The sequence below is a fragment of the Lacerta agilis genome, chromosome 6 (assembly GCF_009819535.1).
Source record: "Lacerta agilis isolate rLacAgi1 chromosome 6, rLacAgi1.pri, whole genome shotgun sequence".
Classification (NCBI taxonomy): Eukaryota; Metazoa; Chordata; class Lepidosauria; order Squamata; family Lacertidae; genus Lacerta; species Lacerta agilis.
The window spans coordinates 80447371-80508318 of NC_046317.1; the positions used below are offsets into that span (position 1 = coordinate 80447371).

Genomic DNA, 60948 nt, shown 5'->3' on the forward strand with positions numbered 1-60948 from the left:
CCACCGCGTCATTCCCAGGAAAGACCCGTGGCTCGGGTGCGCTGCAGGCCAGGCTCTGCGACAAGTGCCACCCCCTGTGGTGTGCCATTTTGTCAACCCCCTCAAGGATGACACCCAGGGTGGATCACACTCCCGCAACCCCTTTCCTACGCCCCTGTTTGAGTGGCCATTTTGTAATGTGTAAAGCAGCTCTTGCTGGCCTCTTCTGGCCACTCAGAAGTCAGCGCTAATCATTCCTGGCATCTGATCATTCCGAAGCAGAGGGCATCCAGTGGAAGAACCCCCCCCCCCCCAATAACATATTGGGCTAAGCTGCAAGCCACTGACCACCAAAGTGCTCACCATCGCAAATCAAAGGAGAGACACGGTTGTCAGAGCGCCAATGAGCCCTGCTCTTTTCTTCCGGCGTGGCTTTAAGTTGGATGCTCCAAAGTCACTGGATCTCCTACGTGAATACTTGGAGGAGAAAAATAAGCAAGCATGATCCGAGCTTTCTACAAATGTACATTAATTGGCTAAATAGAATTCCTAATCAGGCTCAGCCGCCTACACTCTCTCTGTAGCAAGGGGTTGTTTACTGCTGCTTCTACAAAGATCTCACTACAGAGACTGGAAGAGGCCTGAGCATAAGAGAGTGTTTGTTTTGCAGTAATCGGCCCCCAGATGTCTTACTGCAGTGCCAGCAAGTGGAGAGTTTGCTTCTGAGCGCCAGGCTCCAGCTGCAGAGCAAAGCGACAATGGAAGGCAAGATGAGTCCCTTTCATTCCAGATTGAATTAATATGGGCCAAATAGAAGCCAATCATCACGGGGCTTGGAGCAAGCCTGCAAAACCTGTGGCCCGTGAAGCAGAAAACAGCGTGCCAACTATGGAGTGTGGCCTGCCTGCTCCATTTTTACAGTTATAGTCAGGCACAGGGCCGTCTCAAAGGGATCGTGCGCCCTGGCGCGACGATCCCTCAGCGCCCCCGGTGGGCCGCCTCTCCGCCCACCTCCCTCCCGCGCTGGCCGCCCCTCGGGAGGGGGGGTGGGCGAGCGGGGGATGGGGGCGTGGCGCTGCAAGCCGGCCACCCTCCGGCGCCCCAGCTGGAGCGCTGGGAAGGGCGCGCAAAGCCCCACGCTGCTCCAGCGCCACGTCCATCATCCCCCGAGGGGCGGCCAGCGCGGGAGTGAGGTGGGCGAGCGGGGGATGAGGGGTGTGGCGCTGGAGCGGCGCGGAGCTTTGCGCGCCCTTCCCAGCACTCCAGCTGGGGCTCCGGAGGGTGGCCGACTTGCAGCGCCACGCCCCTCATCCCCCACTCGCCCACCTCCCTCCCGCGCTGGCCGCCCCTCGGGGGATGATGGACGTGGCGCTGGAGCAGCGCGGGGCTTTGCGCGCCCTTCCCAGCGCTCCAGCTGGGGCTCCGGAGGGTGGCCGGCTTGCAGTGCCAGGCCCCTCATCCCCCGCCCCATAGGGGCGGGGGCAGGTTGGGGAGGGGGCGCCCGGTATGCCGGCGGGCTCGCGGGGGCGCCCCTGGGGGGCCTGGCGCCCTGGTGCACCGCGCCACCTGCCCCTATGAATGAGACGGCTCTGGTCAGGCAGCAAAGAGAGGAGGTCTATGAGGCCCCTGGCAGGCTGCCCTAGATTGCTGGTTGGTTGCATTCACCTACCGTACCTAGGCAGTATTCACAAGCTGTATTTGGAAGGAGTATTAAGGGGCAAGCTTAATAGACCAGCTGAGCAACTGATCCGTGGAGTGCCACATCAGCATACCCTTTCAACATTTCCCAGACGAAAATAGGGATGTCTTATTCCATAATAATAATAATAATAATAATAATAATAATAATAATAATATATTTATAGTATTTATATATGTTGTGAGGTTCTCCAGATTTGGAGGCAGTGAAGGAGACGTGAAGGGAGAGGAGAGGAAGAAAACGCTATTTGCACAGTTGGAAGCTGTTTTGACTTAACTCGAGTCAGTTCTCTGTTACTGGGAGGGCAAGCACTGTTAAACTTCCTTTTTTAGTTACAGGTAGGTAGCCGTGTTGGTCTGCCATAGTCGAAACACGAAAGCTCATACCAATAACAAACTTAGTTAGTCTCTAAGGTGCTACTGGAAGGAATTTTTTATATTTTGTTTCTTCATTTTTTAGTTGTGTATATTTCTTGTTCCAACAGGCTTGGGGGAACGGATTGTTTTTAAGGAAAGGGCTGCTGTTGTTGTGTTTTTATTGTAATGATCTCTATGTTTTAATTATAGATCACACGCACAAATATAGGAATTGTAGAGTTTGAAGCGACCACATGGGTCTTTAACCTTCTGCAATGCAAGAATCTTTTACCCGATGTAGAACTCAAACCCACAACCCTGAGATATATATTCTGTTAATGTTTACCTTTTTTAAGTATTGCTTTTTCTCTGTTTTTAGCTGTTTCTGATTTAGCTCTTCAAATCACCTTGAGTCTCTGTCGGGGGGGGGGGGGCAGCATATAAATCAGGCTTCCTCAACTCAGCCCTCTAGATGTTTTGAAACTACAATTCCCATCATCCCTGACCACTGGTCCTGCTAGCTAGGGATCATGGGAGTTGTAGGCCAAAAAGATCTTTGCGGGGATTCTTTGCTGGAGCCTCCCGCGTGCAGGGCAAGGCCCACTGCACACGGGATTCCAGTTGCCGGGGATCTGTGGCCAGCACCTCACATGCGTTCCTGCACGGGCGCCGGCCAAGCCTGCGAACGGGACGGCCGATGGTTCCAGAGCTTAAACTCACACCGGCCGTTGTCCGCCAGGTTAAATCTGAAGGTGCGTGAGTAGTCCGACGAAAAGTGCCTCGTAAAAAATACCTGTAAGCACTTGCGACCTCCTAAGTTATCCCCTTTAATAATGTACCCAAACAAAAGATGGCCAAGACTACGGCCAGGTAAAAGCGCCAATAGACTATGAAAAATAAAATCGAGACGAAATAAAGACAGACAATCACTGTTTCTTTTAGATGGCTTTGGCTGACCCGCATAGGCTATTACCTTTCTCTATGCCTAAACTAAGGGACCCAGGTGGCGCTGTGGGTTAAACCACAGAGTCTAGGGCTTGCTGATCAGAAGGTTGGCGGTTCGAATCCCTGCCACGGGGTGAGCTCCCGTTGCTCGGTCCCAGCTCCTGCCCACCTAGCAGTTCGAAAGCACATTAAAGTGCAAGTAGATAAATAGGGACCGCTCCAGCGGGAAGGTAAACGGCGTTTCCGTGCGCTGCTGTGGTTCGTCAGAAGCGGCTTTGTCATGCTGGCCACATGACCCGGAAGCTGTCTGCGGACAAACGCCGGCTCCCTTGGCCTATAGAGCGAGATGAGCGCCGCAACCCCAGAGTCGGACACGACTGGACCTGATGGTCAGGGGTCCCTTTACCTTTACCCTTATGCCTAAACTATTCTAACATTCCCTAGGCTAACTGACCCTGAACCGCCAATTCTTCCGCAAGTTCTAGGCTACCTAAGACTAAAGCTATCTAAGCCTAAACCGCCAAGTCTTCCGCAAGCTAACCTCTCTACCTCCTGCACGCACTTCCAACCCAACCAACCCGATCCCCAAAACCCCAACTATCTACATCTAAATCATCTGAACCCTAACTCTGACTGTCCGCCTAATACGGGGAGCCGCAGCCTTTTATTGACAACCAAGTGCAACGTCATGATCGATAAATTTACCAATAGGAACGCTGTTGCTGCCCCCCAAAAAGGTGGGAAGCAGATTAACTGATCATTCACATATTCAAACCTCTGGAACCAAAAAGTCTAGGCGGAGGGATCTCAGTGGCGAGACGCCTACTGAGCCCTGCTTTCGCTTTCGCTTCTAAACGGAAGAATACATAAAATAGTGCATAACATTAACATTAACTTAAAGCAAATAATCGCGGGTTCAAGGAAACCCACGAAGTGTATTCCCACACATCTTGAGGGCCGAGTTTGAGGAAGCCTGATATAAATACAGTAAATATAATAATGATAATATGGTGTGAGTCTCCAGGAGATGTTTTGTATTTGGCAACAGATGATTTGAATTAAAATAATGTATTTACTCCCAGCGGCTGGTAGCAAGAGAGCAAATAATCTAAGATCACAAATAATGGATGGATGGACAGAATAAATAAAATAAAAATTCTAAGATCCTTCCATCCTGCATTAGTGGAACCTCATGCAACCTCTTGTCACTAGGTGGCACTCACCTATTAAATGTGCCTAAAAGAGTTAAGGGTCCATGGGGTCACGAAGAGTCGGACACGACTGAACGACTGAACAACAACAACAAAAGAGTTAAGACTCATCTGCACTATATATTTAAAGCAGAATCATACCACTTTAAACAGTCATGGCTTCCCCAAAAGAATCCCAAGAACTGTGGGGTGCAGAGAATTGTCGGGGGACTCCTGTTTCATTCACAGAACTACAATTCCCAGAGTTGTTAGGGAAGAAGTGTGGGTGGTTAAAACACATTGTAGCTCTGCAAACATGGAAGGCGGGTTGGTGACCTCACCATTACAGCATTTCAGTACTGTGCATTGATGGCTACTGCTGAAATGAAAGAGACCTACCGGTATTTCCTCCAAGCTCAATAGAGAAGGTGATACATCTTGAGGAAGAATAACACTATGGTGCATTTCCTTGGAGCTGGGTTTTTTTTTAGGGTGGGGAGCCTACCATTGAAATGATTTGTGCCTGTCAGCATGGGTTTCTGAAAAATAAGTCATGTCAGACCAATCTGATCTCATTTTTTGACAGAATTACAAGCCTGGTAGATGAAAGGAACGCTGTGGATGTATCCTATCTTGATTTCAGCAAGGCCCTTGACAAGGTGCCCCATGATATTCTTGTAAAGAAGCTGGTAAAATGTGGGCTAGACAATGCTACCATTCAGTGGATTTGTAACTGGCTGACTGACCGAACCCAAAGGGTGCTCATCAATGGCTCCTCTTCATCCTGGAGAGAAGTGACTAGTGGGGTGCCACATGGTTCTGTCTTGGGCCCAGTCTTATTCAACGTCTTTATCAATGACTTGGATGATGGGCTTGAGGGCATCCTGATCAAGTTTGCAGATGACACCAAATTGGGAGGGGTGGCTAATACCCCAGAGGACAGGATCACACTTCAAAATGACCTTAACAGATTAGAGAACTGGGCCAAAGCAAACAAGATGAATTTTAACAGGGAGAAATGTAAAGTACTACACTTGGGCAAAAAAAATGAAAGGCACAAATACAGGATGGGTGACACCTGGCTTGAGAGCAGTACATGTAAAAGGATCTAGGAGTCTTGGTAGACCACAAACTTGACATGAGTCAACAGTGTGATGCAGCAGCTTAAAAAGCCAATGCAATTCTGGGCTGCATCAATAGGAGTATAGCATCTAGATCAAAGGAAGTAATAGTACCACTGTATTCCGCTCTGGTCAGACCTCACCTGGAATACTGTGTCCAGTTCTGGGCACCACGGTTCAAGAAGGATACTGACAAGCTGGAACGTGTCCAGAGGAGGGCAACCAAAATGGTCAAAGGCCTGGAAACGATGCCTTATGAGGAACGGCTTAGGGAGCTGGGTATGTTTAGCCTGGAGAAGAAAAGGTTAAGGGGTGATATGATAGCCATGTTCAAATATATATATAAAAGGATGTCATATAGAGGAGGGTGAAAGGTTGTTTTCTGCTGCTCCAGAGAAGTGGACACGGAGCAATGGATTCAAACTACAAAAAAGAAGATTCCACCTAAACATTAGGAAGAACTTCCTGACAGTAAGAGCAGTTTGACAGTGGAATTTGCTGCCAAGGAGTGTGGTGGAGTCTCCTTCTTTGGAGGTCTTTAAGCAGAGGCTTGACAGCGATCTGTCAGGAATGCTTTGATGGTGTTTCCTGCTTGGCAGGGGGTTGGACTGGATGGCCCTTGTGGTCTCTTCCAACTCTATGATTCTATGTTCACTAGGGCTGCCATATTTCAAAAAGTGAAAATCTGGACACAAATGTTGCAAAATCTTAAAAAAAGAAGTTTTTGAGCTCTTTTTAAGGAAATTCGCCAAAATCTATACTTCCAACATTGGTTGCCACCAGGAAATCCATTTGCGCTTTCCGACTGGGACACTGTTTCCAACTGCTGTGTTCCGGCTATGTCTGGGAAATTCACACTTTAGCACTGTTCCTTTTCTGAAAATGCAACAGAGAAAAAGAGGCCGCGTCTGCTGTCTGGTGCAGTTGCCAGTTTCAGTAAGTTATTCTGCACTAATCAAACTTCTCCACACCACACAAATAAATAACCTAATGATGAAGAACATCAGCCCTTAAGCTGCAAACATCTGAGCCTGGTCAGCAGCACCTCCTGGTTTATCACCCATCTATTTAAGGGTGGGCACTGTATTCAAGGAGCCCAGTACCTACCTTGCAGCTATACAGAGGGTCCTGAAAATATGCCCTCAGTTTCCAAACCTTTCGGAAGAGCTGGAGTAACGTGTTTTCACTGAAGATAATCGCCCTGGGAACCAGAGGATCATGTTTGCCTTCATGAATATTCAGCAGCTAGTACATTCACCTTCAGGTCTGTAATTTGAATCCCATGTTTCCCTCTGGGACCTGTAGCACTAAGCCTGGTAAATACTTTACACATCTGTGGAGAGACTCTGAACGCAAAGGAGCAGCATAAAAGCTAAACAGAGATTAAATATGAATGGGCTGAGCTGCAGCATTTAGTAGTTAAAAGCCGCACGCTGTGCGTCGGAGCGGTATGGCTTTCTCGCTGGTGTCCTGGGACAATAATTTCAAGTTAAGGCATCTATAGGTGTTACCCAAGAACCAGTACAGCTTGCTGTTTCACTTTTCCAAGCATGCAGAAGACTTCGGGCCAAAATTAAGCCAGATACCTTTAAGAAGGTTTGTAAAGACCTCACAATACTGGCTTTTTTGCAGCAAAAACCTTTCAGATGGGTAGAGTTTTACAAACACCATTAGGCTTTTTTCTTTTTTGCATTTCCAACGTATGTAGTTTAGGTATAATAATACCTACAGGCAGGGCCGGCGCGTCCATTTAGGCAAACTAGGCAGTTGCCTAGGGCGCCCAAATGGAGGGGGCGCTGGCCAGCCTGCCCCCTGCCACAGCCCAGTGCCGCTGCTTAAAAGTTGCTGCTGCCGCACGGAAGGGGTGCCAGGTGGTGGCTTGGGAGTGGGGGGGTGGCGCCAAGTGTCACCCTCCCCCCCAGGCTGGCACATGGGGTGCTCCGCCCCCATCGCCCCCCCCCTCGGAACGCCACTGCCTGGGAGGTAAGTTCAGCTGAGAGACAGTGACTGGTCCAAGGTCACCCAGTGAGTTTCATGTTTGAGTGGGCATTTGAACCCAGCTCTCCCAAGTCTTAGTCCAACAATCTAACCACTACACCACAGTGGCTCCCATCCTTCTGCCCAAAGGAGCAATCCTTCGTTCTGCTCAACTATATCTGCAATACAGCCTCATCCAACACCAGCCGACTCCATCCTCAAGATTGGACTCTGTTCATAGTCCCCACGAGAATCTGTGGTGAGGGGACTCATAAAATGGCCTTCTCTGTGTTGGGGCCTTGACTCTGAAACGATCTGTCCCCAGAGTTGCATGTCTCCTTTGTGGTTGGGGTTTAGATGCCAGCTAAAACGGTTTCTATTTGCATAACCCTTACAGTCTGAGATGTTAATAGTTTCCCTGAACAGCAATGTGTGGGTTGTGTTTTTTAATTACGGTTGCATAATGAATGCTTTCGTTTTGTATTTGTTTTGTTCCTTAATCCTTTGTCGCACACAGCCCTTTGGCTCTGTTCAAGGAAGGGTCATTCATAAATACAATAAAATGAGCATGTAGCGTGATGCAGGGTTTTTTCTGCTTCCATTTGTTGGTTTCAAAGCAGGCTTAGCAGAGTCTTGCCCTCCTCTCGCCAACCACAAAAGGGAACTGTATGGAATACTTGCTCGTCATCATCTGAGCAACAGGCTCACCGGCTCCAATGTGGTGGGTTTAGATAGCACTTCTTAGGCAAACCCAACAGATGTTGCCATCAGCAGAAATTATCCCTGCAAACAGAAGATGTCACCACAGCATTTTTTTCCCCTCTGTGAAATAATGCCTGGGAACAGTGTTACATCAGAATATGTAACACACAATGGAGAGCTGCTGTGGCAAAGTGCTTAGAGCAGGGGTAGGCAACCTAAGGCCCGTGGGCCGGATGCGGCCCAACCGCCTTCTAAATCTGGCCCACGGACGGTCTGGGAATCAGCGTGTTTTTATATGAGTAGAATGTGTCCTTTTATTTAAAATGCATCTCTGGGTTATTTCTAGGGCATAGGGATTCGTTCATTATTATTTTTTTCAAAATATAGTCTGGCCCACCACATGGTCTGAAGAAGAAGAAGAGTTTGGATTTGATATCCCACTTTTCACTACCCGAAGGAGTCTCAAAGCGGCTCACATTCTCCTTTCCCTTCCTCCCCCACAACAAACACTCTGTGAGGTGAGTGGTGCTGAGAGACTTCAGAGAAGTGTGACTAGCCCAAGGTCACCCAGCAGCTGCATGTGGAGGAGCGGAGACGCGAACCCGGTTCCCCAGATTACAAGTCTACCGCTCTTAACCACTACACCACACTGGCTCTGAGGGACGGTGGACCGGCCCATGGCTGAAAAAGGTTGCTGACCCCTGGCTTACTGTGTCGGACCAGGACCTAGGAGACCAGCTGACCTTGAGCCAGTTACTGCCCCTTATCCTAACCTACTTCACAGGGTAGTTATAAAATGAAAATTGGGAGAGCCATGTTTGCCAGTTTTTGCTCCTTGGAGGAAAGGTGGGGTATAAATGCAAGAAAATGAAGTGTACAGCCAGCCATACCTTGTGTTGCGTTAGGTTCATGTTGCGTCTTTTCGGCTTGCAAATGCGGCAAACCCGGAAGTGTATACTTCCGGGTTTTGCAGCCTGCATGTAGGCAGAAGCGTTGTGCGTGCTTCGCACATGCACAGAAGTGTTCTGTCGCGCGCCACACTTGCACAGAAGCGCCGCTCTAGCTGCGGACTTTTTGGGGTGTGAACGGCACCCTGGAAGGGATCATGTCCGCAACTAGAGGTACCACTGTACGTGAATGTTACAGGTGATATGAGTGAGGAGTTCAGATGAATCAAATCTCCTGGAATAGCTCAGTCTGTAGAACATGAGATTCTTAATCTCGGGTTTGTGGGTTCGAGCCCCACATTGGGCAAAACATTCCTGCATTGCAAGGGGTTGGACTAGATGACCCCCAGGGTCCCTTCCAACACTGCAGTTCTATGGTTCTGGGATTCCTGCTTGTGGAGACAGTGGAGCTTGATCCATTTGGGCAATTGGGGCACTGCAAACTTTGTACAAAACTGCAAACGGAGTTATTTTGTACTTATTTCATTTATGAAAATAGATACATTTAAGAACCAAATATATCATATGACTGTTACCATGGAAATAATAGGGATCCTAATATAAAGTCAACTCATTTATTGCAAACTGAAGACATCCTACCCTGTCCTCTTTCATTGTCACACTCCCATTGTAACATTCCCATGTCCTTCACCTCTGGTACCCGATGATCAGGATAAAATATGAAACTCTGGGACAAAACTAGACATGTTGGCAGAGAGATATGATTGGATCTCTGGGATTTGGTGTGGCTTTGCTGTTATGGGACTAGAGTTCAGTTCGACTCCTAGCCAGGTGAGGCTTGTGAATGCAGCAGCAGCAGTGCCGTCATGGGGCCTAAGATGTGGGGTGTCCCTGGAGAACAAGCAAAGGTATCAGCCCCATGGGACTAGGTTGGCATTTGGGCCTCAGCAAATGCCCAGGTATGCTGGGGATTGAAATGATGGTGAGTGCTGTTGAGGGAGCAAGGCTCCAGCATGCCTTAGAAATGTCAAAACAAAATAGGAAACAAAATAGGAAATTCTTTCCAGTAGCACCTTAGAGACCAACTGAGTTTGTTCTTGGTATGAGCTTTCGTGTGCATGCACACTTCTTCAGATACACTGAAACAGAAGTCACCAGATCCTTAAATATAGTGAGGGAGTGGGGAGGGGTATTACTCAGAAGGGTGGTGGGAATGGGTGATCAGCTGATAGGTCGAAGGGGCGGCCGAAAGGGAGGGAAGCGCCCATTTGCTCCCCCCTTTCCCTTTTGCCGCCGCTCGCTCCGTCGCCCCAGGAGCAGCAGCACCGCACACACTGTGCGCTGCTGCTCCCACAGCGACGGAGCGAGCGGTGGTGCGTGGGGGTGACAAGCGGCGGCCCCTCCCACCACTCCCCATGCACCACCGGTCACCCCAGGAGGAGCAGCGCTGCACGGACGGGGTGCTCGCTCGGCCGAGCGAGCACCCCGTCCGTGCAGCGCTGCTCCTCCCGGGGTGACGGAGGGAGCGGCGGCACGTGGGAGTGGCGGGAGGGGCCGCTGCTTGTCACCCCCACCCGCCGCTGCTCACCCTGTCACTGGGGGCGTACCGCCCCTACCGCCCCTCCCCAGCGACGCCCCTGCTTAGTCATGCTGGCCACATGACCCGGAAGCTGTACGCCGGCTCCCTCGGCCAGTAAAGCGAGATGAGCGCTGCAACCCCAGAGCCGGACACGACTGGACCTAATGGTCAGGGGTCCCTTTACCTTTACTGCACTCCCTCTGAAACACCAGACAAGCAGCCTTGGTGACTATGAGTGCTTCTTAACAGCTTTGGATACTTTTTTGGATACTTTTGATACTATTGTACAGTTGTTTTATTGTAATTATTTGTATGTTTTAAACAGATTTTATATGATGAGTCCCATCAAGGAAAAAGGCAGGGCATTAATTAAGTCATTCCCTGCCAGTGATAGCCTGACTAGAGCAGCTACTCTGCGTATTTGTGGTTGAAGACTGGAGATGGTGCACATATTGCATTAAATAGTGATTTTTAATTACATTTTTAATCGCTTCTTTCAGTTCACCGCGCATTGTATTATAAGAACCGAAAGAAGCGCAACATGGGTGAAATCGTGCAGCGAATTAGGGCATCGCATCGCAATTGCTACCAAAAGGTGGTGGTGGGGAGAGATTCATTGGTTCCCCGCGTCCCCCGACAGAGACCCCCGGCGATTTGCAAGCGCTCCCTGCGGAGAGGCGAAAGTTTGGGAGGAAGGCACAAGCCTGAACAGCACAGCGGCTCTAAGCAGGCTCCCTTGCCCTGCCCTGCCCAGGACAGGCGGGGCTCTGTCCCTTTAAGAAGGAGGGTGCCTGGCAAGGCGGTGGGTGGCTGTTTTGCGCTCTCTCTCCGGGCCTGATCAGCCGCCTCCCTTCGCCGGGATCCGTCGGCCGCTTGGGCTGCCAGCCGTGGGAAGCCGGCGGCGCAGCCTCTCCGCGGCCATGCTCCGGCTAGGCCGGCCGTGCGCTCTGCACGCGCTCTGCCCCGGCGGGCTGCTGCACGTCTCCAGCAGGAGCGCCGCCTCCGGGGAAGCGGTTACCGGCAGCCTCCCGGCGGGCGCGGGACTCCCGATCGGCCAGGTGCAGCCCAGCCCGGGAGTCGAGAAACGGGCGCCGCGCAGGACGCGCTGGAGGGGCAGCCGGAGGCTCCTGCGGGAAGCGCTGCTGTTGCTGCTGCAGCAGCCGCCAAGCCCCGGGCGCTTCTGGTTCCCGGCCGCCGGGGCTGATCCGCGCCACGGAAGAGAGGGCGACCCGTTGGTGCTGCTGCTGCTGACATGTCCTCTGCCACAGGCAGAAGGGGAGGCGGGCTGCCCCCGCCAGCTGCTCTCCGAGATCACCCTGCATACGGTCGGGAGAGGTAGCGGCGGCCTCGGGTCCAGGAAGGTGGGTGAGTCAGCAGCCACCTCGCGCGCTGTGGGTGGTTAAAACTCGGGAGATCCGCCGCAAACGTGGGCAAGAGTTCCACTGAGCACGAGCAGAGTGTCCTTTCCTAGGATCCAAGACCAGCAGAGGCCTGGTTTAAGGCCTAGGCAACTCTCTCTCTGAGGGGCCTTTTCTGCGGTGGCTCCCCATTTGTGGAATGCTCTCCCCAGTGAGGTTCACCTGGAGCCTTCACTACATATATTTAGGTGCCTCTATAACCAGGCCCTTCTGTCTTTTAAATGCGCTTGTGAGAGCCGGTTATTGGTTTTATTTGACATCAAGTATTCTGCCTTTTCATTTTGTATTTTTATGCTGTAAAACTGCCTTGTGATCTTTGGATGAAGGGCAATATATGCATTTAATTAATAATGATGGTGATGCTGATATTTGCAGTACTGTTACCGGATTTGGTGGCTGGGAAATGACACTGGGCATGTAGGCCTGCCCTCTGATTCATAAAGGCACTAAGAATCTACATAGAAGAGTACTGCATATACAGTATTGTTAACCCGGTACAGTGGGGTGGGCAGTCTCTTGACATTCAGACTGCTACTCCCATGGTCCCTGGCCATTGCCCCTTCTGGCTGGGGCTGATGGGAGTTGGAGTCCAACAACATCAAGGCGGCCAGGAGTTGCTCAGGCCTCTTGCACAACATTCTTTAGGGCGAAACAAAAAATAAAAATAAAAATCCTTCCAGTAGCACCTTAGAGACCAACTAAGCTTTCGTGTGCATGCACACTTCTTCAGATAAGAAATATATTCACGAAAGCTCATACCAATAACAAACTTAGTTGCTCTATGCTGCACTAGCTCTGTTATTTCTTCATATCCATCAGAACCAGCACTTCTCTCTCTTATTTTTATTATCTGTATTACTTGCATATTAATGTTATTACTTGTATAACTCCTGCCTTCCCATTGCAGAGCAAAGCCTGAGGTGGCTTTCAACTAACATGATAAAAACAGCAAATAATACACTTTTAAAAAGGGGGGGGGGCAAGCTAGGTGGCAGCATCAAAATACAAATTTGATGGTGGTGATATCTGAAAACAAGATCCAGCTGAAGAGCTTGTGAAACTAAATTGCTTTTGCATGGTGACAAAATGCCATTGATGAGGCAAAGTAGATATTCTGGGGTGGGGAGTCCCAAAGCCTGAGTGCCACTACTAATAATTGAACTTCTGAAGGTCATGGGAGCAGAAAAGAGACTTCTCCAGTTTTATGAGAGGAAGGAAAGATATCTCAGTCCTAAATGGCTAGGCCAGGGGTCAGCAAACTTTTCCAGCAGGGTGCCGGTCTACTGTCCCTCAGACCTTTTGAAGAAGAAAAAATGAACAAATTCCTATGCCCCACAAATAACCCAGAGGTGCATTTTAAATAAAATGACACATTCTACTTACCGGTATGTAAAAACACACTGATTCCTAGATCCTCTGCGGGCCAGATTTAGAAGGCAATTGGGCCAGATCCGGCCCCCGGGCCTTAGTTTGCCTACCCATGGGTTTGGACTTCTGTGCTCCTTGCCTCTCTGTTGCCTATATGCCTTTTCCTGTTGTATCAGTCTGTTCTTATCGTTCAGCTGCTTTCTTTCACTCTGTTGCTCTGCTTCTGTACAGCATCTGGAAACCATTGGTGCTAAATGTTAAATAACAATGGCCAGGTGCCATGTAAGATTATGTCATTGAGCACTGGCTTCATTAATCCAGAATCATTACATGGACGTCTGCAGGATTAATTTTTTTAAGAGAGGGCCGGAGTGAAGTGCTGAAAGGCGGGGGGGGGGCAGCTAATTTCCCACAAATAATTAGAGGAATAGTGTCTGTATATTTTGTCGCATATTTTAGGTTTTGCGATGTTAGACACTTACTTTTAAAAAGTGGGGGGAAAGGAATTTGGGGGTTGTGGTTCATCTAGGGAGGAGGGGCAGTTGCCTGGCTGGTCACCACTCACCTTTCACTCTATTTCACCCAACAGAATATTAAAAACACAATAAAACATCAAACATTAAATATTTCCCTAAATAGGGCTGCGTTCAGATGTCTTCTAAAAGTCAGATAGTTGTTTATTTCCTTGACATCTGATGGGAGGGCATTCCACAGGGCGGGCGCCACTACCGAGAAGGCCCTCTGCCTGGTTCCCTGTAACCTCACATCTCGCAGTGAGGGAACTGCCAGAAGGCCCTCAGTGTCCAGGCTGAACAATGAGGATGGAGACGCTCCTTCAGGTATACTGGGCCAAGGCCGTTGAGGGCTTTAAAGGTCAGCACCAACACTTTGAATTGTGCTCGGAAACGTACTGGCAGCCAATGAAGATCTTTCAGGACCGGTATTATATGGTCTCGACTGTGTTGTAGCTGCCACTGATTTTGATGTGACTTGGGGTTTTTCTAGATTTGCAATGTTAATCATATCACACCTTCCAATCTGTCACACTTTCCAAAATGTTTAGTGTGGCATAGTGAGAGCTGAACGGCCTGGGAGGCCAGGGTTCAAATCCACACTCAGCTATAAGTTCACTGAGTGATCTTGGGTCAGTCACCAACTCTCAGCCTTGTTTAGCAAAAAGTATTCAGCACTGAATTAAACCTGGGGACAGAGACTTCTGCTGTAAGTTATCGCTCGTGTTGACATTAGGTCAGTTGTGCAAAAGAGAGTCATCTTATTTTTACTTCATATGAAATTCATTTCTCAGATTAGTTGTGTGTGAAGCGCATGTGCGTGTGTGACAGTATGTGAACATTTTCTCTCCCTGGTGCCACTGTATGCGCATGAAGCCGACTAGGCAGAATCTGGGTAGCACGTTTTGCAATTGAGTGGCAGGGAGAATAATAATAATAATAATAATAATAATAATAATAATAATAATATATTTGTACCCCGCCCATTTGGCTGGGTTTCCCCAGCCACTCTGGGCGGCTGCCAGCTGATGATTTCTGGACGGCGATGGACTTATTTTTCCTAGCACAGCATCCTTTTCTCACAGGGGCTGACCAGATACCTGTGGGAAGCCTGAAAGCTGGACATGGATGCAACAGCACTCTGCCCACCTGTGATTCTCAGCAACTGGTATTCAGAACTATAACTGCCTCCAACAGTAGAGGCAGAACACCGCTATCAGGACTAGTAGCTTTTCCTCCATGAAGTTGTTCAGCCCTCTGTTAAAAACATCCAAGTCAGTGGCCATCACTGCCACCTCTGGGAGCAAGTTCCGTAGTTTTACTATGAGCTGCATGAATTAAGTGTTTTCTTTTATGTGGCACGAATCTTCCAAAATTCAGCTTCAGTGGATGTCCGTTCAGTTCTAGCGTTTTGGGAAAAGGGGAAAAAATATCCATTTCCTCCATGCCATATATAATTTTATAAACTTCTGTCATGTCACCTTTTCTCTAAACCAGGGTTTCCCAAACTTGGGTCTCCAGCTGTTTCTGGACTACAGTTCCCATCATTCCTGACAGCTAGGGATGATGGGAGTTGTAGTCCAAAAACAGCGAGAGACGCAAGTTTGGGAAACCCCGCTCTAAACTAACCCTTTTCTTCATAGGGGAGTCGTTCCATCCCCTTTTTTTCATTTTGGTTGCCCTTCTCTGAACCTTTTCCAACCCTGCAGTAGTGCAGTATCCTTTTCGAAGGTATTTCTTAATTCATTTTCTGATGCATTTGTTTTGTGCTAGAACGGCTCAGTTTAAATGTTGCAATCAAACTTCCTTTTCTAGAGCTGCTCTTAACGATCCTTGGAAACTTGCCTGGCATGATATATGTATTTTTCTAGAGCTGCTGACCCTAGCCATGAACCGCCCCTTGTGTTCATTATTGACAGAAATCAAAAGGAGCTCTTGTAAGGCTCATTCTCCCTCTCAAAATGCTGGCCTGCTTTTTTTCAGCTGGAGGCACTTGATGCCGTTTTGAGCAGAAGTGTTGGAAGAAGAGTAGCATAGTGATGGGGAGCTGAATGGCTGCCAGTTCCCATCACTTCAGGTCCTTGACAAAAGTTCCTTTCTCTCCCTATTTTTTTTTAGACCACCTACAGACTTCCAGGCTTTTATCCATATGCCCTTTTCTTGGTTGGGTTGAAACACTTCATTTGCCTCTCAACATTTTCTAATATTACCATGAAAGTGTTTTTAGAGGGCAACATGAGATTAGCAAAGTTTCAAATGGCATATTTGGGGCGGGGGGAGCAGGGGGGATTTTCTGCAGAAGAAGAAATATTCTCCCGTTCAAATTTGCATTTAATTTTTTTGGGTATCATGATAAGCCTTTAGCTCAACATCACATTTTTAAGCCAGCCCCTTGCCCTAAAACAAAACATAACACTTAGAGGTGCCAATGAAGAAAGATCAGTCTAGGTTGTTACCCCATACCAAGTAAGCCCATTAAACCGAATGGGACTTATCTGTGAGAGGATGTATATGGGATTCTGCTGTTGGTTGATTAATTTTCTTTCTTTTAAAGGAATATACATATTACAATTTTTTTCGATATAATACGCAAAAGTTGCCAAGCTTTGTTTGGGTGAACTTGATATTTCCGTTCTTTTCATCACGTGTTACGGCAACACACCAAAATACCCTCCTATTAAATCAACCTGTTTTTCATCCTTATCTCCGCCATGTAAAACTGGCTTCTACTAATTAAATCAAAAGCTTCAGTTGATCAACCTACTAAGGGCCGCAGCCCTGTAAGCAAGATTAACGTGCAGGGTAGGCAGCAGAGATCACGGCACTTTTAGGAGGGCGTATCTTCTAGGTATCGTCTAGCAAGTTCGATGTGCCAAAACGATATACGAAAAATAGATGAGGGCACGGCAGGTTTGCATTTTGGGTTAGGTGGACACGGCAGGGGTGAACAGAATGGCATAGGGCTAACAGAGGACTGAAGGTGGTGAAAGGGAGAGCAACAGCTCATTTTGAAAAAGAGGCTCTGAGATCCCGTTTGCCAGAAATCCACACACGGGACCATATGAAGAATCCTTCTGGATCAGACCTAAGGTCCATCTAGTCCAGGATCCTAGGACACAGTTGTAGCTCACTGGAAGCATCTGTTTTTCATGCAGAAGCTCTCACAATTATTATTAATAATAATAATTGTTGTTGTTGTTGTTGTTATTATTATTAATTTTATTTATTTACTTATACCCTGCCCATCTGGCTGGGTTGCCCAAGCCACTCTGGGCGGCTTCCGGCACATATAAAAACATAATAAAACATCAAACATTAATCATAAATGTAATAAAACATCAAACATTAATAATAACAGTGTGATCCAATACAAAAAAAAGTTCAAACTCAAAGGTTCTGGAGACTTGCTGCCGGTCACTGAAGACAGTACTAAGTTAATGAACCAATGGTCTGTCTTGGTGCAAGGCAACTTCCTCTGTTCTTGTTCGCACAGTGGCCAGGACAACCACAGATGCCTATGGGATGCCTGAGGGTCACGGGACTTTCCCCACTTAACAGTTCCCAGCAACTGGTAGTCAAAGGCATATTCAAAGATGGAGCAAGCTTGTTTCCTCCTGCTGTGGAGGGCAGGACTCGAACCCATGGCTTCAAGTTGCAAGAAGGGAGATTCCGACTAAACTTCACGAAGCACTTTCCGACAGTAATAGCTGCTTGGCAGTGGAATGGACTCCCTCGGAAGGTTGTGGACTCTCCTTCCTTGGAGGTTTTTAAGCAGAGGTTGGATGGCCATCTGTCATGGATGCTTTAGTTGAGATTCCTGCATGGCAGGGGGTTGGACTAGTTGACCCTTGGGTCCCATTCCAACTCTATAATTCTATGATTCTACTGCCTCCAACAATGGAGATGGAGCATAGCTATCATAACGAGTAGCCATTGAGCTAGTGTTGCCTCTGTTATCCTTCATTTAAAGGTGACCTTAACCGCAAGAGAAATGTAATCTGTACACGCCCGGGGAGTTGCAAAATGCCTACCAAAAAGACGAGGCATGGTTTGGGGAGATAATGCGAGGAGAGGGAGAAGTTAGAGCTCTTTCTTCTGGCTTTCTCCTCTCTCTGGCCTGCCTGCCGGTCATCCAAACAGCAGCCAACGAGCACACACAGAACAAAGGTCCCAAAACAAAATGCACAACATTGTATTGATTTTCTTCAAGCTTAGCTCCCTGTTGAGCAAAAGCCAAATTGTGTCCCAGTCGGGCGCAGCCACAGCCAGTCTCATTGTCAAATGGAAAAGCATTTTCTCTCGCTTCATGCCTCTCCTCGTGACCGTTTTAAGCGTCTGCAAACTATCCCAGTCTCCTTTGTCTGTGTGTGCTGTTTCCTTTTGTGGTTTTTTTTTAATTACTATTCCAAATCAAAACAAGCTAGCCTTTCTCCAGTTCTCTTGGCTTGGGTTTTGCTGCTAACCAAATGCATAAAAAGCTTGGGTGCTCAGAAGTGAAAGGGAGGAGGGAGCACGGCCTGCCCACACAACGCTGTTGTCGCCTTGCAAGTTATCCACCAAGCTGAACGTAGCCCAGGAGCTCACCAAAGAGGTTCACCGAGTGTCTCAGAAGATAGGAAGCTGCCTTAAATTGAGCTAGAGCATGGTGCCATAACGCCAAGGTTGCAGGTTTGATCCCCGTAAGGGACAGCTGCATATTCCTGCATTGCAAGGGGTTGGACCAGATGATCCTCAGGGACCCTTCCAGCTCCATGAATGTATGAGTCAGGCCATTTGGTCAATTTAGTAGAGGGATAGGGAACCTCAGGGCTGGGCTCAAATGCAACCCTCTATCTGGCCCTTGGCTCCCCAGGCCTCACCCCCTCCTCAACCAGATACCCCATCAGCCCTATTTCATACCCTTCCAGGTCCCCCCCCCCCGGCTGGAAAGTGCCCTTGAATTCTGGTAATCCTTCTTGATTGCCTGGATGGAAGACAGAGGTGTGTGTGTGTGTGTGTGTGTGTGTGTGTGTAGAAGCTAGTTACTGTACAACCTTTGTCCACTTTTGCCTTTGGTGTCACCCACCACTGGCATTTGGACCAGTTAGGAAAGTGGCCTCTGTCGGGGGGGGGGAATTCCCACCCCTGATCTATCCCAAAATATGCTTCAAAGAGCGCCCAAATACTTCAGAGTGCCTCTCCAGTATGTTCCAGCCTGACCATTGAGATCATCAGATGGGAACCTTCTTAGGGTGCTATCATATAGTGAGGACGGAGAGCCTTCTCAGTTGTGGCACCCTCCCTGTGGAACTCCCTGCCACTGGAGGTCCATCAGCTCTCTTCAGTTTCATCAGGTGCCAAAGCTATGCCTCTGCACTCTGGCCTACAGGCCTTCCTGACAGATGTCACCAGCTAGTTTCAGGAAAATTTGGTTTGTATGGGATCGTTTATGTCTTGCTGTTTTAAGGCAGAAGTGTTTTCGGTTTTATATTTGCTCTTCATGTATCTGACAGCCTGGGACATGAGGAGCAGACCACCGTGATCCAGGACCTTCTGTTTAGTGTGCAGTGGACCTGAAGGGTGAGCTGTCAGAAGCACCTAGAATACTGTACATAACCCAGAGGTGGTGTGGTCCCTGGAGTCCCAGCTGGGTCGCAAAAACAATCCCCTTGTCAATCCCCTACCTTTTCAAAGGAGCCCTCTCCTATCTACTCAACCTAATCTCTTTCCCTGCACCATTTGAGAGGGTGTAGGAGCGATCCACTCTGGGTGCTCAAGGTCTACTACATTTCCTGTTTTCCTGGCTCCCAGTGAATTGTTTCTTCCCATATTTCCACCACCTGCTCTCCCATTAAATAAAGGGCAGGATTTGTTCTCTCTGCTCCACTTCTCCTCCCCGCAAATTGCTTATGCAATGGAGAGGCAGGGCCGCCTTGGGAATTTGCTCATGTCCTCCCCCTGGGATCTGGGAGTTCGAAACCTGTTCTTCCAGCAAAACAAACACACACACCGAACCTGCAGCGCCATTTTAAGGCTCACATATTTGTAACTGATTTACGGTAAATGTTAAGCCTCTAAGGTGCCACAGCCTTTGTTGTTTTCGCTGCAGTACTAACAGAGCTTCCCCCTCTGGAATTTGTTCTCCCAGATCTGCTTTTATTAGTTGCTGTCATTTCACATATTGTCAGCAAGCAATTGCCAGCAATTCCCCAGTGGTCCCTTTCCTGAGTTTTCAGTATTTTGTTGCAAACGTGCATATTGCACAACATCACGGGAGCTGAAAATGCTGGTCTTTATACCGGGGTGAATTATTTCAAGTCTCTAAATAGCTTTCTGCTTGCCCGCAGCAGTACAGTACTCCTAGGATTTGCACACGTCAGCAGAGCCAGCTGAAGCTTGAGCTGAAAGTTACTATGCCATAATCGGCATAGATTCAGATTCTATACCTTAGAATCATCGAATTGCAGCATTGGAAGGGACCCCAATGGTCATCAAGTCCAACCCCTGCAAATGCAGAAATCCTGCCCACAGCTGTCCCTGGGGCAGGGCGGGCCTCAAACCACCAACCTTCTGATTAACAGCCAGATGCACTGACTGACCCATTGTGCCACTGGAGTCTCTCTGACATCTGACCCGTGTGCTTCTCACTTGTAAAACAAGGGTTGAAGACTTAGAAATACTGTGGTTTTCAGTTTGTGATTGAGTTGCCTTACACAGACTCAGGTACACAGAACAAGGGTCTTTAAACTCTCTGTTTGTGCACAGAGGCCTTCCAAAGTTTGGACAGAGGTCTTTCCCAGTGTTGCTGCTTAAGATCCTTTTAATTGAAGATTGGACCTTCTTTTTGCAAAGCACACATTCTTGCACCTGAACTATGGCCTTGGAGCATAAGCAAAAATGCCTCATACTGAGTCAGGCCATTGGTTCATCTTGCTGGGTTGAATAGTTCAGAAATGTATGTGAAGAATGTGCTCTTTTCTTCCAAATGATGGTCTTCCACCATATTCTTGTGGGTGTTTTACAGTACCCCTGTAAAAAGGTCATGCATTTTATAGACCAGTTATTAGAACTGAAAGGGTGAATTGCTGAAGAACACAGTGAGTCTGAGCCAATTCTCTATGTACTTTATCCATAATCATTTTTTTCTCTCATTAGAAGCGTGTCACCATCTCTCAGCTTCATGTTCCCAGTTGCAGTATGGGAATGACCATCAGTTTTGCAGCATTAAGACTGTACAGCTACACATTCACAGTGTGTCCTCCTTGGACAATTGACCATCTTTCACAGCCTTTTACTCATTGCATGTTCACATCAAAATACAGTGTAGTTACCTAGTCATGACTATTTTTCAAAGAGCATTATGGTATCTTTTGAGCATCAACAAATGTGTGTAGTACTCTGCAGTAGATACTCTTCACTGGGATAAGAGGGTGGTTGTTCTGAAGCAGCAAGCTATCAGTAACTTATAGCATCTTATTATACATATTGTTTGAAATCAGATGTAGTATTAACATTGCTTGAAAAGTTTCATTGAAAAAAGAAACTAGTTCAACTTTATCCCATCCAAAAAGGAACTAGTTCCAGTTTGTCCTTTTACAAAATAATTTAGTTCAAGTTCATAAAAAGTTTATCCTTGGCAAAACAAAGAGTGTTCAGAATGTTACAAGCTGAAATATAGGCTCCAAATGGAAGCTGGGGGCACACATAAGTAGTAAAGTGTCTGACAGACAGAATGTCAACAGGTGATGTTTTCCTCATAAATGTATTTCCATACTAGGTTTACCTTGTTTAATTTGTGCCAGCCACACAGCTGTTAAAGGCACAAGGCAACATGTTCTTTGTTGTTGTAGTTCTTCCTACAAGATACCCCTTTTGGAAGAGAGCAAATATTTTCAGCGGGGAAGATACAGGAAATGCCTCACTTTCCTTCCTTCAAATTGATTGCTTAGCAATATTGATTCAAATTGCTTAGCAATATTGATTGAAGCAACAACACCTCCATATCTGCCTGATAAGCCTTAGAACATTGTCTCCACACTTTGCTTTCTAACTTTGTCCAAGTGTCTTACTTTTAAATTGAGAAAAAGAAAGGGAAAGAAAGCTAAGAGTCTGGGCCTCCTTCTGAGGGGTGGGGGAATTGGCTGTTAAGATGAACTAGAAATCATTCCATGTTCTACCTCCCAAATTAATTCACCTGGTAATTATGAGAACTACTTTCAGGTGTATTTTAAATTTGTATACCGCCCTTCATCTGCAGATCTCAGGGCGGTTCACAACATAAAAATACAATATAATACATATGAACGATGCAGGTAAGAAATAGGAAAACTATGGTGCACACAGACTATATTGTAGCATTTGAACAGAGCACTCTATGAACTTACTTTGAGCATTTCACTAAAAATAAAAGTGCAATCACTCTAGAAACAAAACTACATATTTTAATGAGCATCCATTTCCCCCACTATGCATAGGAGACTAGTGAAACTGCAGGAAACGACCGTGCAGATCCTAGCCAGGAGAATGGAAAGAAACCTAACAAATCCCAGCAGCTGAAGAAAGTTTTTAAGGAATACGGAGCTGTAGGAGTTGGATTCCATGTTGGGATTTCTTTGATGTCTCTAGGAATGTTCTATCTAGCCGTGTCAAGGTATGTTTTCCACACTATTTGTAACTGGGTTTGGTGTGGCAAGGACTTGATACAATGTCAAATATAACATGGGAGAAATCTTTATGGCTGTTGGATATATAAATTGATTTGCTGGATCAAAGAGAGATCCATCCAGTCCAGCATTTGGTTTCCAACAACAGCTAGCAAGATTCCTGTAGAAGTTTGTAAGCATGGAATTAAGATGGCCATTTCTTATAGTTTGTCCCCAGCATTTGGCATTCAAGAGACACTAGGCTGTGTCCAGCTAACTTTTACCCAGAGTGGAACCACTTAACTAAGTTAGTCATGCTCATTATTTTCAGTAGATCTACTCGTAAGTAAGACCTGCATTGGCTATAACCCACTGCTTTTTTGATATTATGCACACCCATCGATTCCCCTCACCCATGCAGAGAATCTCCATAGTTGTCATTTTTAAAGCCATCTAAGCCTCCTTAAGAGGTAGATTTGTTGATGAGCCCCTTTACATGTTCCTCACCTGTAAAGTATTACTTTGATCAGGTTATGTAATAGTTGTACTGGCCAACTTGTATGTGAACAGAAGCAACTCAGTTATAAAATTGAACTTTGAATACAATTGGGTCCAGCTCCTAAGCCACCACTTTGTAGTGACTCCGATTAATGGACCTTGGAGTTGATATGACACATCTGAAGTCTGCCCATCCCCGATCTAAACTGGTGCCCGTCATGAAATCTTGTAGTAGTGAAGAATATATCTTTGGAAAATCCATGCTTGTTTTTGTAATGTTACTAAGCTAATTTGTGGTTTGTTTTCACCCCCTTTTAGTGGAGTGGACATGACTGCCATCCTCTTCAAGTTGGGATTTGATGACACTCTTGTGCAATCCAAGTTGGCCGCTGGGACGAGTACTTTTGTTTTGGCCTACGCTATCCACAAACTGTTTGCTCCAGTCCGCATCAGCATCACCTTAGTCTCTGTGCCATTACTTGTGCGATATTTTCGGAAGATAGGTTTCTTCAAACCTCCAGCTCCAAATCCATGATTAAATCACTGGAAGAAAACTAGGCTGCCACCTCAGTTAATATAAAATGTTTTTAAATTGCTGCACCCTGGTGGTGCCTGTGCAGATTCCTGTAATACCACCTTTGCTTTGTATAGTCATGGTGGAGGGATGGGAAGTGTTTTTTCCTGATAAACTGCTTCACAAATACTGATTACCTATGTTTCTTCCTCAAGTCCTGTGCCAGCCCAGCGGGGCAGATGTTCTAATAACAATTATATGGGTACTTCTAGGAAGATAGGTGTGGTGATATTGCAGGTGGTACAGCTGAGGTCCACTAGACTCTAATAGAGTCAGAACGCAATTCAACAGGTAGAGCTGCCACCACCCCTTTATCTTGCGTAATCCCCAAGCAGAGGTCCAAGGAGGCGGACCCCCTGCTGGTTACCGGACTCACACAGACCTGACGCCCTTTACCGGAACGCAGGCAGAAGTTCAATTAGAAAACAGGCAGAAATTCTATAGGTAGATGACAAGTGGTTAGACACCAGTTTAGCTTTCTTAGGCAAAGGCACAGAATCCAAACAACAAAATTCCTTTTTAGATTTATTTAAAAAGTAAAACCAAGGGTTGCACTTTTCTTTAGCGGTTACAAACAGAAAATAAAAAGTAATTTTATCTCGCTGACTAAAACAGAAGCCTACTCACAAAGCAACGCATTTCCAAAGAGAGAGCAAGTAGTCAGAAGTCCATTGACTGACGATACCCTTAGGCAAGGCCAGGGCAGGTTGACTGCTACAATTTGCATCTGAATTCCTTCAACTATTATAACTTAGCACAGTTGTAATTAACCTTGCCAACAAAGGTCCGTATACCGTAGTTAAAGCTATGGTTTTCCCAGTAGTAATGTATGAAAGTGAGAGCTGGACCATAAAGAAGACTGATCGCTGAAGAATTGATGCTTTTGAATTATGGTGCTGGAGGAGACTCTTGAGAGTCCCATGGACTGCAAAAAGATCAAACCTATCCATTCTTAAAGAAATCAGCCCTGAGTGCTCACTGGAAGGGCAGATCCTGAAGTTGAGGCTCCAGTACTTTGGCCACCTCATGAGAAGAGAAGACTCCCTGGAAAAGACCCTGATGTTGGGAAAGATGGAGGGCACAAGGAGAAGGGGACAACAGAGGATGAGATGGTTGGACAGTGTTCTCGAAGCTACTAACATGAGTTTGGCCAAACTGCGGGAGGCAGTGAAGGATAGGCGTGCCTGGCGTGCTCTGGTCCATGGGGTCACAAAGAGTCGGACACAACTGAATGACTGAACAACAATTAACCAATGGCAAGACATGGGGGTAATATTTAATTGTTAGGGACTCCGGATTTACACAGCTGGCTCTAGCTTTAATCTTAGAATCCTTGAGAATCAAACGAACTCCTTCCGCCTTTCAAACCTCCCCATTCTAAAGCTGTAAATTAACCAATAACCTTTTTCAGCTGGGTTGGAATCCATAATTGTAAATCAAAGATCCTTCCTCCTGGCTGGAGCCAGGGCGTGACTCCTTTTTCACCTCTAGAGACATGACAAAGAACAGACATCCACTTTCCCAGGGGTTTGTTCTCCCCACAAGGCCACAATTTTAAGTTTTGTTTTCCCACAATGCCAGTGTTCGACTGAACCAAAGTTTAATACATGAAATGAAAAAGGTTTCCTAATTTCACTACAATAGGAAACTGCCTTATTATAGTAGCTTAGACCATTGCCCAGTATTGTCTGTTTGGACCAGCAGTGCCTCTAAGACATTTACCTCACTTTCTAGGTGCTTTTAACTGGAGTTGCCAGGGGTTGATCTTGAAACCTTCTGCGAGAAAAGCATATACTGATACAACTGAACTTTGGTTTCTCTCCATATAGATACCTGTATAAGCTTTCTGGTATAAGCTTTGTGGACTAAAACCTCATCTCATTAAATGCATGACATCTCCATTGGTGGGTGCATGTATAGGCTACATATAAATTCAAATGGGAGATGGCATACATTTAACAAAGTGGGTTTAATCCACAAATGTGTGTATATATGCACATATGTGTGTGCAGACACATGCAAAGATGGAAAATTTAAGATAGGGGTCACCAACCTACCATCCAGGGGCTGGATGAGGCCTGAGGGACTCATTTATCCGGCCCGTGGCAACCGCCCTTAGCAGCATGGCACAGGGACCCACTTCCGGGTCGAAGGAGCACTGGAAATAGCTTGTGTGCATGCGCACGGGCCTCCGACGACCTGGATGTGCACCGGAAATAGCGTTTGCATACACGTACGGGCGCTTGCTCCCCCACCCTCCATGCAATCATCACTGGAGACACCGGCCTGAGGCAAGGAAAGCTTGGAGCCCCTGATTTAAGATGTCTGAGGACTATAATTCTAATAGCAAACTCTAGCGTTTAGTGCCAACATGAATGTAGGCTAGAATGGGCAGCTAGATAATGAATTATTGTCACACCTGGAGGAATTCCAGTGTTTTCAGAAATACAAAAACACCTTTTAAAACTCTGAAGTGGGAGGTCAATAAAACTGGGCCTAGGCAGTAGCCACATAATGTTGCCTGTCAACTGAAAAAGACTAGGGTAAGGGGCAGTGGATCACCCTATTTAAAGGGAAGGAATGCTGAACTGGTATGCTCTTCAGGTGAGGCGACTGTTACCAATAATTTTATTGCCTTTGTTGAGATGGGTTTGTTTGTATTTGCATCGGGTACTTACCTAACTTCTCTTTCCCAGGTGTTCTCCCACTTGACTAAGTCTGAGATTCTATATTACCATCACTAGTAATAGTCAATGGTAATTTTATCCTCCATCAATTTGTCACCCTTTTAACAGCCATCACATTTTATGGTAGCAAAATCCATGTGATTGATTCTGTGCTGCATGAGGAACTGCTTTTGTCTGTCCTGGATATACTGCTAATCTACAGCAGTTGAGGCATTTGAGAAGTCAGATTTGTTGGCAGGCCATTCTAGTGGACCCAAACACTACAGAAACTGACCAAGAATTGCCATAATCATTTGGTTTTTTCCAGGCCCATATGAAACAAACCAAACACAGGGCCCACAAATGTTTCAATTCATACCTTTATAATAGCCTTACATGCTTGCACACGGCATTGTAGGAATGCCTCAGTGAGACCTTTGGTTAAGAACTTAATTCGTTCCAGAGGTCCATTCTTAACCTGAAACAGTTCTTAACCTGAGGTGTGCTTTCACTAATGGGGCCTCCTCCTGCTGCTGGCGCACGATTTCCGTTCTTATTCTGGGGCAAAGTTCTTAACCTGGAGCAACCACTTCCTGGTTAGCGGAGTTTGTAACCTGAAGTGTCTGTAACCTGAGGTACCACTGTAAATTTAAGTTATGAAACCATACTCAAATAATCCAACAATAACAGTTACAGGTAGGTTGCCGTGTTGGTCTGCCATAGTCAAAATAAAATAAAATAAATTCCTTCCAGTAGCACCTTAGAGACCAACTAAGTTTGTTCTTGGTATGAGCTTTCGTGTGCATGCATCTGAAGTTAGGTAAGTAACTGTGCAGTGTATCTGAAGAAGTGCTACTGGAAGGAATTTTTTATTTTATTTTGTTTTAATCCAACAATAAGTTTAAGTTTTATTATTTGCACCACTAAGTAAAGATGCTTAACCCTGTAACTTTACAGAAGTCTCTCTCTTCCCCCTTTAATATGGTTTTAATAATCAAGAACACTAGTTCTGTCTTGATTTCCAAGACTAGTTCAACTAGCGTATTTATTCCACTTGGACATTTAAGCAATACATTCTTCAAGTTACTGTTAAGTCAGGAATGGGGAAAATCCACCTTGCAGGCCCAACACTATTCCCAATTTGGCAAGAGGCCAGTTTCCCCAAATGCCCACCTCCCCCACACCTCATGTGATGTCAGATGTGGGATAGGTAGAGATACAACTGGATTGACTTACAAGCGAGGTCCTAGTGCAGAATGCCAGGTGACTGACAGGTGGATCAGCCCATGGGGCTGGGAACCAATAAGGATCTGGCCTGTTAGGCCAGAAAGGTTCCCCGCCCTGGCATAGGCAGATGTGAAAAAATACAGAAAAGATTTAAGTATCAAAGGCAACTTCAAGCAAGGTATACAGAATCAGTGTCAGATTGCATTTTGTAATGGATCTTTGCTAGCCAGTAAGCATAATTGTATTATTGGCAAATTTGGTACACCAATCAGAATGTGTGGGTGCTTAGAATGACCACTAAACCGACCATTTTGGTAGCATAAAGAAGTTGTCTTGTTATAAAAAAAACTTTATTTTAAACTTAAAAATGCCTCACCTAAGGAAAAGAACAACTGAAGAATACAGTTACACTCAAAGGCAGATTCCATTCGTTACACATGTGTTTCGAATGTTATCTTGTGAAGACATGCTGCTTCATAAACTGCTTCATATTGCACAATAATCCATGGCTCAGTTTCATGATGCTATCAAAAAGGGGCCAAAAGGGAAATGCCAGCCATGAACATAAGACGAACCAGCTATGCCTCAGAGTGGCATGTGCAAAGAGGACTTCAAGCAAGTTAGATATTGAGAAACTGCTTTATGACCTGATTTGTAAGGTTCATGATCAGAGCTTACGGTGCGATAAGCTCTGCCTTTTGAGTCCAACTGGATTACCTTTTGAGTCCAATTGGCTGGATTACCACAGATCTCATTGGAACTACTTTGTTCCTGGGAACTACATGCTATGACTGGATATTCTTAGTAGTGGTAGTTTCAGCAATTTTATGCTTGGGAGTTTTTGTAGAGCTTGCAATAATCCATTGATGTTTGAGCACCTCCTCCAGTGGCAGCCTGTGGAATGGATTATGCTTCAGCAGCTTCGAAATCAGATTCTGAGCACCTTCTGTTACAAATGGAGGAAATTTGTACTCTACCTTTAAACCAAAGAAATAGTCATCATTAGACATGTTGCTATGAAAGCATGCATGCAAGGTGCATGAACTATTAAGTATAACCATTACACTCCCCCTTCACTATACATTAGTAATCATGGTTTTTCTCTAGTGTTTTTGCTTAGCAGTCCCTTCCTGCGCCACTGTAGGTTCTACTTAACTAGTGTTCTCCCATACTTCTATTTTTGAACTAGCTCAGAGAAATTGTTCATGCCTGTCTGTCCTAGGCTGCTTTTACATGGTGGACTGCAAGTGGGAAACTTGCAAATTGAGCAAGTAAGTGTGCCAGAGGATTGCACCTCAAATCTTGCAACCGAACCTGTTGGGGAGGACAACCTGGATTTACCAGAATTCAAAAAAATACTAAGACAACACATTTAAAAAGCAGAAATTCTAGTTCTTTAATTGAAAATTCCTGAACTAAAGTCAATGATATTAGGCCCCAAACCTGGAAAGTACAAGTTCCACAACAGCTAGTTGAGAGTTAATTCCTATACCATGAAATGCTCAGATTCTAAACCACGCAGCATTATAATTCAACTTACCTTTGAAATGGCTCTGTATGTTTCCTGGTATGTGTCTGCCTCAAAAGGAGGCTTTCCTACTAGGAATTCATAACACAAGACACCAAGACTCCATAGATCAACTTTTTCATCATGTGTTCTCCCTTCAATCATTTCAGGTGGTAAGTAGTCAAGGGTACCACACAGAGTCGACCTCCTAGAAAACAAAAATGATGCACAACTGAAGGTTGTCACATACAACTATTAAGATATTTCCCCATGCACTCATCTAGATCTGCATTCATGATTTAACACTTTCTAAAGCACTTTGTCCATGAATAGAAGCTTAGTATTAACACAGATTGGATTTCATCCAATAGCTAATTGCTCAAAATCACAGTCTCTTACCTCTGTGACTTTTAATTCCTAAATAGCAGACTCCGGTGGAGAGTGCTGATAGAATCACAGCTAAGATGAGGCCACTAAGAAACAGGAATGTATTGGAATGCTTTAGGAACACTGAAGTTTGCAGAAACATTAAAAAAAAAAACATTGAAACACACCAAGAGGGCAAAATACATGAATCATAGAGTTGGAAGAGACCACAAGGGCCATCCAGTCCAACCCCCTGGCAAGATGAGACTTGAGCATGCTCCGTAACCATGCAATATTGAATGTCAATTGCAATAAAAAAGAAATCTGAGGTAAACTGGGTGGTATGGGATTGAAATGTCCTGTTTCAGCTCCTTGCAGCAGTATACAGTATACTGGAGGAAGGCATGCCTGATGTTCAACCTGAACAAGAGCATCCCTTCTAGGGATATACTACAACACTTGCTTGATACCCTTGTAATCTAAGTAATATTCTCAATTAACAGTAGTTTCCCTAAACTCGATTCTTATAATCAGAGACTAATGCTAAGCTATTTTCACAAAGTTACAGGTGGGTAGCCGTGTTGGTCTGCCATAGTCGAAACAAAATAGGAAATTCTTTCCAGTAGCACCTTAGAGACCAACTGAGTTTGTTCTTGGTAGGAGCTTTCGTGTGCATGCACACGAAAGCTCATACCAAGAACAAACTCAGTTGGTCTCTAAGGTGCTACTGGAAAGAATTTCCTATTTTATTTTCACAAAGCTTACTGCCTACAGAAACAAAACAATTTCCTCTTAGCCAGGTTCTGATTCTGTTGTTCTGTCTCCACAGTACCGAACTTCTTCAGCTCTCAGAAACTCAGGTCAGTGAAGCATGAGACTCAGATTAATTTCAGGATTGTGGATTTGAGCCCCACATTGGGCAAATGATTCCTGCATTGTAGTGGGTAGGTCTAGATTATGCTCTGGTCCGTTCCAACTCTACAATTCTATGATTCCCTTACCTGGAGGATGGAGCATGCACAGACCATCCAAAGTCAGCAATCTTTAGCTCTCCATTTGATCCCAGCAGCAGGTTTTCAGGCTTTATGTCTCTATGAATTACTCTTTTCGAGTGGCAATATAATAACGCATCTGCCAGTTCAGTGATATACTGTAGAACAAATGAAGATTACAAATATAAGGAGTTCAATCTAAGCATTGTTCAAGCTATGTAAATGCCTAAAATACATGGGTAAAATGGTAGAAAATGTTTCTTGGTGTAGGTGTATCAATAACATGCTGCATCACTGATGCAAGCAAGTCCTTAATATGGGACAAAAACCTTTAGACACACCTAATTCAAGACTCTTTCCCACAGCCAAGTACGAAGAACTAAAAACATTAGACGCCAAGCTGGATTAGTATAGCCCTCAACATAGCTTCTTCCTCATAAACTACTTTTAATACCATATTGGCGCAAATATAAGCCGCACCTATAAAATTAGAGGGGGGGGGGAGAGAAAAAAATACCCGAATATAAGTCACTCTATTCCTCACCGCTCCCGGCTGCATATGGGGGGGGGGGGAGGTGGAGGAGCCAGACTGCGTTGCCAGTGGCCTTTCCCCTTACTCGCTCTGTCCCTTCCCAGCCTTGGGGGAGAGGACGGGGGACTGCATAGCTGTCAACTTTTCCCTTTTCTTGTGAGGAATCCTATTCGGAATAAGGGAATTTCCCTTTAAAAAAGGGAAAAGTTGACATCTATGGGGACAACGCACAGGGCGGGCGCTGCTTTGCAGTGCTCCTGGTACTGTTTGCCCTGTACTCCTGGTTGCATACCATAAAGTTGCTAATATAAGCCGCACTAACTTTTCACAGTCGGAATTTGGGGAAAAAGTGACGCTTATATTCAGGCCAATACAATAATGGACATTTCTGCCCCAACCAATCTTGCTCCAACAACTCCATAGGCTTCATCTGCATGCACACCAAGCACGGTCCTGTAACATGCAACCTGCCATGTAGCCTTGCCAAAGACTGACACATATAAATGTCCTATTTATTCCAGTGAAATTCCTCCCATCCTATTTTGGGATATTCTTTACTGGAAAAGCCAACCTAGCAGTTCGAAAGCATGCCCAAAAGTGCAAGTAGATAAATAGGTACCGCTCCGGTGGGAAGGTAAACAGCGTTTCCATGCGCTGCTCTGGTTTCGGTGTTCCGTTGGGCTAGAAGCGGCTTAGTCATGCTGGCCACATGACCCAGAAAAACTGTCTGCAGACAAACACCAGCTCCCTCAGCCTGTAAAGCAAGATGAGCGCCGCAACCCCAGAGTTGTCCGCGACTGGACTTAACTGTCAGGGGTCCTTTACCTTTTTTACTGGAAAAGCTATGAACTTCTCAACTCCACAAAACTGAGGAAACATACTTTACTATTTATACTGATATTGTTTCCTACTTTTAGACCAGCGAAACAAAGCTGTTTAGTATAACCCTGGCTCAAGTCAGTGAAAGAAGAATCTACTCTATCATGTCCTTCTCCAAGAAAGTTTGGTGCTAAAAATGCAGTTTTAGCTTCAAATGTGGTCACATACACAGTTCTGAAAAAATATCCTCACAAGGTCAACATACATTAGCAGTCCGTTCCTCGTCAAATTTAGTAAGCCTTTGGAGTTCTTTGTACACTTCTCCACGTGGTGCATATTCCAGGATTAGGTAGACTCTTGTTGCATCATGGAAGTAGCCATAAAGTCGGAGAATATTTGGATGCCTACAAGTAAGTATATGTATCTTTAATAATGAGTGAGTTTTGGATTTGATATCCCGCTTTATCTCTACCCTAAGGTGTCTCAAAGCGGCTAACAAGCTCCTTTCCCTTCCTCCCCCACAACAAACACTCTGAGGTGAGTGAGGCTGAGAGACTTCAGAGAAGTGTGACTAGCCCAAGGTCACCCAGCAGTTGCATGTGGAGGAGCGGGGACGCGAACCTGGTTCACCAGATTACAAGTCTACCGCTCTTAACCACTACATTTTTAAATGAAGTGCACATAATTCTCCATGCCTCCCTCAATCTGCCTACAATTTGCTAAATAAATAAAAGTATCATGTGAGAAATTCTGTAACCACCACCAAGTTAGTTAGAGCAGCTGTGGCTAGGAGTGCGCTTTACCAGCTTTGTCTGGTTTGCCAGCTATGGCCATTCTTGGATGAGGATAGTATGACCAGTGTTGCCCAAGTGTCAGTAACTTTGATGCTGAATTACTGCAATGTACTCTGTGTGGGGCTGCCACATAGAATGTGGCAGCCAGATTGCTAATGGGGGCACGTTGCAAATAAAATGTGACACCATTTTATATAACATCTACACTGGGTGCCTATCTGATGAGCCAGGCTCAATGTCCCTTTATTTACACAAACCCGAAGAACTTATATTCAGGATACCTTAGGGGCTGCCTAAATCTGAGCTTGATCACTGGGAGCAACGACAGGAGTGTCATTGGTCATTTGACATCAGCATGAAATAGACCCTTTAGTGTCATCAGCCTAGTCCTATGGAAAATTCTGCCAAAGGAGATTCAGCAGGCACCTGTTTCAACCTTTTAACACCTGCTTAAAGCTTTTCTGTGCTGCCAGGCATATGCATGCAATTAAGAAAACATCTTTCCATAATAGTTTATTGCCTCTAAATTTCTACTTGCTTTTATTATATATTCTTGTAAACTGGATTGATTTTTTATGATATAGCATTGTGCGTGTGTGTGTATATGTGTGTGTGTGTGTGTGTGTGTGTGTGTGTGTGTGTACACACACAAACACAAATAAATGTGGAATGCTTCTAAAAATAAAATTCTGCTTAAGATAGCAAACATAGAAACCCATTCAAAACGGACATTTAAAATCAATCTTACCGAAGATGAGACTGTATTTCTACTTCTCGCCGCAGTTGATGTTCAACACCTGCTTTTTCCAGCTGTGTTTTAAATAAGACCTTCAGCGCCAAGATGAATTTGCTCTCCTTTTCACGAGCCAGATATACATTTCCAAATTTTCCTTTTCCCAGAGGACGACCAATTTCAAAGTCATCAAGAGACCATTGTTTTCTACAAAACAAAGCTATTATTTAGGTTACTGCCAGGCAATACAGCTGCCTCTCTGAAGTGAGAAGTTAATTTCATGCATATGGTCCTGTCCCAAAAACTTGCTGGCAATTATAAGGCATTCAGTAGCATAACATGCAAAAGTTTGTTGTTTCCAGTATTTTTGCTTACCTCTGCACAGTATTGTGTAAACACTTTGTTTGAGGAAGTATATTGACAAAGCCCACCTTCCTCATATTCAGATTATACCACAATCTAAGAGCTTTACTAAATCAGACCAAGGGCTCATCTAGTCCAACATTCCTTTCCAACACAGGTTGATTAGATTTTATTTACTTGAGTATTTCTAAACTACCAATTCTGGAAATGAATTCCACAAGTAACTTCATACAGTGTACTTCACACAATACACTATTGAAGACGACTCAGAAACAGTCAGATGACTGGTTGCAGTTCCATTTGGCTCTTATAACCCGTTTTAAAACAACAGCATTCATTTTGCCTGTTGGTTCCAGGCTCAATTCAAGGTATTCACAATAGTACTTAAAACTCTAAACAAGTTAGGCCCCAAATATCTGAAAGACCACTTCTCTCCTTACAGATTCTCACAGATCTTAAGAGTGGCAGAAAGAGCCCTCTTGGTACCTCTATCATCCTCAAAAGTACATGGGTAGCTGCCTGGGAAAAGGCATTCTGTCACAGCCCTTAAGCTGTAGAACTCCCTCCCCACAGAGGTGCATCTGGCAGCTTTCTTATGCAGCTCTTTTTGGATGCCAACAACAAACCTCTTTACCCCAGCCTTTGAGATCTAAGATACAGTGGTACCTCTGGTTACAAACGCTTCAGGTTACAAAGTCCACTAACCCGAAGTAGTTACTGCAGGTTGCGAACCCTGCATCTGGATGAGAATGGAAATTGTGTGCTGGTGGCGCGGCGGCAGCAGGAGGCCCCATTAGCGAAAGCGTGCCTAAGGTTAAGAACGATTTCGGGTTAAGAACGGACCCCCAGAAGGAATTAAGTTTGTAACCCGAGGTACCACTGTAAATATTTTTTTGGACCTACCCCATTCTTCTAATTTGTTTTAAACTGATTTTAATATTGTATTTTTAAACTGTTGTAACCTGCCCTAGGTACCGGACAGGTAAGAAATCATAAATTATGAATTAGGTATTACTACTATGAATTACACTTAAAGCCCCATCCTAGCTCTAGGGTTTATCTACCCACTTTTTACTGCATCCAAAGTTGTATGAGTCTTTGTCCATGTATCCCCAACTCAAGTCACTTAAAAAAAAAAAAAAACAACCAACAACTTCATTCACATCAGTGTGGCTTTATCTGTGCCACTATACCCAGCTGACATTGGTTCCATGACCAAGTTCCTCAAATCTTACCAGGTTCTGAGTGTGGTGCTGACGGCAAGATTTCAGGTTAGATGCCCATATGGGACAGCTGCGTATTTTTGCATTGCAGGGTTATTAGACTAGACTAGATGATCCTCAGGATCCCTTCCAACCCCACAATTCTATGATTATTCAGAGTAGGTAGGTTTATTTTCTGTCCTTCAGGGCATAATGTGCAGTACTTAATGCTTCCTTATTGCAGTGGTACCTCTGGTTACGTACTTAATTCGTTCCGGAGGTCTGTTCTTAACCTGAAACTGTTCTTAACCTGAAGCACCACTTTAGCTAATGGGGCCTCCCGCTGCCACTGCGCCGCCAGAGCACGATTTCTGTTCTTATCCTAAAGCAAAGTTCTTAAACTGAAGCGTTATTTCTGGGTTAGTGGAGTATGTAACCTGAAGCGTATGTACCCCAGGTACCACTGCATATGTAATTTAGCCATTTTACTGTACATTTCTCCAGTGCAGTAAGCAAAATGGGACAAGAGCATCTAGGCCATTATTGTGCCAAACACCATTTCAAACACTCAGTTCCAAGATTTAAAATATGCAATATAAATCACTCTTGCATCTCTGCCTGTGCATGAAAGAAAATTTAAGTGCACTGGTTAAGATTTAAAGTCAAATGGTGGAAATGCAATTCATAAATCACATTTCCGTCTTTCTGCAGTTTTCATCTTTGAAATCACCATCTGTGTTTTGCAAGAATGCAGGGTTAGTCAGCATGCATTTCCCCTTCTTTACTTAGTCTGGAATTCCTGCTAGTTCGAATGAGCATATTGGTTAATGTTGTTTCAGAATTCCAAGGTTTCTGACACAGGACTTTTCTCAACAACTGAAGTGTGGATTAATCACGCCTCTGTCTTCGATGATTAATCTGCACTCTGCCTATACTTTCTTACCAGTTTAACCAACAGAGGTTAGTCTAATAGCCCTATAAATCCCTGTATTCCTGCATTCAACTCCATAGAGCTGTATCCAAAGCCATAGAAAAGATGCTTGCACAAGGGAAATACTCTGCACCCTGAAAAGAATGTGGGGATTAGGGGATCTTCAAGAAAGCCCCGGGGTGTCAGATAGGGCAGCTTGTGTGTGAAGCTCCTCCCATGCCCAATTCCTCACTCCTCATGTTCCTGACCTTTCACAAGCATCCCCCAACCCCCAGAAGAGGCTTTAGGGCAGGGGGGCAGAAGGCCACAGCAGAAAGGAGGGATTCTACTTGCCAATGAAATCTTGTGCTCATGCCGGCACTGGATGCAACCCAGACTTGAGTACAACTGTGCATTTCAGAATGCACTTCAAACACAACATAAACTTCAATGAAGACCAATAAGCTGAAGCAATTAGAGGTTATCTGAAAATATATCCAGCTTTTAATTCTTCTTTAAGGATATTTTACTAAAATGTTGTACATTTTCTCAAAGCATCCCATTTTAATTATCTGAGAGACCATCAGTAACAAAAAAAACCCCCATCTTCCTACAAAAAAATATGGAAGTAAATGAAGTATACAACTTACTTTTTGGTCTCACTGTTTGGATTTGACACCCCTTTTGCCTCTTTCTTCTGATTTGATACACCTGGTTCAGGGTTTTTTCCTGCATGTAGAAAAGTTCAATACTCTTCATAAGCTCAGACTTTATGAAGCGACACTGCTCTCTAGCAATCTGTTTTAAAATGTCCCTCTCAGAAGGTGAACTTCATGCTTTATATCCAGCACACAAAATAAAAAACTATCTTCAACTGAAAACCATGCAGACCAATCAATATTCTGAATATAAGCAGCTTGAGTAGTAGTCCTGCACTTACTTGCCACATATGTACCCGCCCCCCTCGGAAGCTGGTGAAGCTCACACAAAAGCTCCTAGCTCAAGACCGGTAAGTGGCATTTGGGAAGCTCACAATCTGTTTCCAAGTCCTCCCACCTGCAATACAAAGGATTGCAGATGCTTTCTGCAGAGTGTATCTAGGTCATTTACACCATTGACTAAGTAACACTCCATGCCACCATCTCAATGAACTGGAGCCTAAGCTTCTACTGGGAAGTACCCCCAGGCAGGGCTGTTTTTACCTAGGGGTGCAAGGCACCTGGGTGCCAAATTCTAGGGTGCACGAGGTGCCTGCTGCTGAAGACGCCTAATATTATGTTACCTATTGTATTGAGCTGCTATGCGGCAGCAAGGTCAGTGGCACCTTTGACATGAATGATCTTGTGCCAGTGGCAGGCAGGCGGCGTGAGATCAGTCGTGTCAAAGGTGCCGCTGACCACGAGGAATCTCAGCTCAAGCCATCCAAGTTTGCCCTGCTTAAAAACTTCCAAGGGAAGGAGTCAAGAGTGCCCACCACCTCCCGTTTCCTGCGGGAAACTCTGCTCACTTGATCTGCGTCTCCCCCCCCCAAGCCATGATCCGCCTGGACGAGGAAGAGCCCAAGTTCGATTTCAATTTCCTCTTTGAGTTTAATTAGAGCAATGAGGGTGCTGGCAGCAAAGGTGGGTGGCAAGGCAACGCCCTCCGACCTCCCGGGATTTAAGGTGGGGGGGGTGGAGTGGGAGAGATAGGAGGTTAATTTATTTGCAGAACGTTATATATAGAGGTTCTGGGACAGAGGAAGAAGAGTCTTCACCAGAGGCGGAGCTGAGGCATGGAAGGAGGGAGCCATCTGGAGGCGCCTCCTGTGGCTGCGATGCAAGCATCTCTCTCCCTTCTTTCCCCTAAGGGACGGGTCAGTTTGGGGGCTAAACTAAATTTGGGGGCACTGGGTATATCTTTGAACCCTGGCGGCGCATATGCTAAAGATGGCTCTGCCCCAAGAGCAGGTTCCTATTCGTATTACATTCCAGCTAATGACCACAAGGAGACATTCAACAATTTCTTGCTTCTCTCTGGAGCCATTGGGTACCTTGAAAATCTGCTCTGGAATGTTAAGGATCATGCCATGAATTGGCCTTCCCTGGATCAATTATACAAGTGAAAGGGTTGTTTTGTCTAAGACATCCACATATTAGCTGCCAGCTGGGCATTCTAGGAACTGAGAATAGGGCCCCAGTGCAAAATGTAATACAGGCAACCCTGTTTTGGACAGCGGTTATGTTCCAGGTCATAATGCATGTCGGCAGAGGGCACATAAGCCTACCCCATCCCCATCACCCCCTCTTCCAGATTGAAAACAGCCTGCACGTACACAAAACAGGAGTTGCCTGTACATATTACAATTGAAATATTGTTTCCTATCAAAGAGACCTAATTTTCTGAGCCTAATTCAAGGTACTTGCCTTGATATTAATGCTTTACATGATTTGGGTCCCAAATGCCTTCAAGAGCATCTATGTGCCAATTAGGACATGACAATCTGCAAAAGAAGCTCATCTTGTATGGTGCAATTGCCGTTGGAAGTGCAGAGAACTGATGGTATATAGAGGTGCATCAGGCAGTATCTCTTTATGGCTTTAGGTGCACACTAAAGGCATATCCCTTTTTGACCTTTGACAGTTGAAGTACCATCTGGTTTGTTATGTTGTATGGCATATCATTTTGGGGTGGGACTGTTTTATTGCATTATATTATCTTTAAATGTAACCCACCTTGATACCTTGTTAGCATCCAAGCCCAAGTTGCTACTCAAGTAGGTCATTATGCAATGTGGTGTTTTTTCCTTACAGTAATTTTGTTTTCTCTGGGGTTTTTTGCAGTAATTTGGTTTCTCTTATGAATTTCTAAGGTCCTAAGTCACCTAGCAACTTCGTGACTTTATAACCATTTTAGTATGAACTTTACACAGAATAGCAACCAACACATTTGTTACAGAGGTGGACACATTTGAAAAGCACTATTTACCAGACACAGAGGGCTGCCGAGACGTTTCAGTGGCTTTACTTGGACCTAGACTCCTAGATGTTGGTTGAACAAGAAGTTTTGGTTGATGCTGAGTTAACTGTTTGGGACGTTTTGCACTGACAATAGTAGTTTTCTGTGCCTGAGGCCGAATAGGCACCCGCTGAGCAACATTTAAAGCAGTCAGAACACGCTGCTGTTGGACTTCAATTCCAGGTGTCGGGTTCTGGGTCACAGGAACCCGTCTTGCACCATCCACAATAGCTGCCTGATTTTTTAAAAAAACAGCAACAGTAAATATCATGCATAGCAGGCTAAGAGATCTCACATCCTAGTTTGTCTGAACTGACCAACTTGGTCTTAAATAGATGGGGAACATTACTCCACATGTTAATTATTCACTCCAGCACTAATATATATATCACATCAGTATTGGTCACATACAAAAATAACCAAGTAAGAACTGTAGCTCTGATTAACAAAGCCAAGATTTACAATGCTCAATATCTGAAGATCACTTTACCTTGCCATTATGAGCTGAATGAGCATTCAGATTCTCTTTAGAAGCTGTGTCCATTATTGCCTGGAGAAAATGAAATTCAGTTATTCAACATGCGTAAAACACGAAATTAAAGTTATTTAAAGCTCTTACTTCTATAATCTAGGCACCAATGATTCTAAAACCAGTGAGTCTGACATATTGGATAAAATATACAATTCTATGCCTGTCAAAGCAGTGAGGCCCCCAAAACATTAATCCCACTTCTTGATAATATTTAGGCAGCTTAAGAGAAGCAAATAAGGACACACTAGAATTCCCTGATGCAGCTCATACCACCCAATATTTGGAAATGCCTGAAGATTTTATCACTGCCCAGAAGGTTTTTCCATTTTAAGATCTGAAGGAGCAAACAAGCTATATTGATAAACTTGATATGGAAGAAATTCTTAATGCTTGCCACAGAGGTGGATTATTGGCAATTACAATATGCGGGTTGTCCCAGAGGGTGAAGCCCAAGTAGGTAAATGGGCCAAAGTGTAGCTCGTTTGTTTTTGCTTATACAGCAGAAATGATGGGGTTGTGTTTTATGGATGTGAGAAAGGAAGAAAATAACTTTTTTATTGAAATAATGCAAACACTAATAAACTATAAATAAATAAAACTGGGTTATCCCCACAATTGGAAGGATCTCTGCTACTAGGACTATATATGCATGTATCTTAAGAGTGAAGTGCAGCTTTGGTTTTTCCTAGGAGTAGGGAGAGTTGAAAATGTGCTCAAACATTTGGAAAACCTACAGCTTCACAGCAGTCCTTGGGCCTCTTTACATAGTGTTTATCCCCATACGTTTTATAAGCCCCTTTATTCTCTAACTCTTCAAAACTACTTCACAGCCTATGCCACACAACCTTGTTTCTTTGTTCTGATGAAACTCAAGCTTGTAACATGTAACTAATAAAAATTGAAGATTACAGTTGATCCTTGGGGTACCTCCAAACCAGTGATTTTTTTCAGGTAGTACTCATGGGTATTCTAGGGGGGAAAGCACTGCTTCAAACTACGGTTTTTAAGTACATTGCACCCCACCCCCCAAAAAAAACCTGGGAGCTGCAGTTTACATCTCCCAGAGCTACAATTCCCAGCGCCCTTAACAAACCAGTTCCCAGGAATCTTGGGAAAGGGGAAAAGATGTGGTTTCAGTGTATACGGTGCATGCAACCAAGCACTGAGGTCTCCTCAATTGGGATCAGACAGCCTAACCACACTATGCGACACTCCCTCTCTCATTCTACGCAGAAGAAACAGGGCTTTCTAGAAGTTTCCTTCGTGCTGGGCACCTATCCCACCCCAGAGCCATTCAAGCCATTTATGAGCTCACAATTTTTACCAGAAGCGCTACGGCTCTCTGGGATGCGCCTTCCCCCTTTACTCACGAGTCGTAACCACTTTCCTTAACGACACCCCGAAACCAGACCCCGACGCAGGCAGGCAGGCCGATTACCTCCCGATTCCTGCGCACTCCAGAGTCCTCGGCCGCCTACCCTGCGCGTTCCTCCAACAGTCTCCGGAGGTATTTGAATTCAAACCTTAGCCCGCCTCCTCCGCAACGCTCTTTAAACCGCCGCCGCGCTCCTATTGGCGGAGTTCACCCTGTTGTCGACGTGGCTACCGCTCGCTGATTCGTTGGTCTCCGCAACCACCGCTCCGCCCATTCGCGGGTTTCTAACTGTCACCTTTGAGGGAGAGCGCTGTCCTCGCGATCATTTGCCCATGCAGAGAGAGAGAGAGAGAGAGAGAGAGGCTAAGCAGGATACGCTCTCAGAGTAGCGCGCGAGCTCTTTTTTAGAAGGCGCGCAATACGCTGGTTGCGTAAACCTGTCGTACAGGGCCCATTGCTTTCCCCCCTTACTTTAGTGGCGCATCGCCTCACCGCGCAGCCCCGACGGTGGCGACGGCAAAAATCTCGTATCCTCCGCCTCATTACAGTGTGACGGACAACTAAGACTGAGAGTTGGGTCTATTCCTACCCCCAGTCTCTACACTTTGGGGCCGAAGCCCCCACTTTGAAAGACTTGAGTGAGGCGGCTCCTGTGAGGGCAGCTGCCAGCCCAACACTGAAGGGCTGGTTTTTTTGTGACAATGAAACTCGCTTGAATGTCCAGAGGGAAACTGAACGTGGTCAGATGCCACGACATATTTTCAGGGGGAAACGTGACAGGCCAGCAGAAGTGCAGCTCTGCACCTTGGCAGGGAAGGGGAAAAACAGACAATGGGGCCTGCCATTTTGCATGAGGGGTGACTCTCCCTAAAACCAAGAGTTCACCACGCCGAATTTGAAAGAACATGTGAATGGCCATTATGAAATGAGCTAGCTTGCTGCAAACTGTCAGGAGCAGGGAGGCTGCCCAGCCAAAAGCGGGCCACAGCCCTCTGGTCCTATGGTGACCTCCAGTAAGTGGCAATTTACCCACAAATAATGCATAGGTCAGATTCACAGCAATATTTTGTTTTGTTTTTGAAGAGATGCTGAGCGGTTGTTTTCTTCCAGGTAGAGGTCATCAGATTGTTTTTTAAACCTATGGGCCCAACAGGAATAGGGGGCACTGGGTGGGTGAAGACCAATGATTCTGGTATTCTCAGTTTTTCAGTCTGTGGCATCAAAAAAGTGTTTGCCTGAAGACAACTTTCACCACATTTTATCAGAGCTGTGGTGGTCTGTCAGTTCAGGTATCAGGCTACTAAGTCAAAAAAAAGAGCAACTTGCCACGGGATGGACTTTCTGTTGACAAATGTGAAACAGCATTGCACTAGATTTCCCATAATGCTCAGTTCTGCATAGCTGTCAACTTTTTCCTTTTTTAAAGGGAAATTCCCTTATTCCGAATAGGATTCCTTGCAAAAAAAGGGAAAAGTTGACAGCTATGGTTCTGTATGATAGACATTGTGCCTCTCAAGCAGGCAGCTGTTGACAGAAGTGAGTGGATTTGAGGAGAAGCCCACTCCTCCGTTCATGTCTTTTGAAAAGCTACCATGACAGGATTATGAGACTGACCTTTGGGGACCAGGGCAGACATCAGATTAATGTGTGCTTCTCAGGTTGAAGGTCATCTGCATATAAATTATTGAGGACAAGTGAGAGGATTGAAGAGGTAGTGTGAAGGATATACAGTTGTGAGGAAGAATGACAAGTCGTCGTATCACGCCGCCATGTGATAGGCGGCAGTTTCCATGGGGCATGAGTAACATGGCCTTGCCTACCAATGAACCACGACCAATGCGACTGTCATTTCTTGAAGCTGATGTGAGTAGAATTGTTCGATAAGATTGGGGGCATGAGGTATCTGGGCCTGCTGCAGTGTAGACTGCCAAAGCAAACATGCCCAAAGTCATTTTTCCTATCTTTTGTCACTGAACAGTGCCCATTTACTTATGCACCACTTCTCTAAGGTTGCAATCCACGGTACACTTATTTGGGAGTAAACTCCCTTGAACTCAGTGGGATACCCTGAGTAAACATGCAACGGATCAGGCTGCGCAATTGCAACTCTACTCAGTTTTAAAATAAGTCCTATTAAACTCAAGTGGGGTTTACCTCTGGGTAACTGCCTAGGAACTGATTGTGCAATTACCAAGCAAATGCTTTATTTAAGACAGGCATCCCCAAACTCGGCCCTCCAGATGTTTTGGGACTACAATTCCCATCATCCCTGAGCACTGGTCCTGTTAGCTAGGGATGATGGGAGTTGTAGTCCCAAAACATATGGAGGGCCGAGTTTGGGGGTGCCTGATTTAAGAGGAGACCCCATATTTCACCATCTGAGCTGCATGGCATTCAGTAGGAAGCTCAACCATCTGATTCCTGCCCTTTAGAATGGTTGCGCACCTCTAGATATGAAGAACTGGTCAGGGAAGAGTTTGGGACTTTTAAAGTCAATATACTGTATATTATCTCATTTTTAGCCAGAAAAAAACCCCAAGAGGTCAAATAATCAGGCCCATTCTAAATATTTTTGTTAAAACTTTTGGAAATTCCTAAAGGCCTTATATTAGTAAGAAGTTGTGTACACACATTTTCAGGATATCAGTGCTTAAGGCTGCAATTCTGTACGCGCTTACCTAGGAGTAAGCCACATTGTGGGTGGGGCTTAGATCTGAGTGCACAGCGGTGTACTGGAAGTGACAACAGAATTATGAATTGGGCTTAGCAGAATTTACTGTCCCTAGAATTAAATCCCAGCTCCTTGTTTGTGAATGAAATATCTACCGGTACCACAGTGCACATTTTAAAATATAGTGATTATGGGCATAGCCAGGAATTTTGTTAGGGGGGCAGGCTTTTGTTGGGGGGGGGAGAGAACGTCAGGTTTGTACTGATGTTTATTGATGGGGGGCAGTTGCCCCTCTCTTGGCTACGCCAATGATACTGATCCATGTAAATTGGATTTTCAACTAAGTATCCATTTTTGTGTGTGGCAAGGCTCCTGTGCCTCGACCGTTTTATAGTAGCCAAAATTTTAAGAATACTGTACTGTAAAACATTTGCCCCCAAGAGGGAGCTACAGAGATAGAGAAAACTTGGCATGCCAAATTCCTTCCCACTACCCATCTTCACGTCGTATTTCGAATAGACGTTGCTTTACTGGTGGCACATGCGCACACGTGACCCTTGCTTGCGCTCCTTTCCTCCTCTCAGCTGCGGCTTCAATCGATGTGCGGAGGTTCGATGCAGCAGCCTGTTCGACGCAGCGGCCCTCGGTCCAGGTTGTTGCCGGCCCCTCCGCAGGCTCCGCTCCCGCTGCCTTTGCCGCCGCAGTCGCCCGCCGACGTCGTCGGGCCCCCGGCGGCCATTTTGAGCGCAGACCGACCCAGGCCGAAAGACGGGCTGGTAAGAATCAAGTTTCGCTTTCCGGGCCCGGCGATTTCGCCAGCTCTTCGCCTTGGCCGTTTCTTGCACGTGGAGAACGCCAGAGTCGCCGCCGCTTTCCCTTTAATGGAAGAGCCGCCCAGCCCCGCAGCCTTTGTCACGATAGGCTCGTGGGAGGTGGGAAATACGGATTTCGGCGCGGGCGAAAGAGCGGCCGGGGGAAAGGCTGCAGGAGGGATCTACCAAAACCCTCGGCAATTTTCAGGTGGCCCGTGGGAGAAAAATTGTGGGAACTATTAGGTTATATTACTTAATATATTTTTGTCCTTGGTTGCTTTATTTATTTCTGCTGTGAAAGCAACCTTGGGCATTTTACTAAAAAAAAAGAAAAAAGGATACAAATGCTTTCAAAAATAAAATTAAACATAAATGCCTTCTTCCTGTACATGTAAGTAGTTACTTTTTCCTTCTTCGTTTCAGACTTCTGGAAGACAGCCCTTACTCACAATGTATAGACCAAAAGTGAGCCTGAAAGACAGGCAACAACTTTACAGACTCATTATTAGTCAGTTGCTTTATGATGGATATATCAACATTGCTAACGGTCTGATAAATGAGGTAAAACCACAATCTGTATGTGCACCCTCCGAACAACTATTGCATCTTATTAAAGTGGGTAAGTTGTGATGTGAACCAAATTTAATATGCTGTGTTTAAGGTCAGGCATGCACTATTAGTTCTGTTAAGACTGTTATTTTCCATGGCATGTCAAAACATAAGTAATCAAAATACATCTTTTGTCTCTGGATATTTAAGCCATTAAAGTTATCTGCAGTCACTTAGATCTTCTAAAATGATAGTTAGCAAATAGCACTGATAGTTGTCCTAGATCAGTACTTTCTAGAGAATTATGTAAAATGAGCCATTATATCCTGTGATCCTGCTTGGAATAGGATGTAAAGCAGGAAAAACATGTACATGATAGCTCTGTTGCAGCTATTTGTGTATAAACTAGGTCAGCTTCCCTATCTGTCCTGTGAATTTGCAACCATGCTACACCTTAGCTTCCCACCAATCTGCTATCGCTCCATTTTACACTTTGGAGCGAAGATCAATTGCTGCTCACCTGCTTATGTGGTTGCCAGATACACTAAAATAGAGAGGCACAGTTGAGAATAATTGCATTTCACCATGTGAGTTTTTTAGGAAGACTTTCTTTTGCACAGGTAAGCATCTCATAAAGAGTAAAAATGGTTGGTAACGGTATGAATTATTGTGACAGTTTACTTTCCACAAATGTTCTGATGTTTCTTATGCTTCCAGTTAAGTTATAAAAACCTTAAACACCCCAGTCCAAGAGTCTATTCAGCAGCCTCAGCTTTTGTAGCTGGGCCAGTCAGGTCCCCACCCTTCTAGACCAGGTGGGAAAAGGCCTATAAGGCAGGGAACAGGTCTTCTAGGACTCACAGCTTAATAAGCATTCAAAAGATCACAGATTAGGTTTGAGAACTATTGTCATAACAGGTTTTTTTTCCTGTTTATAAAGTTGGGGCTTCTTTTGGAAGATGAGCTTTTGTAATTTCTTTTCTTCCAGGAATGGAAAATGATGATAGTGCAGTTCAGTATGCAATTGGGCGCTCTGATACAGTAGCTCCTGGCACAGGGATTGACTTGGAATTTGATGCAGATGTGCAGACCATGTCCCCAGAAGCTTCTGAATATGAGACCTGTTATGTCACATCTCACAAAGGACCATGTCGTGTAGCTACATACAGCAGAGATGGACAGTTAATAGCTACAGGATCAGCTGATGCTTCAATCAAAATACTCGATACAGAGAGAATGTTAGCAAAGAGTGCTATGCCAATTGAGGTAAATGCTCAAATAGTAATGAATCAATAAATGTTTGCATTTTCCTTTTGCAGCTTTAGGGCCCTCTGGGAATTATCTGTCAAAAGAAACTGGTCATGCTTCTATTTGTGGGGCTGTTTTCAGAGAGTAGCTTTGAATGACAGCATCTTGATCACTCTGCCAGTTAAGCTGTGGGGTGCCAGTGCTATTTACTAGTCATATGAAGCTGTTGGGAGCAGTCTCAGTTGGGAGAAGCCTGGATGCAGTCATGGGCTGGATGAGGATCAATAAACTGAGCCTCCTCTGATAACACAAAAAGCCTGTGGGTGGGTGGTTCCTGAGTCCAGGAACTGGGTTGCTTGAATTTGCTTTAAGGCACAGGTATACAGATACTGGCATTAGAGGCCTAGGTAGGCATAGAGAGCCTACTACCAACTTCAGTTGGTATGTCAACTGCACCCTTTCCTAGACAGTGATAGCCTGGCCACCATGATCCACACATTGATAACCTCATAATTAGATTACTGTAATGTGGTTTATATGGGTCTGCCTTTGGACTTTGTTCAGAAGCTTCAGCTAGTGCAGAATGCAGCAGCTAGGGTTCTGAGCAGAGTACCTAGCTTTGCACGAAAAGGAGGCAATTTTTATTATTTCCCCCCTCTCTCTACAGCCACCCACACCTTCTCTCTCTCTCTCTCTCTCTCTCTCTCACACACACACACACACACACACACACACACATTCCCACCACCCTTCTGAGCAATACCCCTCCCCACTCCCTCACTATATTTAAGGATCTGGTGACTTCTGTTTCAGTGTATCTGAAGAAGTGTGCGTGCACACGAAAGCTCATACCAGGAACAAACTCAGTTGGTCTCTAAGGTGCTACTGGAAAGAATTTTTGATTTTGTTTTGACTATGGCAGACCAACACGGCTACCCACCTGTAACTCTCTCTCTCACACACACACACACTTTGTAGAATTTTTGGGAAGCTGCAGGGGAAAGGGAATTGGTGACTTAATTTAGTGCTAGCATAGCCATGGACTTGCAAAGTTTTGACCAGTCCTGATCTCTGAGTTCCTTTTTTCATTTGTAAGATGGGCTGTTAATGACCCAATAAAGAGAGTTATTGGGACATATACAAGAGATTGTTTCATTCTGCATAAACAGTTGTGGGAAGATGCAGATCCACTGTGTCCACTATGAAGGGAACACCATCAGATGTGCAATAGACAACATTTGTGTCTTGGTGCCTGCAGTGAAAATTCTGTGCTTACTGTGCTGTGTTTTGAAATGTATTTTTCAGGTCATGATGAATGAAACAGCTCAGCAGAACATGGAGAACCACCCTGTTATTAGAACTCTCTATGATCATGTGGATGAGGTGACATGTTTAGCTTTCCATCCAACAGAACAAATCCTTGCCTCTGGTTCAAGGGATTACACACTTAAATTGTTTGACTACTCAAAACCATCTGCCAAAAGAGCCTTCAAATATATCCAGGTTAGACAAATCAAAACTTTATAAGGAATAACAAAAATAACTAGAAAAACATGACTTTGGAAGCCTTGTTGATGTTATTAAATGGTGTTTACAAGTGTTCTTGGGATTAAGACCATCCTGGTGTCCAGTTTCTAACTTAGTCATAAGAGTACAAAACATACTTTGGACATTGCCATTCAAACTTCTCCTAACTTTAATTGAGGGGCCAAACTAGCTATGAAATGGTTTTCATTCATTCTTCCCTGGCTTTTTAAAAACTGAAAAGCAGTATCAGCTGCTGCAGTTGAGTGGAAGAACAGAGAAGTAGAAGACAGGAGTGCTTAAATTTCCCCCCTTTCAAATGACATTTTATATGGGGATAATGTGTGTGATTTTAAATGTTGACTGCCTGGAGAGGATTTGTATTCTGAAAGGTAGGATGTAAATAATTGTAGCAAATAAATAAAATTACCACCAACATCCAAAGTTGTTTTTAGGGGAAGGGGAAATCCTCCTATATTCCCCCCCCCCCCGGAAGGGAAATATAGCTAGAAAATTCCCAGGGGAAGGTTTAAGTGGCTCCTCTGTCCACATACTGACAATCTCTCAAGAAGAAATTAAAATGGAACACCATGATCATCCAATCTGCTAGAGAAGGGGAAAATGCATGGGCTAGATTGTAATAGATCTGAAGTAGTTTGTGACTTCTTTAAGCATAGCTAAATATTTCTCTTCCCTAACAGTAGCTTAGTTTTACCAGTTGATTCAGAGCATGAATCCAACTTAAAGGAAAATGAGAGTGGTCTCTGGGGATCTACAAAGTAGGTGGCTACTGATCTTGAAAAAATGTGACTCAGACACAAATTGCTTCAGAACCTTTTTTCTGATAAATAATAATCTCACCTTTTTAAAAATAATAATCTCACCTCTTTTATGAGGACCTGCTTTCCCACACTTTGTTTAGAAAAATCTGTTCTGCTGTACCATGAGTCCTGCCTGGCTTCTTTAAATAGCAATGTTGTTGTATGTTTTCTAAAATAGCCGACACAAGCTTGGTGTTTAGGTGGATCAGTGTACTGGGAAGATGCCTTTTAATGTTAACTGCCTATTTTCCAACTAAACAGGAAGCAGAAATGCTGCGTTCTATCTCTTTCCATCCTTCTGGAGACTTCATTCTTGTCGGTACCCAGCATCCTACCCTGCGACTATATGATGTCAATACTTTCCAGTGCTTTGTATCTTGCAATCCTCAAGATCAGCACACTGATGCCATATGCTCAGTTAATTACAATGCAAGTGCTAACATGTATGTAACGGGCAGCAAAGACGGATGCATCAAATTGTGGGATGGCGTTTCAAATCGTTGTATCACTACTTTTGAAAAAGCACACGATGGGGCTGAAGTCTGTTCTGCCATTTTCTCCAAGAATTCAAAGTATATTCTGTCTAGTGGAAAAGACTCTGTAGCTAAACTGTGGGAGATCTCTACAGGGAGAACACTAGTAAAATATACAGGTGAGTAGATGTTGACCAATATAATATGTATATATTTCTCTCACATATTCTTAGCCATGATCCCATCCTCCATTACATTTAGTTAAATGTAATGACCTTCCTGGGTGTATCATGAGGAAAAATGTAAATTGAAAGTTCTGTACAAAGTCTGCAACAGTGGCATATAAATCAAGACATTTTCCCTTGAAATTTTAAACAAATAGTTGATTATTGGTCAAAGGAAATAACCTCATGATCAGTGGCCTAGGAGAAAATCAGGTAAACTCTGCAGTCATGTCCAAAATCATACTTGTGTGTTTGCACAACTCTTACTTTAAATCACTGGGGTTTATTTAAAAGAAATCTTTGGGGTTCACACATTGATTCGTATCCTACTAATACTGCTTAACATACAAATGATGTTGCTTCTTTTTTCTATCTTGCTGAGCTGGAAACAAACTACGTCAACATGTAAGCCTGCAATTTTCTGCTCAATGCTTTCTCTAATACTGCCAGTGTGAGATGCTACTACAGTAACAGCTCCCTCAGAAATCAGGAAATTGCATGAATTAACTTCTCTGGAAGAACTCCTTTTCTGTAGAGGCATATTTTGTAATAGAAATTTTCAAGTTTCTAACATGCTAAACCAGCAGGGTGCAGTCAAGTCTTGGCATACCTCCGCTGTCAGAAACACTCTGCCTCTGAATGTTAGTTGCTGGAATCACAAGTGAGGAGAGAGCTGTTGCACTAGGGTCCTGCTTGCAGACTTCCCATGGGCATCTGGTTGTCCACAGTGAGAACAGAATACTGTACTAGATGGCCTGATCTAGCAGGGCTCTTTCTCCAGTCTTAAATAATGTATGTTATGTTCTTCCTTTACAAAGAAATAAGGGCACTTGTGGGGGGGCCCATACTATGCATCCTCAGCTGTAGCTGGAAAGCAGTACATTAGCTTGATTTAACGTTTGTGGTTGGTTATTTTCTCACTAGATGAACTCTACCAATCCAACTAGTGCACTACTGGGTTTCTCTGCGAGAGGATTTTCTGTTGCTCTTGTATGCTGTGAGCAACAGCTGTTTTGGTTCATATGAATGGCACATGTTTTAATAATGCTTTCAGTCATTTTATGTTATTAGTGTCTTTGAGATTTTTGGAATAAATATTTTTTCTACATAGGCATATAATTTCACATTGAATTCTGGGTGGTGTATTTTCATATTTCTATCCCTATTAGAAGCATTGAAATTAATTTGCTTATAGGCAATCCAGGAAGTAGATAAGTGTCAGTAAGTTTAAAGGCTCTTGAGGATACTTGTCTCAAAATCGGTGTACCAGCTAATGAACATACATAGTTTGTATGGATACTGAGAAGTAAAGGCTTGCTACATTACACTAGAGTAAGAGTTTGGCATTGAAGACAAGGGTACTAACCTGTGGCTTCCCAATGTTGGACTCCATCTCCCATCAGCCTGAGGCAGCATGACCAAGAGTTGCAGTCCAGCGCCATCTGGAAGGCCATAGGTTAACCACCCCTTGTTTAAGATTGCATCAAGTGTGTTGTGTGTCAGTATAGTTTTTGTGTGAGAGAGAAAGAGAGAAAGAAAGAAAAAGAAGGATGCATCTAAGCCTTGTAATACTAATACTCTTGTTTTCTGTTTTTGAGATTGCAACCAATTTAGTTGACTGTTTCACTAGTCAACTAGTCACTGTTGTCTAGAACTGGGTTGCTGGTCAGTTCTTCTCTTAGTTCTGCCATTAAGTTCAGGCATGAAATCTCTTCTCCTATTCCACATGTTTTATTATGCATATTCATACACTTCACAGTCTCCTATACTTCTAGGAGAAAACTGTTTTTCTTAAGTATTTTTCTTTCTTAATAACAGTGACTCATGTCCAGTTTCTAACCTTTTAAACTACCACAATTTTTATGCCCTGCCCAATAGTAGGCGATAACCATTTTTGGTGGGTTTTTTTAAATGTTTATTATATTATTCTGGTTGCTTGTGATAATTATTTTAAAGGGATATCACTTCCTCCTTTCATGAACACCACCAGCAATAGTAACAAAGGTTTGTGGATTACCACACCTAATTCATGCTGGCAGTATCACCAAAGTGGCATTAACTTCAGGAATCTGCTACCAAAAGACATGGTGGTACTAAGATGGTTTCAAAAGGACAAATACATGAAGCTTAGGTTTATCAATTATTATTTACTGCAATAGCTAAATAGAAACTTGGAAGTCCAGGACTAGTAAACATTAGAAGTCCAGGACTAGTAAACATTAGAATACCAGTCATGGAAAAGAGATGGGGAAATGCGTCTGCGCCATGTTGGAAAGTTGACCATTTTTGGAAACTGGTACTATGTGGATGATGGTATGATCATGCAGGACTCGATAAAATAAAGGGTTCATTTTATAAAAATGCTGTATTTTGAAACTGCAAGTCATCTCTGATATAATATCTCTGACATTGCAAATTATGGTCTGTTCCTGGGATCCTCATGTTTCCATTGTTGTTGTTCAGTCGTGTCCGACTCTTTGTGACCCCATGGACCAGATCACGCCAGGCACGCCTATGTTTCCATAAACAAAGTTAAAACATCTGTGACAGTAAAATTGGAGTATCCTTTTCACATAGAACTATCTAATATATGGTTTCCATTAACTTCCATCCACCAAAATTGTAGAGACAGATTTATCATTAAATATTTGTAGTCATGTCAAAGATAGAGCTCAACCTAAACCCCAAGAGAGGTGGGGGGGGGAGGGTTCTACTAATTTCATTTGAAAACCTTTCCCCCATCCCTAAAAGACAATATGAATAATCTTTCAGATGTAACTTTTTTCATTTCCAACTGGGAATAAATTTATTTTATATCATAAATAATGTATTTTAGGTTTGAACAGATTCCCTTTCTGCCAACGTGAAAATAAAGGTGGATAGCTGAGATTTAGAAGACAGAGAAAATGTGGTACAGGTGGGATCTGCAATAAAATATTTTAGCATTGGACTGGGTGTTTTTGAGGGGGAGGTCTCCGCCTAGGATTTAAGGTTTTTGTACTTCTGCAAACTTTGAAGTTTTCTGAGCCTGCTGATAATCTCCTGCTTGTGTATGTGATGCCATTTTGGCTACATAAATACCATCACTTGAAGAATTGAGATCTCTTTAAATATATGTGATAATCGCAAACAAGTCCTTGCCCTCCCTCTTGGAGGTAAAGTTTCTTTAGTGGCACTTTTCAAGACAGAGACAGCTGTTTGGATTAAAGATACTTCAGTGTCTGCTAAGATCCCAGCACACCTTTTGTAATATCCTGATACCAGTCTTGCTACTCATAAGTTGACTAATGGTCTCTCTTACTTTCTTTACTGTAACTAGTTGGTTCAACCTATTCTTTTCCTCATCTGAAATTTTAGGAATCTGGACGTTAGAAAGAAAGGCCTCTTTTTCTTGGGGTGAGTCAGACCTGTGTAACTATGAATAGTATTTAACCAATTCTGCCATAATTAGATTAATTTCCATTTCTACCCTGCCCCAGTACAGCAAAATAAATTTGAAACTAAAAATAATATAAAAGTGCCCTGCTCATGCTTAACTCTGGAAATGAGAACTCATCTAAACAAATTTACTATGAAATATTTGACTCTTCCAGGCATTCATTAAGGGCAGTCCCACATAGAGCGCATCACAGTAGTCTAGCCTCAAGGTTATGAATACATGACAGTTGCTAGGTCTTGATCTGATAAAAACAGAAACACCTCAAAACTTGACCTACCTTTCCCAGTTTTCAGGTAAAAATCTTCAGGCTCACAAGGCCAGCGTCAAAACACTTGACATCCAGGTATGCCTGGAGCTGTAGAGCAAATACTCTCAGTAACCTTTCTAAAAGGAAAGGTTAGAAGTGTATCAAAGCTATGTCCAAGTTATTCCCACCCACCTTTTAAATAGGAACAAAACAATGGCAGACTACCCTATCTAAATGGGGGGGGGGAGAATACTGCCCAGCAAGGAAACCCAGCTTCTCCCAGTTTTGTTGGACAAGTCATAAGACCCTTACATCCCTGAAGACTCTTATGTTTGTGTATTAGATACTCAGTCTTCAAAACAGACACTAGATGTATCTTTCTCAAAGTAGAGGCAGCCCATGTTCACTCATCACCAGAAATGGCTTTCAATAATATTCTGTAGGTATTATGGCAAGCAGGGAGGAATTACTTGCCACAGGCTTTAGCAGAATTTCTGCACCAAGATCTGTCAGCTTTGTGGCAAGTAAAATACCATCTAACACTCTTAATCACTTGCACTTCACTTCATCTCCTTTGAACCCTATGTAAAGTTGTGACTTGTGCCAATGAAGTAATGAAGATGACCCATGGAAGCAACTGTTTTAGAGGCTGACATCCACCTCCTGTTCCATTAGTTAGCAAGGTCTTCAACAGAGCAGAGTATTCTGGAATCCAGTCAACTCTGAAACTACAGAGCCAGGTCAGACTGGCTCATTGTGCCATTAGTAATTTTGCTCAGAGTTGTCTTGAGAAACACACCCATTCTAACTAATTTTCACATTATGGTCTTTAGAAATGAATATTCAAAACCACAATTTTCTGCTGATTTTCTGCCTTCATATTTCTATCTAGCCTGGATAGTTGCTGTGGAAATAGTGCTTCCCTTAACCTCTAGGATGCTTCCACACTAGGCCTTGAGTGAAATTTATATGTTTCATTTACTTTCCTATAGTGGGCATTCACTCAGTCATCCAAACCAGTATTTTCCTTGCGGTTTTTGCATTTTTTTCTCAGACCACAAAGACCAGATGAGCAGCACAATCTCTGCACAGAGGTTTCCTTTCATGCCATTCTTCCATCTTTTTATTAATAAGCTAGGGGTTTATGTAGGCTGTGACTTACTGGGAAAGTGAACTAATTGCAATTCAACACACATTGGCTTTAATGATCTCATTTGTTTTTCTTGAGGGGATGGTAATTTTATCTTCTTAATTAGTACAAAACTCCTTTCCAGCTAGTCATGAAAAAAGCATGACACCTTAATAGTAAGGGTTTTTTAAAAATGAGATTGTTTTTTTAAAAAACAAAACAAAACAATGAATGGGCAAGTAATAATGGGTGAATGCTGTGCCACCACAGGTATGTCATGTCCACTTGTGTTGGCAGAACATAGCAAGATGTACATGTAGAGAAAGTGCAATATTTCTGATAGTGTGGAAGTCTGTCGCAATTCCATATGTAGCTTACAGCAGTATAGCAAGTGATTGGGTAGTGCTGGGAGCAACCTGTTTATAGACAGTAGAAAACACAACATGTTTGTATTCACCTGAAAATCTGTTTTTCTTACATATTGTTAAACTTTGAACAATAAAATATTATTGAAATGCCTGAAGGCTTAATTTAAAACAGGAGTATGGAACCTCAGACCTGGAGGCTGAATGTTGTCCTCCTGGCCGCTCTGGGGAACTCTTCTTAGGCCATAACCTTCAACTGCACCCTTCTTGGCTTTTGTCTGACTGGAATGAGTCTTTGAACTGTGATATTTCATCTTGATGGTCTGGATAGAGAGGTAGGGGTGGGTGGGTGTGTGTGTAGAAACCTCTGACTTCTGTGTGTCTGGGATGTAGTTTACTATACAAAGATAAGTGTCACATCCTTCAACCTGCCCACTTTTGCCACTGGTTCCATCTACCACTAACTTGTGGCTCCCAGCATTTTGCCCTCAAGGGAATGTCGTCCTTGAGCTATTCCTAATCTAATATAATAACCTACTAAATTCCAGAATAGTGTAATACAAATGGTACTCGGTTGGCAAGACTTGGGTTCAAATTGCCACTCAGCAATGAAAATTTCTGGGAGAATTGCTTTCTTAGTCTAACCCTCTTTGAAAAGTTGTAAAGAAAAAAGTGGAATATTCCTTAGATGGGATCCAGAGGATAGTGGCCAACTAACTTGAGCTCAGAGCCATAGCTGTCAACTTTTCCCTATTCTAGCAAGGATTCCTATTCAGAATAAGGGAATTTCCCTTTAAAAGGGGGGAAAGTTGACAGCTATGCTCAGAGCACACCCAGTGAAATCAATGGATTTGAGTAACTGATGTCTGAATAATTTGAGTGTGTCTATTTCAAGTCATGTTCAACGTAGACCCATTGAAATTGGTGGACATCAGGTAATCATGTCTCTTGATTTTATTGAATCTGCCCTGAGGGTGACTTGATTGGATCCAACCCAAATGTGGTACATTTATCTAGAGCAGGGATTACCAAACTCTGGTGCCTTTTTTGCTGCCCAATTTTAATGATGACCATTGAAAAGTGCAATCATCATAGGAGGCGTAAGACACTCAAATATCATCTACATCAGGGGAAGAGACTGCAATCTGCTTTCAGAATTAAAAACTGGCAGTGATCTAGCTCTGTTTCGGGGGGGTTCAGCTCAAAGTTGTTGAACTTTTTTTAGGGAGAAGAAAAGATTTGGGGGGAGTTCTGTGGGAGGGGGGGCTTAAAGGCAAGGAACAAGGGTAAAGTCACTCAAAAAGATTGCTGTGGATCAAAACAGCAGCACAGAGAAAGCTGTCTTCCCTTCCAGAGATCATACAACAATGGAGGGCAGGGCGAGGGGGTGTGGCAGGAGTCAGTTTTAGCAACACTAAGGAAAGGGAGCCAGAGATCGACTGCGATCTACCAAAACCTCGCAGGGATCTACCAGTAGATTGCGATCGACCTGTTAGACATCCCTGATCTACATTAATGCAATTCTCTTAGATGGAAAAGCCTTTGTAAAAACAAAATATTTTTATTGTAATTAAACTTGTCTTGTGCTTTGAGCATTCAAGCACCATATTTTCTTTTGCTAACAAAATCTTTTGGAGCATTTAACTAGCTAAGGGATCAATCTTTTCTCTGGGCATTTTTTCTGTTCCCTGCTGAAATCTCCTTCTAACATTTACTCTTACAAGCCTGCTCCTTGGTCTCTTCACTGTGCTTGGGCTGCTATGAAATGTCACTTGGCACATTTTGGTCAGATGTACTATCTTTCCAGTATTGAGTTCAGGGGAATCTAGGTCTGTCAATTTGTAGGAAAAGATGGCTTATGCAGTGCTGATTGGCTAGAACTTGTGACTTCGCAAATCCACCTCTTCTCTCAAGCGCAGTTTTTCAACTTGGGGGCGGGGTAGGGTTTGATAAGATGCCAAAGTAACTATGTATGTATAAACCTTCAACCAGTGTTTTCAATAGTTTAAAAAAGACAAATTTATCTGTAAGTGCAGGATGAGGAACAAAAGTGAAGCTTAATTAGCAATCAGCTTGAAAGCAAAGTATATCTTTGTTTATAGGGAAAGATGGGGGTGGGAGAAGCTGGAGTCAGCCTGCACCCCCAAAAGTAAAATAAATATTTTCTTTAGATGTGTCTGTATATGCTGTTAGTGATGGTTTTAGCTTTCTTTCAATTATCTATCTAGCTTCCTTTTAATTTTTCAGTTTCACATTGAATTTTGAGAATTGCTAGTGTAATCTTGTTCTCAAACCTTGCCCTACATTCTATAGCTGAGATCTGACTAACAAAGTTCTTTACTTTGGCCATTGGAGATTAGTATAATTCTATTATTTTTAAAGAAAGTTATATATAATGTGTCATTATACTAATAGAGAAATTTTGCTAGAAAAGGTGAAGGAGAAATCTGCACCATACTTAATGCAATTTCCAAGGTGTGACTGCTTGCAGTGGGAGGAAATTGTGACTGTTCTTGATTCCCTTCCATTTCCTCCAATGGGAAGAAATTATGCCAGGTCTCAGGCTGGTGTAGTTTCTGGCTCTTATTGGTGATATTTTGGGGGAATGGGGGAGCCTTAGGATCCTGTGTGCCCTCAAATGCCCCAGCATGCTCCCAGTCAACCAGTGGAGCAGCCATGATTCTTGGAAACTCCAGCTCTGTCCAGAGATTACCTCTAGCCAAATGACGAGAGAGGTTGGCAATATCTTATGCCCCCCCCCAATGGTATTACAGGGGCCATAGGATTACACCATGAAAGTATTGTTTAATGTAAACTATTCAAATGTTTCATTGGGCAAGAATTGGTTTCTTATAAAGTAATAACGAAGGCTAATAACTTCCTTATAAAGTAATTTAATCTAACCAGTAATTTAGCCCTAATTTCTCCTCCTATCCTTTCAGTGATCATAGTGAAGTCAATGCAGTAGCTGCTGTTCTAGTCTAAACTTCTCAGATTTATTGGGTTTGGTTGTGGATAAATCATTACCTAGTAACGACACAGGGATGAAAAACCATTGATATGTGCCTATCAGATACTGGTGCATCCTGTTGGTTTTTAGAATTCTTTCTAGGAGAATTAATTGGTGGTCATCTATAGCTGCAGTTAGTTACCTTATTGCCTTCTGGAATGACAGGTTGACCTATTGACCTCTCTGGTGTAAGGCACTGATAAGCACAGTTGGCAAAAGATGTGCAGCCATTATCAGAGTGAAGTTTTATGCAGTAGTGGTGCCAAACAATACTTTCCTCTGCTATTGCTGTATTGCAACTTCTCATAGAGCTGCTCAAGTTGGTGTGAGAGGTCCTGACATGGATTATCCCACCCAGAGAAGGAAACGTACAGACTGCTGTGGCATGCTAAATATAAAATTGAACCTGTAATGGTGCCACAGAGCAGAAGCTCATTGGCAACCTCTTGCAGCAAATTCTCGGGATTACTTTCAGCCAATTTATTACTCTTCCATGATATTCTGTGAACTTCATATAATCTAAGACCTTGCTCAGCATACTTGCTGAAAACCGCATGGAAAAGGCTGGTGTGAAGCTTTTGTTAAAGGTGGATAAGCTGGATCAGTGTGTTTTTTTTAATGTTATTTTTAAAGCTCATTGCACTTGAGGAAAATTACAACTTCTTTCAGCGAGATGACCATAGGTTCTCTTAAAAAATCTTGCTTGATGTACCAATCCTGACAGGAACTGGTTATTCCTACATTTTTGCCTTTAAACTGGGAAGGTGATTGAATTGACAATTGCACCATTACTGTCTGCTTTCTGCGATGAATAAGAAACAGTTTTCTTAAACTCTGTTCTGTCTGGCTTTCAGCATGAGCTCAGGATAAAGACTCCCATAATAGCCCTGGTAGCCAATCATTTCCTAACATGGGCAAGGGAAGTAACACTAGAGTTGTTCCTATTAGATATCTCATTTACCTTTGAGATTACTTATAATAAAATCTTGTTCCCTTTGGGGCTTTGTAAATGTAGTGGTCTGGCCTGGTTCGATTTGTTTGTGGATGTAAATTTTGAGATTGCGGATAGGCAAGTTTGTGATAACACTGTAGAAACTGGCTTGTAGAGTACCACCATTCTATTCTATCTGTGCAATTGTTTAATACTGTACTTGTAAGAGGCTGTTGGGACACATCAACCTAGGAAGATAGCTCCTATAGGAGAAAGAAAACTGTGATCCTGACCCTCTTCACCCTTGTGGAATATCATCGGGATAAAATAAGTCTAATGTGTAAGCCCTACACAAATCGGAGTGGAGTCTCTAAGATGGTTTGATTGCGCCTTGTATGCCTCCCGGCAACTCCCACAGCCAAGCTGGTGCCAAATGTATTGCTCTGTTTACCTTTGGACCATCAGCAAGGCCAAGAGAGGGGTCTTGTCATCTGGCCAGCTCAAAATCTACATAAACACTGCCCAGGCTTTTGCCCCAGGCAGGTCACTTCAGTGCTGCTAACACAGCGGTTTGACTTCACCCCCCCCCATGTGCACTCCATTGTCTTCCATGACAGACAAATGCCAACAAAAGAGGCCATTAACAAGATCATGCATAACTCTTGGAATGAGGTGTGATCAGGATGGTGGTACCCTTCTATTTTTTTTTTCTTACTCATTTGATTGAGTGGCCTGAGTAATGGTTATTGTGCCTTTGGTTAATTGGAAGAGAACACATAGTCTGAAAACTGAATCCAGACAAGCTTCAGGGGTAGTGGCTAATATTCCCTGAGTTTTGGGAAAGAGGGAAGTGTCTATTGATGGATGCAATCTATCCCTCTTTAATAATCAATGGAAAATATTAGAAGAGTTATACATAAAACAAACGAATCTTGTGGCATAAGCTTTCATATGCCATATTGATTTGTTAGTCTTTAATATGCCATAAGACTTCACTTCTGCTGCAACAGATTAACTCAGTAACCCTTCTGGAAAGAGATAATCAGGTATCAGTTGAGGCCCAGAGAGTATGCTGCCACTTGGCATCATCTGCTCTGTCAACTGTTTCCTTAGCAACCATCAATCTTTTTTTCTTCAGCATCCATGTTTGATTACTGCAATGCGCTCTACATGGGTAGCTCTTTTAAGAGCATCCAGAAGCTTCAGTTGTGCAAAACGTTGCAAACTTTTCTGTTACAAATAGAATAGGGGAAACATGGGCACTAATCAACTGTTGCCTTATAGCTTCCAGCTACAATTCAAAGTTTTGAATTCCTAAATGGCCTAATCCTTTTAGGTGTATTCCCCTACTTTTGAGTCAGCCCTGATTATCCTACTCCCATTAATTGGGAATAGAGAACTTTTCTATGTAGAACTAGAGCTGTGGAAGACTCAAAAGATCTGTGTAACTTTGTGCAGGCTTTTCTAAAGGCAAGCAAGGATGTTTATTTTATGAAGCCTCTTGCTGAATTTACTAATAAATATGTTGATTCTTAGAGGAATATTTGATTATTTGATTATCTTTTTTCTGATATTTGCTGATGTTCATTTCACTCATTGCCAGTCAAATACGCATGACACACAGGTTCTGCTATCCGAACACAATGCATTCTCAGGAAATCATTTGTTAGGCAAGTGTTTGCATAGCAAGTCAGCACTTTCCATTGATTTCCTGTGGGAAAGTTTCTAATGCATGCCCAATCAAGGAATTTTAACCTCAAAATTATGGGGAAAAAACAGGAAAACCCTCTGAAACCTTGCAAGGATAAAATGTTCCATTATTTGTCTGATATGGCCTCCTTTCGCCTCTCCCTCCCATGGTTTCTAGCGAAATGGCTGCCACAGACCAGCAAAACACAAAAGAGTAAGGCTTGTTTAAGGCTGCTATATGTTTACAGTATTACACACACATCTGAATCTGTGGTGTACATAGGAAGGTTTGGATACTAGTTTCTCATGTTTGAATAAGTGAATTTTGGTATGATGAGCATTTGGATAGCAGGACCTGCATGTACTTTCCTTTAATATTTATTTTGATACTGAATATTTATGTTGCAATACCTGCAGGAGCTGGTTTGAGTGGACGCCAAGTTCATAGGACACAGGCTGTCTTCAACCACACAGAAGACTATGTGCTGCTTCCTGATGAAAGGACCATTAGCCTCTGTTGCTGGGATTCACGAACAGCTGAACGAAGGAATCTTCTTTCCTTGGGGCATAACAGTATAGTTCGTTGCATTGTTCACTCTCCTACCAACCCTGGCTTCATGACTTGCAGTGATGACTATAGAGCTCGATTTTGGTACCGAAGGTCAACCACGGACTGAAGCTGCAACTGTGAAAATGTTGTCTGAATTTTATTCCTTTTTTCTTTTTAAAAATTTTGCTTTTACCATTGCTGAATTTAAGTATTTGTACTGAGTTCTCTGCTCCAGAAATAACATCAATCCCTACTGAAAGGACAGTTTTTTAAGTTGGGTCCATAGTTGAAAACAGCCAAGACAGCTGAAAATATTTTTCCTCACCCGATTGTACAAGTTTTACAGGACAGGTTGCCCATGTTCAGTAGCAAAACTTGGGCCTCCTGTTTTTTAAACCCCTTAACTCTTTGCTCTGTTTCATTTTATGCACATGTATTGCTGCTTGTTGTGTGTGCTTTTTTCCAGTTCACTGATGGTCTTTTTTTCTTATTTGTAGATGATGTAGATACTTAAAAGTTCTCTTATTAAACTCATTCTTAGAAAGGTGTATCTAATTTTTCTCATAATTGGCTATTACCCTACTTTTGAAGCCACCTAGTTTGGTGGAAATCACTGAATCTTGTAATGAATTCTGTGTTTTAACTATGTACTCTGAAAACAAGTATTTAATTTTGTTGTCCACAATCTCTCACCATTAAGCTTAATTAGATAGCCTTAGCTTCAAATAAGAGGGAGAAAGCCTCTATATTAACTTTGTCCACACCATGGATAATTTGAACAGACCTCTATTAAGTGGTGTCCTG

The 60948-nt window shown here is 43.8% G+C and overlaps 3 protein-coding genes across 4 annotated transcripts; 2 read left to right on the forward strand and 1 right to left on the reverse strand.

The window, feature by feature from the left end:
- The first annotated feature begins 11376 nt into the window (after positions 1-11376).
- On the forward strand, positions 11377-23456 carry FAM210B (family with sequence similarity 210 member B). The gene is made up of 4 exons (XM_033153985.1): positions 11377-11687; positions 11725-11821; positions 22208-22383; positions 23192-23456. Exons 1-4 carry the CDS (start codon positions 11377-11379, stop codon positions 23406-23408), a joined length of 801 nt encoding a protein of 266 aa, XP_033009876.1. The 3' UTR covers positions 23409-23456.
- Positions 23457-27721: 4265 nt separating this feature from the next.
- AURKA (aurora kinase A) lies at positions 27722-40587 on the reverse strand. 2 transcript variants are annotated; one of them, XM_033153583.1, is made up of 9 exons: positions 40526-40587; positions 39046-39105; positions 38526-38790; positions 36209-36287; positions 33099-33290; positions 31822-31960; positions 30215-30363; positions 28881-29055; positions 27722-28317 (listed from the first exon to the last, which is right to left on the reverse strand). In XM_033153583.1, exons 2-9 carry the CDS (start codon positions 39097-39099, stop codon positions 28126-28128), a joined length of 1245 nt encoding a protein of 414 aa, XP_033009474.1. In that variant the 5' UTR covers positions 39100-39105; positions 40526-40587; the 3' UTR covers positions 27722-28125. The 2 variants fall into 2 exon arrangements, with proteins under 2 accessions (XP_033009474.1, XP_033009473.1); XM_033153582.1 differs by having other exon boundaries at positions 40412-40582.
- Positions 40588-42008: 1421 nt separating this feature from the next.
- CSTF1 (cleavage stimulation factor subunit 1) lies at positions 42009-60692 on the forward strand. The gene is made up of 7 exons (XM_033153584.1): positions 42009-42325; positions 43718-43909; positions 44369-44564; positions 45483-45760; positions 47048-47245; positions 48349-48739; positions 60012-60692. Exons 1-7 carry the CDS (start codon positions 42206-42208, stop codon positions 60269-60271), a joined length of 1635 nt encoding a protein of 544 aa, XP_033009475.1. The 5' UTR covers positions 42009-42205; the 3' UTR covers positions 60272-60692.
- The last annotated feature ends 256 nt before the right edge of the window (positions 60693-60948 follow it).

Coding starts and splice junctions, on each gene's coding strand:
- FAM210B (XM_033153985.1), top strand. CDS start 11,377: ATGCTCCGGCTAGGCCGGCCGTGCGCTCTGCACGCGCTCTGCCCCGGC. Junction 11,822..22,207: donor CCTCGGGTCCAGGAAGGTGG/GTGAGTCAGCAG, acceptor CACTATGCATAG/GAGACTAGTGAAACTGCAGG. Junction 22,384..23,191: donor TTCTATCTAGCCGTGTCAAG/GTATGTTTTCCA, acceptor ACCCCCTTTTAG/TGGAGTGGACATGACTGCCA.
- AURKA (XM_033153583.1), bottom strand. CDS start 39,099: ATGGACACAGCTTCTAAAGAGAATCTGAATGCTCATTCAGCTCATAAT. Junction 38,791..39,045: donor ATTCAGCTCATAATGGCAAG/GTAAAGTGATCT, acceptor TTAAAAAATCAG/GCAGCTATTGTGGATGGTGC. Junction 29,056..30,214: donor GTGCATGCTCCATCCTCCAG/GTAAGGGAATCA, acceptor TTTGTTTTCTAG/GAGGTCGACTCTGTGTGGTA.
- CSTF1 (XM_033153584.1), top strand. CDS start 42,206: ATGACAAGTCGTCGTATCACGCCGCCATGTGATAGGCGGCAGTTTCCA. Junction 43,910..44,368: donor CCAGGCCGAAAGACGGGCTG/GTAAGAATCAAG, acceptor TCTTCGTTTCAG/ACTTCTGGAAGACAGCCCTT. Junction 48,740..60,011: donor AACACTAGTAAAATATACAG/GTGAGTAGATGT, acceptor CAATACCTGCAG/GAGCTGGTTTGAGTGGACGC.